This window comes from Triticum urartu, chromosome 5A (assembly GCF_056163025.1).
Source record: "Triticum urartu cultivar PI428250 chromosome 5A, HENAU_Tu73, whole genome shotgun sequence".
Classification (NCBI taxonomy): domain Eukaryota; kingdom Viridiplantae; phylum Streptophyta; class Magnoliopsida; order Poales; family Poaceae; genus Triticum; species Triticum urartu.
Window position 1 is genome coordinate 684,372,900 of NC_141877.1, and position 72,089 is coordinate 684,444,988.

The 72,089-nt window shown below is 48.5% G+C and overlaps 2 protein-coding genes and 1 pseudogene across 3 annotated transcripts; all 3 read right to left on the minus strand.

The window, feature by feature from the left end:
* Positions 1 to 25,948: 25,948 nt before the first annotated feature.
* LOC125530139 (malvidin galactosylase UGT88C3) lies at positions 25,949 to 27,702 on the minus strand. The gene has a single exon (XM_048694538.2). It carries the CDS (start codon positions 27,651 to 27,653, stop codon positions 26,175 to 26,177), a length of 1,479 nt encoding a protein of 492 aa, XP_048550495.2. The 5' UTR covers positions 27,654 to 27,702; the 3' UTR covers positions 25,949 to 26,174.
* A 4,719-nt stretch (positions 27,703 to 32,421) lies between these two features.
* On the minus strand, positions 32,422 to 39,190 carry LOC125530138 (uncharacterized; annotated as a pseudogene). Its single transcript, XR_015603099.1, has 20 exons — positions 39,000 to 39,190; positions 38,657 to 38,907; positions 38,469 to 38,562; positions 38,285 to 38,367; positions 37,966 to 38,186; positions 37,676 to 37,814; positions 37,362 to 37,444; positions 37,016 to 37,228; positions 36,588 to 36,927; positions 36,342 to 36,513; positions 35,914 to 36,105; positions 35,621 to 35,827; positions 35,433 to 35,525; positions 35,132 to 35,331; positions 34,489 to 35,016; positions 34,034 to 34,114; positions 33,857 to 33,942; positions 33,134 to 33,784; positions 32,883 to 33,033; positions 32,422 to 32,758 (listed from the first exon to the last, which is right to left on the minus strand). The product of XR_015603099.1 is annotated as an uncharacterized LOC125530138 (transcript).
* A 9,182-nt stretch (positions 39,191 to 48,372) lies between these two features.
* On the minus strand, positions 48,373 to 58,660 carry LOC147974165 (uncharacterized). The gene is made up of 12 exons (XM_087524935.1): positions 58,416 to 58,660; positions 55,782 to 56,152; positions 54,660 to 54,807; positions 53,710 to 54,099; positions 53,553 to 53,601; positions 52,507 to 52,574; positions 52,056 to 52,305; positions 51,179 to 51,403; positions 50,918 to 51,064; positions 50,047 to 50,130; positions 49,292 to 49,443; positions 48,373 to 48,781 (listed from the first exon to the last, which is right to left on the minus strand). The coding sequence occupies exons 1-8, from the start codon at positions 58,658 to 58,660 to the stop codon at positions 51,368 to 51,370; spliced, it is 1,557 nt and encodes a 518-aa protein (XP_087381061.1). The 3' UTR covers positions 48,373 to 48,781; positions 49,292 to 49,443; positions 50,047 to 50,130; positions 50,918 to 51,064; positions 51,179 to 51,367.
* Positions 58,661 to 72,089: the final 13,429 nt, after the last annotated feature.

The following is a 72,089-nucleotide window of genomic DNA, read 5'->3' on the forward strand; positions in this document are numbered from 1 at the left end:
GTCAGATTTGGAAGTTTAAACTACACGGCTGACATCCGCGGGGACTTGATCTTCGACGGATTCGAGCCACTGCCGAGCGCGCCGCACTGTCACGACGAGCATGATCCAGCTCTGCTGCCGAACAGTGCCCTGGAGGCCGCACCCGCATCGGCTTCGACCCTTAATTCGAAGCCAACTGCGCCGATCGAGGATGGGTGGTTGGACGCCGCCTCAGGGGCTGCGATCCCAATGGCGATCGAGCCGGAACACCAGCCCCGCACTCCACGAGACTCGTGACTCCAAGGAGCCGGACTCCACTCCGGACTCCGAACCCTCCGCGCCCCTGCTGACCGAATCCGATTGGGCGCCGATCATGGAGTTTACTACCGCGGACATCTTTTAACACTCGCCTTTCGGCGATATTCTGAAGACACTACAGTCTCTCTCTTTATCAGGAGAGCCCTGGCTGGACTACGGTCAACAAGGTTCGGATACGGACGATGAAGAAGTTCAAAGCCCACCCACCACCCACTTTGTAGCCACTGTCGACGATTTAACCGACATGCTCGACTTCAACTCCGAAGACATCGACGGTATGGACGCCGATGCAGGAGACGATGAAGAACCAGCGCCTATTGGGCCCTGGAAAGCCACCTCTGAAGGAAATATGCCCTAGAGGCAATAATAAAGATATTATTTATTTCCTTATATCATGATAAAAGTTTATTATTCATGCTAGAATTGTATTAACCGGAAACATAATACATGTGTGAATACATAGACAAACAGAGTGTCACTAGTATGCCTCTACTTGACTAGCTCGTTAATCAAAGATGGTTATGTTTCCTAACCATGGACAAAGAGTTGTTATTTGATTAACGGGATCACATCATTAGTTGAATGATCTGATTGACATGACCCATTCCATTAGCTTAGCACCCGATCGTTTCGTATGTTGCTATTGCTTTCTTCATGACTTATACATGTTCCTATGACTATGAGATTATGCAACTCCCGTTTGCCAGAGGAACACTTTGTGTGCTACCAAATGTCACAATGTAACTGGGTGATTATAAAGGATCTCTACAGGTGTCTCCAAAGGTACATGTTGGGTTGGCGTATTTCAAGATTAGGATTTGTCACTCTGATTGTCGGAGAGGTATCTCTGGGCCCTCTCGGTAATGCACATCACTTAAGCCTTGCAAGCATTGCAACTAATGAGTTAGTTGCGGGATGATGTATTACAGAACGAGTAAAGAGACTTGCCGGTAACGAGATTGAACTAGGTATAGGATACCGACGATCGAATCTCGGGCAAGTAACATACCGATGACAAAGGGAACAACGTATGTTGTTATGCGGTCTGACCGATAAAAGATCTTCGTAGAATATGTAGGAGCCAATATGAGCATCCAGGTTCCGCTATTGGTTATTGAACGGAGACGTGTCTCGGTCATGTCTACATTGTTCTCGAACCCGTAGGGTCCGCACGCTTAAGGTTACGATGACAGTTATATTATGAGTTTATGCATTTTGATGTACCGAAGGTTGTTCGGAGTCCCGGATGTGATCACGGACATGACGAGGAGTCTTGAAATGGTCGATATATAAAGATTGATATATTGGAAGCCTATGTTTGGATATCGGAAGTGTTTCGGGTGAAATCGGGATTTTACCGGAGTACCGGGAGGTTACCGGAACCCCCCGGGAGGTATATGGGCCTTAGTGGGCCTTGGTGGAAGAGAGGAGAGGTGGCCATAGATGGGCCGCGCGCCCCTCCCCCCTTGGTCCGAATAGGACAAGGAGAGGGGGCCGGCCCCCCTTCCTCCTCTCTCTCCTCTTTTCCCCCCTCCGCGAATCCTATTCCAATTAGGAAAGGGGGGGAGTCCTACTCCCAGAAGGAGTAGGACTCCTCCTGGCGCACCTCCTCTTGGCCGGCCAGCCCCCCCTCCCTTGAACCTTTATATACGGAGGCAGGGGCACCCCTAGAGACACAAGTTGATCCACGTGATCATATTCTTAGCCGTGTGCGGTGCCCCCTTCCACCATAGTCCTCGATAATATTGTAGCGGTGCTTAGGCGAAGCCCTGCGACAGTAGTACATCAAGAACGTCACCACGCCGTCATGCTGACGGAACTCTTCCCCGACACTTTGCTGGATCGGAGTCCGGGGATCATCATCGAGCTGAACGTGTGCTAGAACTCGGAGGTGCCGTAGTTTCGGTGCTTGATCGGTCGGGCCGTGAAGACGTACGACTACATCAACCAAGTTAACGCTTCCGTTGTCGATCTACAAGGGTACGTAGATCACGCTCTCCCCCTCTCATTGCTATGCATCATCATGATCTTGCGTGTGCGTAGGGATTTTTTTTGAAATTACTATGTTCCCCAACAACCTCGTCATATGACATATACATGGTGGACACCCCAAAAGAAGGAGATGGCGATGGAACAGCGGAGGATGACCCCTCCAAGAAACAGCCTAAGCGCCGGCGTCAGCGGCGCCGCTCAAAATCCCGCCAAAGAAAATATGGTGATTCCAGCACGGGAGATAATAATACTCCGGAGAGTGCCGAAGAAAACCCCCTCCAGCAAGATTAAGCACAGGAGGATGGAGAAGCCAGCCCTCATGAGAGAGCGGCAGACAGAGAGGTCGAGGACGATAATTATACGCCTCCCTCCGAAGACGAGGCAAGCCTCAACGATGACAAATTCGTCGTGCCAGAGGATCCCGTCGAGCAAGAGCATTTTCAACGCAGGCTTATGGCCACGGCAAGAAGCCTCAAGAAAAAACAGCAACAGCTTAGAGCTGATCAAGATTTGCTAGTCGACAGATGGACTGAAGTCCTTGCGGCCGAAGAGCATAAACTCGAACGCCCCTCCAAGAGCTACCCAAAGCGCAGGTTGCTTCCCCGATTAGAGGAGGAAGCACTTAAACCTACATCACCAGCACTTGATACGGCTGACCGGCCACCTCGTGGCCACGACAGAGAAGCCTCTCGGCCCTCCACTCAAGCCGCACCCCGTACCAAGGTACGGGAAAATGCGCCAAACCTGCGAGATATGTTGGAGGACAAGGCAAGGCAAACAAGATCGATCTATGGATCGCGTGGGCGCCCCATGACTCGAGACGATAACCATCACGCCGGACACAAATCCGGTAGGGCCGAACACAGTAAACAAAGCTCATTGGAGCTACGTCGTGATATAGCCCAGTACAGAGGCGCCGCACACCCACTATGCTTCACAGACGAAGTAATGGATCATCAAATCCCCGAGGGTTTCAAACCCATAAACATCAAATCATATGATGGCACAACAGATCCTGCGGTATGGATCGAGGATTATCTCCATCATATCCACATGGCCCGCGGCGATGATCTCCACGCCATCAAATACCTCCCACTCAAGCTTAAAGGACCAGCTCGGCATTGGCTTAACAGCTTGCCAGCAGGATTAATCAGTTGTTGGGAGGACCTGGAAGCCGCATTCCTCGATAATTTCCAGGGCACTTATGTGCGATCACCAGACGCCGATGACCTAAGCCACGTAATTCAGCAGCCAGAGGAATCGGCCAGGCAATTCTGGACACGGTTCCTAACAAAGAAAAATCAAATAGTCGACTGTCCGGACGTAGAGGCCCTAGCAGCCTTCAAGCACAATATCCGTGACGAGTGGCTTGCCCGGCACCTTGGACAGGAAAAGCCGAAATCTATGGCAGCACTCACGACACTCATGACCCGCTTTTGCGTGGGAGAAGACAGCTGGCTTGCTCGTAGCAACAATATGACCAAGAACCCTGGTAATTCGGATACCAGGGACTGTAGTGGCAGGTCGCGTCGCAACAAGCAGAAGCGCCGCATTAACGGCGACAATGCTGAGGATACGGCAGTTAATGCCGGATTCAGAGGCTATAAATCCGGTCAGTAGAAAAAGCCATTCAAAAGAAATCCTAGGGGCCCGTCCAGTTTGGATCGAATACTCGACCGCTTGTGCCAGATACATGGCACCCCCGAAAAGCCGGCCAATCACACCAACAGGATTGTTGGGTGTTCAAGCAGGTAGGCAAGTTAAATGCCAAAAATAAAGACAAGGGGCTGCATAGCGATGACGAGGAAGAGCCCCGGCCGCCGAACAAAAGTGGACAGAAGGGTTTTCCCCCACAAGTGCGGACGGTGAACATGATATACGCAACCAACATCCCCAAGAGGGAGCGGAAGTGTGCGTTAAGGGACTTATACGCGGTAGAGCCAGTCGCCCCAAAGTTCAACCCATGGTCCTCCTGCCCGATCACCTTTGATCGAAGGGACCATCCCACTAGCACCCGTCATGGCGGATTCGCCGCATTGGTTCTAGACCCAATTATTGACGGATTTCATCTCACTAGAGTCCTTATGGACGGCGGCAGCAGCCTGAACCTGCATTACCAGGATACAGTGCGAAAAAATGGGCATAGATCCTTCGAGGATTAAGCCCACCAAAACGACCTTTAAAGGCGTAATACCAGGTGTAGAGGCCAACTATACAGGCTCAGTCACACTTGAAGTGGTCTTCGGATCTCTGGATAATTTCCGAAGCGAGGAGTTAATCTTCGACATAGTCCCATTCCGCAGTGGCTATCACGCATTGCTCGGGCGAACCGCATTCGCCAAGTTCAATGCGGTACCACACTACGCATACCTTAAGCTCAAGATGCCAGGCCCTCGAGGAGTAATTACGGTCAATGGAAACACCGAACGCTCCCTCCGAACGGAGGAGCACACGGCGGCCCTTGCAGCAGAAGTACAAAGCAGCCTCTCCAGGAAGTTCTCCAGTCCGGCCATTAAACATCCGGACACTGTCAAGCGCGCCTGGAGTAACCTACAACAAGACCGCCTGGCACGTTCCGAGCAGGCGTAGCAATGCGGCCCCAACCCCAGCCCTCGCAAAAATGCGACACCAGTGCTTCGCATACATAACTACGCTCTAGAAATACCATGGGTACAGGGGGAGGGGCACCATCACGGCACGCCCGAAACACGGCTTAAACCGCACCAGGGGCTGCTGATTTTTTAATTTTCTCTTACTTTCAGGACTCCATTCTTCGGAAGGCCTGTTCGGCAGTTCAATTGCCACACAAACGATACAAGAACCAGGGAAGCAGACAAGCCATGCCGCATTACGGAACTCCCAGGTGGTCTCTATCACGAGCAGTATACCTGTTTCGCATACCATTCCGCAGCCTACCCCTGGAATGGACATGTTAAATAGTCCAACCTTTTGCTTATCGCATTATTTGTATCGTTCTGCTTTGATCGCATCCCTTTTTAATAAACAATGCATAGCTTTTGTCTATTTTTGCATTACTCTTTTTTTACAAATATATGTTCCTTAACGGCATGTTGCACCCGTACACTTTGGTACGGCCAAAATATGCCAGGGGCTTTAGTACCCCTCAATATGGTGTGAGAAGTCCAAACACTTTAACAAGTGCGGCACCCCGAACTTATAGCATTATATGCATCGGCTCCGAATCATGTATTGGGTCAATAGTTGGGTTTGCACGGCTCCTATGTTTTGGTGCCTTACGTTCCGCTATGTCGGCTAAGGTAGCACTAGGAGAACTACTGCGATTGTGCCCCAGTTGAGCTGGGTCGAGCACCTCAGTAGAGAAAGCTAAAACTGACTGTCATGATGAAGCGAGAGCTGGTTGCTGTTCGAGAGGTTTTTCGAGTCCCTAAAGACTTATGCCACTTAGAGCGAGGAGTCGGCTCTGTCCGGCCAAGGCATGGATAGCGCCCCGAACTCGGTCTTCCGAATACCAGGGGCTTCGCCGAAATTTAAAATTATAGAATTCTATGGCTAAGTGAGAGTGTTCACGCATTATAGTCCGATTGCCTTGTTCGTTGTGCTGAGCGCCTCCCTCGAAGGACCCAAACATGGGGAAAAGAGTGCTCAGGTTTATCCCCGAACACCCCAGCACTAGCGGCACAGGGGTAGAAGTCAACGACTCGCCATCTCTCAGAATTGATAAACAGCCGCACAGAAGGTAATATTTTAAATTCCAACAGCATTGCTTAGCACATATGAACAAGTTTAAAGCGCACAGGACAAAACAAGTGAGTTTTACTCAAAAATTACATCCCTGGAATGCCAAACGGAGCATCAGGGGCTACTGTCTATGCGGTAATATTATTTACACATTCTTTACTTACCTCAAAGCCTGTTAAAGGCTAGCACAAGCTTCAGTTAGTCCGCTCTTGGTGGACTGAACCTTCTGGACCACCGCACTCATAATGGTGCGGTGCTCCTTGTCGATGGAGGCGCCTTTGAGCACCTCCAATAGATTGTCCCGCGCCTCCGGTTGGACGGGGGTCACCGGCACGGTGGGCTTGCTCCTCTTGGTAGGAGGTCGCCCGCCAGACTCTGGAACCTTTGAAGGTTCCGGAGCGGTGTCCGGCCTAGAGCCGGACTTGGAGCCCTGGGGGGTTTTATCCCCTTTACTCCTGGAGTCCGGGAGGTCGCCTTGCGGCGCCTCCAGGACCACCTCCTCCTGGCTTGGAACCTGTTGGGACAACACTTCGGCGTCGTCCGTAGGGCGGGGGGAGGTAGCCGTCGGAAGCGAATTCACATCTGACGAGTCTAGTGAACCGCTCGACGACGCGTCGAGCCGGTCTTTGGGTGGGCTGCATAATCATATTCGACATAAGGGAAAGCTGTGCAATAAAGTAATACTATGAATTACTCTGGTATCCGGATACTTACGATTTTGCCAGGGGCTTGGCCCTGAGCGGCCACTCCTCTTCGTCGTTGTCGATGTTGGTGGAGTAGTCCGGAGGAAGGGTTTTCCCCTTCTTGGACACTTCGGCCTCCCCAGTGAGGGCGGCCTTCCTTTTCTTCTATCCCCCCGCTAGAGGGGGAGAGGTCTCTTCTTCCTCCTCCTCGTCTTCACGGGAGGAATGCGCCTTGGAGCCGTCGGATGATGAACCCGACACCTCCTGGCACCGGGCACCTTTTCGAGTCCCCGTGGCCATCTTCATGGCCTTCTTCTCCGGCACCACATAGGGTGCCGGAACCAGCAGCTTCGCCAAGCGGGCATCGGCTGGGTCTTCGGGCAAAGGAGCCGGACAGTCAATCTGTCCGGACTTCGCCTGCCAATCCTGTCAAAGGTAAGGGAGCTTAGATCCCGCATAGAGTTAAACTATGCAAAACTAATACCCTGTAAAGGGTACAAACAACTTATCGCACTAGCATGACGCTGCGCGCTGAATCCGCGATCCTCGGTAGAGGATGCGGGAGCCTCGGCGCCCTTGAAAAGCACCTTCCAGGCATCTTCATACGTCATGTCGAAGAGCCTGCTCAGAGTTCGGTGCTGCGCCAGGTTGAACTCCCACAGATTGAAGGCCCTTTGTTGACACGGGAGGATCCGGCGGATGAGCATAACCTGGACTACGTTGACAAGCTTGAGTTGCTTGTTCACCAGGGTTTGGATGCATGTTTGCAGTCCAGTCACCTCTCCTTTGCTGCCCCACGACAGGCCCGTCTCTTTCCAGGACGTGAGCCACGTTGGGGGTCCGGACCGGAACTCGGGGGCTGCGACCCACTCAGGGTCGCGCGGCTCAGTGATGTAAAACCACCCTGATTGCCACCCCTTCAGGGTCTCCACAAAGGAGCCCTCGAGCCATAAGACGTTGGGCATCTTGCCCACCATGGCGCCTCCGCACTTCGCCTGGTTGCCGCGCACCACCTTCGGCTTGACATTGAAAGTCTTGAGCCATAGGCCGAAATGGGGGCGGATGCGGAGGAAAGCCTCGCACACGACGATAAACGCCGAGATGTTGAGGATGAAGTTCGGGGCCAGATCATGGAAATCCAGGCCGTAGTAGAACATGAGTCCCCGGAAAAATGGGTGGATTGGAAATCCCAGTCCGCGGAGGAAGTGGGGAAGGAACACTACCCTCTCATGGGGCCTTGGGGTGGGGAGGAGCTACCCCTCTTCGGGAAGCCGGTACGCAATGTCGTTAGACAAGTATCCGGCCTTCCTCAGTTTTTTGATGTGTCCCTCCATGACGGAGGAGACCATCCACTTGCCTCCCGCTCCGGACATGGCTGGGGAAGGTCGAGGTGGGGAGTGCGGACTTGGTCGCTGGAGCTCGAGTGCGCGAAAATGGATAGGCAAAGGAGGAAGAAGGCGTAGGTGAAAAGGTGGATCCTTATCCCCTTATATGGGTGGACGCAACTACGTGTCCCCACCAGCCTGGTAAAACTCGCTTATCTCCAAGCGTCGTAATCAATGGCGCAGTTGGGTTACCCACGCCCGTATTGATGAGAATCCCGAAATAAGGGGACACGATCTCTGCTTCGACGACACATGCCAAGGAAACCGCCTCGCATGACACGCTGAGGTGGAACAATAAAACGATTCGAATAAAGGCTTGGCCGTGGTGCGATGTCACACTACGGAACACGTCAGCATATTAGATTTGTGTAAATATTATTCTCTTTATGGCAATATGTGGAAACTTATTTTGTAGAGCCGGACACTATCTTTGTGTTCAAAATCTTCTATGAAGTACTTGGAGGAGGAACCCGCCTTGCAATGCCGAAGACAAACTGCGCGTCGGACTCGTCGTCATTGAAGCCTAGTTCAGGGGCTACTGAGGGAGTCCTGGATTAGGGGGTGTTCGGATAGCCGGACTATACCTTCAGCCGGACTCCTGGACTATGAAGATACAGGATTGAAGACTTCGTCCCGTGTCCGGAAGGGACTTTCCTTGGCGTGGAAGGCAAGCTTGGCGATACGGATATTCAGATCTCCTACCATTGTAACCGACTTTGTGTAACCCTAACCCTCTCCGGTGTCTATATAAACCGGAGGGTTTTAGTCCATTGGACAACATACAGAACAACAATCATACCATAGGCTAGCTTCTAGGGTTTAGCCTCTCCGATCTCGTGGTAGATCTACTCTTGTACTACTCATATCATCAATATTAATCAAGCAGGACGTAGGGTTTTACCTCCATCGAGAGGGCCCGAACCTGGGTAAAACGTCGTGTCCCTCGCCTCCTGTTACCATCCGGCCTAGACGCACAGTTCGGGACCCCCTACCCGAGATCCGCCGGTTTTGACACTGACAGGGTGGCTTATATAGAGTGCGCCAGGACCCCAGCTCCCCTCCGTTACACAGGGTTCAATGTTCTTAAAGAGAGAGCGTTACAGGTAACGTCTGTAATAAAGTGCTACAAATGATCATTAAATATACGAGTAAATGCTCGACCGTTGCTGATGCACAGTGGCTTTAGATCTTCTGTTAGTCGAGTGGCTTCTGCGATGGTCGAGTGCCGCTCATTCTTCCGAGTGGAATGTCTCTGGTTGAGTGGATAATGATACCCTTTGAATGATTCTGGCTTTAGGGTGATGTCCTAGGGGGAGGTGTCTAGGTCAGGCCTATGACCCTACCCTAGGTGCATAACCACATCAGCCTGCGCTTTGGATAGCTATTCGTGTGGTAACTTCCACCATACTTTACTTTGTTCCACCTGCTGTTGAGTGTATCTTGTGCGGCCTTAAGCCTTTGTTTCTGCTTCTTCAGGCTCCTCGCTGTGGCAATAAGCCTTCTGCGGAGGTTCTCTTGCTTCAATTGCGTTTCCGGGATGATGTGTGGATCTTCGTCCGGACTATTTTCCTCCCCAGACGGGGTTTGATGAGGTATATCCTCGGCGTTGCCGTGTTCGGAAGCCGGATCCATAATATGTTCGCTGTTTGCATCTTTATCATGCTCTGCCACCGGGGCGGTGCAGTCGTCGTTTCTTCTAGAGTCGACTGGACTGTTATTTCCTCTTGCGTTGTTATCGTTGTTTTTGCTATGGCCGGACTTAGAGTGGCACCACTGACATCGGCGCTTGGGTTGCTTGGAGGGGGTATCCTCCACTGTCTCTTCGCCATTGCCATCTTTGGGTGTATCCATCATGTATATGTCATGTGATGAGGTGGTTGTCTGGCGCCCTATGGGCGCTGGTTCCAGTTCGTCTCCTGCATCGTCGTTCATGCCCTCGATGTCTTCGGAGTCGAAGTTAAGCATGTCGGTTAAGTCATCGACAGTGGCTACCAAGTGGGTGGTGGGTGGGCAGCGAATTTCTTCGTCGTCCGCATCCTATTCTATCCGGACATAGTTCGGCCAAGGTTCTCCTGACAGGGAGAGAGACCTTAATGAATTTAGCACATCACCTAAAGGCGAGCGCTGAAAAGATATCTGCGGAGGTGAACTCCATGATCGGCGCCCAGTCGGGTTCGACGGGCACGGATGTAAGCGGCTCGGAGTCCGTGGCCGGAGATGAATCTAGTGGTTCGGCGACACGGCTCTCTTAAGGGGTGAAGTCAGCATCCAGCTCTATCGCCACTGAGAGCGCGGCCTCCGTGGCAGGGTCTATCCCTCCGCTCTCAGATCGCACAACACTACTAGGAAAAGGGCTATAGATAGGATTGATACTAATGGCGCACCATGGAAGCAGTGCGCCACTACTATATACTAATGGCGCACCGGTTGGTGATGCGCCATTAGTGTGGAAGACACTAATGGCGCACCAGAAACAGGGTGCACCACTAGTATTAATTTTTTTTCCATTTTTCCATACATACTAATGGCGCATCAGGTCGAAGTGCGCCATTACTAGTTCTAAGTAGTAATGGCGCACCAAGCAGACAGTGCGCCACTACTGTAAAAAAAATTTATTCTTTTTTTTGCAAAACTACTAATGGCGCATCGTTTCACAGTGCGCCATTACTAGTTTAAACTAGTAATGGCGCACTATTACCCGGTGCGCCATTAGTATATATATTTATTTATTTACTTTTTTGCAAAACTACTAATGGCGCACCACCTGCAGGTGCGCCATTAGTAACCAGGGTTACTAATGGCGCATTTGCTGGTGGTGCGCCATTCGTAACCTGGGACCCCAACAAGATATTTTGGATAGCCCCACACCTACCCACTCACTTTCCCCACTTCATTCCCTCCACCTCCTTCTCCAAGCTTTCGGCCATCTCCTCCTCCTCACCTCATTTCCACCATAGATTCATCAAAATTAAGTGGTGAAATTACCTTTTTTGATAGGTAAGTAAGAGGAAAGCTATCTTCATGATGTAGATCTACTTTTTTTCTCCCTAGCTCGCTCCAACAACGTGCACATGCACTTTTTGTGGCCTAGCTAGATCTATGTATGTTTGTGGTGTTGCATGTGTTTGTGGTGTTGCATATATGTTTGTGTTTGAAGGTACCGGTATTTGAAATGCGATAGTTGCCAATATTTTGCCAGAATGTTTTGATTCATTTCCGTTTCGGCGAGAATTTTGGCACTATGCATTCTTTTTTGTCCTATTTTTAGGGAAGTTCATGCCAAATTTTTTCTTGGTTCTAAAATATCGTTTTGCTCTACCCCGCAGGCGACCATGGTCCGCACGAATAGGTTTTTGAGCTCCGCGGAGGCCGAGATGCTTCAAAAGAACGAGACAGAGATAAGATGTCCGTGTCGAAGATGCAAGCTGAAGAGCCTTATTGCGGACCCGGATTCCGGGCAGGTGCGGGACCACCTGCTCTTGCGTGGTTTCATGGATGGCTATCGGTGGCAAGGTGATGAAGATGACTATGAAGTCGTCCATGGGGGCCGGGCAAGAAATGAGGAAGGGCAACCAGACAAGTACCACCGCCGCGAGGGCGGGCGAGAAGACGAAGAATCTCCAGGACATGATCACGACGGTGATGCTGTACACAGTCATCATGTAGAAGATGTCGTACATGATGACGAGGAAGATCAAGACGAAGGGCATGATCATGAAGATGAAGATGTCGGAGCAGACGACGATGGAGGCTGGGTGCAGGACCCTCATATTCAAGAGCTGCTTCTCAAGCAGACGGATAACGCAAGAGCTGCCGCCCGAGATAAAGCCAAGCTGGATCAACTGGAGATAGACGCGGTTACTCCATTGTATGAAGGATGCAGGCCCGAGGATACCCGCCTGAAAGTAACGCTCATGGCTCTGGAGATGAAGGTAAAACACAAAATGACCGACGCATGCTTCGACGAGAACATGTCATTCTGGCACGAAGGTCTTCCCAAGGGGAACAAGTGCCCGACCAGTTTCGAGGAGGCGAAGAAAATCGTGTGTCCTCTGGATTTACCGCACATGAAATACCATGTGTGCATGAACAATTGTATCATTTATCGGGACGAGCACGCGGAGTCTACCATATGTCCGGTGTGCGGCGTCACTCGATACAAGAAGAGGAAGAAAGCTCCTCGAAAATCGGTGTGGTACTTTCCGATCACTCCTCATCTGCAGTGGTATTTCGCGGACCCTAAGGTAGCAAAGCTCCTGCGTTAGCACGCGGATAGGGAGGAGAAGAAGCGGGAAGATGACGGAAATGATCCGGAGATAAATAAAAAAGACAAGATGCTGAGTCACCCTAAGGATGCGAGCCAGTGGCAAGCGTTGAATTTCGAATACCCAGAATTTGGGAAGGATCCAAGGAACATCGTGCTGGGCGCGAGCACCGATGGAGTCAATCCGTTTGACAGCCAGAGAAGCACACATAGCACCTGGCCTGTGTTTGTGTGGATGTACAACCTTCCCCCCTGGTTGTGCTTGAAGAGGAAGTACATTCACATGAGTATGCTAATTGAAGGGCCGAAACAACCAGGGAACGACATCAATCTGTATCTGGGGCTGCTGAAGGAGGAGCTAGACACGCTGTGGAAAACGCCAGCCAATATGTGGGACGCCGCAGAGAAAGAATATTTCCCTATGAGAGCCGCACTGCTCACGATGGTGCACGACTATCTCGGTTACGGATATCTCGCGGGGCAGGTAGTCCACGGATTTTCTGGATGCGTAAGGTGCATGGATGACACAACGTATCGCCAGCTAGATAGAGATCCTGGGTCTTCGAAAACCGTGTTCATGGGACATCGAAGGTGGCTTCGCGACGATGACCCGTGGAGGAAACGCAAGGATCTGTTTGATGGTGAAACCGAACCCCGAAAACGCCCGTGTACGAGGAGTGGCGAGGAAATAGACGAGCTGTTGAAAAATTGGAAAGACTGCCCACTACCGGGAAAGAAGCAAAAGGCGTCAGAGCCGAGAAAGAAGCGAAAGGCGCTAGAGCCGCTGCTGAAGGTATGGAAAACGAGGTTTGTTTTCTGGGACTTGCCGTACTGGAAGATCCACTGTGTGCCTCACAGCCTTGATGCCATGCATATCACAAAGAACGTGTGCGAGAGTCTGCTTGGTACCCTGCTCAACATGCCAGAGAGGACCAAAGATGGGCCGAAAGCAAGGGCAGACTTGAAATCAATGGGCATCAGGCAGGAGCTTCACGCTAATGATGATGATGATGATGATGATGATGATGATGATGATGATGATGATGATGATGATGATGATGAGGCGAAGCAGGACACAGAAAGTCATCACAAAGGCAAAAAGGCCAAGAAGACCGGAGATGACTACCCTCCCGCGTGCTTCACTCTAAGTCAGGAGGAGATTGAGCAGTTTTTCACCTGCCTCCTAGGAGTAAAACTTCCTTACGGTTACGCGGGGAAGATAAGCAGATACCTAGACCCAGCGAAGTAGAAGTTCAGCGGGATGAAGTCTCACGACTGTCACGTGCTGATGACGCAGATACTTCCAGTTGCAATCCGTGGGATCATGGATGCGCACGTCCGTGAAACGCTATTTGGCCTATGCAACTTTTTCGACGTCATCTCTCGGAAGTCGATTGGCGTGAGGCAACTCAGAAGGCTACAGGAAGAGATCGTGGTGATACTATGCGAGCTTGAGATGTACTTCCCGCCCCCATTCTTCGACGTTATGGTGCATCTGCTGGTCCATATCGTGGAGGATATCATCCAACTCGGGCCGACGTTCCTGCACAGCATGATGCCGTTCGAAAGGATGAATGGTGTCATCAAAGGATACGTTCGCAACATGTCACGTCCAGAGGGAAGTATAGCTAGGGGCTTTCTGACCGAAGAGTGCATCTCCTACTACACAAATTATCTAGGCATTGAGAACCCCGTTGGTCTGCCCGTCAACAGGCACCTCGGCAGGCTCGCTGGATGGGGTCACCGTGAGGGTCGCCGCGAAATGCATGTCGACTTCGAGGGTCGACTCGCCAACTTTGAAAGAGCAAACCTAGTCGCTCTACAACACATAGACGTGGTCGATCCTTGGGTGGTAGAGCACAAAACCTTTATTGAGAAGACGTACAATGACCGAGGCCAACAGAGGACGGACGAAGATATACTCAAAGAGCACAACTCATGTTTCACACGTTGGTTCAAGCAGAAGCTTCTGTCGTACCCTTTACATGAGGATTCTTCGGCGGAAGAACAACTCATATTCGCCTTGTCACAGGGCGCCGAGCACAACCTGATGACCTATGAGGCGTACGATATCAACGACTACACATTCTACACCGAGAACAAGGACATGAAGAGCGATGGTTATCAGAACTCCGGGGTAATGATGGAATCCTACACCGGTAACGACAAGGACAGATACTACGGAAGGATCGAGGACATCTGGGAGCTGACCTACGCTGGAGAGAAGGTCCCGATGTTCCGTGTCAGATGGGCCAAGAGCGTCCTAAAAGAAGACCGGTATTTCACCACCATGGTTATACCCGAAGCCAAATCCAAGACCGCGGGCGCAAACATCATCGCGAAAAATGAGCCATGGGTACTGGCTTCCCAAGTGGACCAATGCTTCTTCATTACCGACCCGTCAAAGCCCAGTCGTGTTGTCATGAGGAGAGGCAAAAGGAAGATCATCGGAATGGATGGAGTAGCCAATGAGCAAGACTTCGACAAGTACGGCGACCCGAAGATCGAACATGACGACGACGATGAAGTAGCAGCACACACCACAAGAAGAAGCAGGACCACCCTACCTAAAGGACATCCATTCCACAGAAGAACTCCATTTGCGAAAAAGAAGGGCAAGAAGATTGTGAACAGATAGCTAGCTAAGATCGATTGTATTTAAATCATAGTCTTCATTTCTCGATTGTATTTCATGGGCACTTTTTGATATCATGAATATTTTTAAATTTCATGGGCACTTTTTGAATTCATGAGCACACTTGATCTCGATCCCCCTCCATCTCGATCTCGATTCCCCCTCCATCTCGATCTCGATCCCCCTCCATCTCGATCCCACCCGCACCCTCCCCCGCTCCACCGTCACAAATGAATGCAACTAAAAATCCAAAAAAACAAATTTGATTATATTTTCAAATAACAAATTTGATGATATTTTCAAATAACAAATTTGATGATATTTTTTAAAAAATTATTACTGTTTTTATAAAAATTTATTACTGTTTCATATTCATATGCATTTTCTAAAAAATTAGTAGATGCAACAAAAAATAATAAAAAAATTACTTATGGCGCACCGCTGGCTGGTGCGCCATTGCATTGCAAAAAAAAGATTACTTATGGCGCACCGCTCGGGGGTGTGCCATTGCTATCAAAAAAACATTCTAATGGCGCACCGCCAGAGGGTGCGCCATTAGTAATGCCCCCCCCCCCCCCCCCGTCGCCAGATCCACTTCCCCCCTCGCCACAGCCTCACGCGCACCCCCTCCTTCCACCGCCCGCTCCGCCGCCGCCGCCCTGCCTCCTCGAGACGGGCAGCCACACGCGCCCAGCCTCCGCGGCCCCGACTCCGGCACCGCAGCGCCTCCCTCCCTGTCCCCGGAGCAGCCGCCCCCGCCCAGGAACGCCGCCGCCGAAGCTACGTCAGCGACCGGTCCATAGGCAGGTAGCCACCACCCCTCCTTCCTCCTCCCTCCCCCTCCCTCCTTCCCAATTGCATCCTATGCCCGCTCAAAATCCCCCCTGATTTCTGCACTGGATGAGCACCTGCCCTGCTGCTGCCCGCCCTCGCCCCGCCTGCACCGGCCCCCGCCTCTGCTCTCGCCCCGTGCATCGCGCTCGGCCTACCGCCGGCTAAGCCCCGACCCCGCCCGCGCGACCCTGCTGCCCCTGCTGCCCCTGCTCTGTCGTGGTTGCACGCCTGCGCCGCCGCGCTGCTCTACTGCTCTACATGCTGCTATCGCCGCCTCCTTTCCTCGTCCTTGCTGCTCCTCTCCCCTCGCCCCTAGTGCTACTACTCCACTTCTCTAAATCCTTCTTGCTGCCGCTCTCTACTGCTTCTACTCCATCTTTATGCTATGAGAAATAACTGTCATCGAAATCTTGCTTTATGATTGAGTAATCTGCTAGTATAATTGTGTGATTGAGTAATCTGCTAGTATAATTGGTGATGTTGCAAATAGAAGTAGAGTACTTCTTGTTGTACTTGTGATCTTGCAAATAGGAGTTGGAGTAATTTAACTTAACTGGAGTAATTTGTTGCATCTGTTGTAGGTGGTCTAGTGCTGCCCATCTACTGCCCATTTCCTCTGGTACCGGAGTTGGAGTTTAGTGTGCTGGACACTTTCATAGATTGCTAGGGTACTTCCTCTCCTTTCTCTCCTTTAGTGTACTAGAAACTTCCATAAATTTCAGAAACTTCATATAAAAATTTTATTCACTGCTGCTGATGTACTACTTGTGATGTTGTTGCTGCTGCTGCTGCACTACTTGTGATGCTGCTGCTACTTGGCTAAATTTTATTCACTGCTGCTGATGTACTACTTGTGATGCTGCTGCTGCTGCTGCTGCACTACTTGTGATGCTGCTGCTACTTGTGATTTTGTCAACTTGTGATGCTGCTGCTACTTGTGATCTTCTGAAATGACCCCTTTCTCCTGAAATGTTGATTAATTTCCGTTTCGGTTGAGAATGGGGCACTCCTAGGTCAAGAAAATTAGCAAAGGTCATGCCCAATTTTCTTGACCTAGAAGGTGCCCGATTCTCAACTGAAACAAAAATTAATCAACATTTATAGTTTGACCTAGAAGATGCCCAATTTGTTAACTCTAGTTCAGGTGTTGAATGTTAATCTGAGTGTGTGTGATGGTGACTGAACAGATAAATCATGTCTCCCAACATTTTCAGCTAAGTGGACTCTCACACACACACTATCTAGCTTTACACTTAAGCTGTGGCGACATCTGCTCCCTCCACACAATGTGCAACAAGCAAGCAGGTGGATCTAGGTAGCTTGGCTAGATTAGCTATGAGCCAATGTGGTCAAGTCAAAAGATATGATGCAGATGGATGGATAGATGGATGGATGGATGGGGATGCAGCACCACTCCACCACCTTCACTTGTCTAGCTTGTGGTTTACCCCTCACTCTCTCATGCACCAGAAGAATATGATACATACATCCACTTTGATAAGCTAAAACTAGTAAGAGAAGCAAGGCAAAAAATAATTTTTGTATTTATTTTAGATCACATACACAAAATAACCTACCAGCAATACAAATCTAGTTTCAGAAACATGTGATACATACATCCACTTTGATAAGCTAAAACTAGTAAGAGCAACAGGGCAAAAAATAAATCTATGTACGATATAGGGGTGCTATAGCTATATCCTCCATCCCGTCCCACCGGAGCAAGCAAACCTACAAGCTGCTCCTCATGTTTTTCCCTCTACTAGTAGACTGGAACTTCCCAATGCTGGCTAGTTTGCACCCTCTACAAGTTGCTACTGCTTCCGAATAACCTAACAGCCATCGAAATCTAGTTTGAATCAGAAAAATGTGAGAAAACCCATCGATTGAGGCGGACAACTAGTTGTAGATGAGGAAGGGCATTTGAGGCCCCATCGAGTCTATGAAGATGTGATGGGTCCTGATATATTGACTTGTGGATTTATTTTTTCCTAGACTGCCTCGGTGTCGACAAACCCTAAATGATGAGACCATGATCTTGTTCCTTGACAATAACCAACTTTTTGACCAAACTTTTTTCCTATTTAGAGCGAAACATGGCCCACAACGATGAGGCCGGCGGTTCAGGCGGCAAGCAATTCTGGGAGCTGTCCCAGGAGATGGAGGAAGAACCTCACCGCTATGAGGACGCCGCGGAAGACACCGATCCTGACTACACAACCCCTAGTGGCGTCGGGGATGACACCACTGATGGTGCCGCTGAGGATGCCACCACAGATGATGGCGGCGCACACACAGATGGCAGCCAACCGAAGAAGCAAAGGAAGGACCGGCGCGCGAATGCGCTCCGCACCCTCAAGGAGGAATTCACTCAAGTGGACTCCGACGGGAATCCAACGGAGCCCAAACATATAGTCAAGGGGTACTCGGTTCAGCTCGGGTGCATTCTCCGGAGCACCATCTCAATCAACACCGACAACCTTAGGCATAAGGACCGAGGGAATTTGCGCAACCTCCTCTTCACGAAGCTGCACGAACGATACAAGTTCCCCGCCGAATTTGAAAACACATGCCTCTCAGGGAATAAAGTGAACAGTGCCGCCCTCACGAAGATGAGCACGGCCCTGTCTACTTGGAAAAGCGCGGTGAAGAGAATGATTGATAAAGGTGATAGTTATGAGAAGATCAAGGCGAAATATCCTTTGATGAGCGAAGATGAGTACAAGGAGTTCAAGATCAAGTGCGAGAGCAGTGCAACCTCTGAATCAAGTCAGTGGGGGAAAGAAATGCGGGAGTTGAACTTAGGGGAACACAAACTCGGTCCCGGCGGTTACAGAGTGGCGGAGCCTATATGGGACAAGGAGGATGCGGAGCATGCCGAGCAAGGCCTACCACCCCGCTTCGAGAAATACAGCGGTGACAAGCAGACCAGGAACTATGTCAGGGCCCGGTACAAGGAGGACCCGATAACAAAGGAGCTTACCACGGATCCGAAGACCAGGGCGCTTGAGCTTCTTCTGGTAAGGAATATACCCCCGCGTAATTAGCTCCATATGGTTGCACTCTAATTAATCCCCAATATTTCTAAATGGTTCATGTTCCTTTCGCAGGACACTGAAAGCAGTAGCGCGGGGTCGTCTAAGAGCTCCCCTTTCGACACCCCTTTAAATAGGGCGTTGAACGTAATGAAAAACAAGGATAAGCTCACTAAGCCGACGTCAGCTGGTCGTGTGGCCGGCAAAGGCTTGTCCACAAAATGGGGGTCATACTATACCATTGGTGTGCGGAAGGAGAAAAAGACCAGCTCGGAAAGCCAGACGCGCGAGGTTGAAGAACTCAAGGCACAAGTGGCGCGGATTCCGGAGCTTGTCCAAGAGCAAGTGCAACAACAACTTGGAACGACGCTCAACGCCATGGTGCCTACGTTGATTCATGGGCTGACGACGTGGATTGCGGGCGGCCAACAGGGGCCTCCCCCGGTTCCCAGCTTCACGGCCAGCAACTCGCACAGCGCGCAGGCGACTCCATTGGTGTCTCCGGCGGCGGCGCCATTGGTGTCTCCGGCGGAGGCGGTATTCGTGTCTCCGGCGCCGGCACGGGCATTGGAGCTTAATGCACCCGGGTGTACGCCGACCGGCACCTCGCCAGCAAGCGCCCCCTCCGTCAGTTGCACGCCCGCCGTTGGCGGTGCCTCGACATTAGCCGAGCTCGACGGCATCACGGTAACTAAGCATCTCGGCCGATGACTTCATCTCCTTGCCTTTGACTGGGCATCCCTGACGCCCTGTACATGTTTTCGCAGGGCACCGCCGACGTTCCTTGCACTCTTCTGCACTTCGTGGGCGCCGAGTTGGTCGATGTCGCCAAGGGCAGAATCGTTCAACCGGGCAACCCCATGTTCCACGGTAATCCGATGCCACCCACAATGTATAGGGTTGAAGTGGTTCGGGTGCTGCCAGGCTACGACGAGCTGTTACCTCCGATTCGACCCGCTGGGGCCGACGAAGAAGATGAGATGACCCTCAGCACCTGCGTAAACTGGCCCCTGCTTTGGCCGAAGAGCCAGATTCGTTTGGGGGCGGGGGACACCACCCCACAGACAAGACCGCCAGTCGTGCCGGCGCCAAGCCATGGCAAGAACGCCGCAACGCTACCGGACCTGCCGGACATCCCTATGGCACAGGATCCGGACAGCCCTATGGCACAGGATCCGGACGGCGACGACAACGACGATGGTACATTTACCAAAGTTGATAAGTACTTTGCCGAACATGGGTACGCTGACGAGTTCTGCGGGCCTCTTTCTCAAGAACCCAACCAAGACGACCGCGATCTAGCTGGTACGGCGGAGAAATCCAATTGCAACAGGCGTCGTCTGGCGTTCAGTTCTCAGGACACGCCTCCATCTCCCACCTTCACCGAGCCTCAGATAGCTGAGGTGCGAAATACTATCAGCCCCAACACGCTCAAGAAGGCGGTCTGTGAGCAGAACTCGGTCCCATTACAGGAGATCAAGAAGAAGGGACGGAAACGAAAGACTAACAAGGGCGCCGGTGCGAGCCAGCCGGCACCGAGTTCGATCCGTGCTCAGGACGGGCCACCTTCACCTAAGGATATCTTGAGGAGGGTGCATGTGGCGGGTAGGGCGATGCTACCGCCAAATATGCTGAATGCTGCAACCGGTGCTATGCGGAGTCTACACGAAAGTGTTCTTTCTTTGGAGAAGCGGCGTCTCAGAGAGAAGGATGTGGCATACCCGGTTTTCATGGCCAAGGTGCCAGAGGGCAAGGGCTTTGTGGATGGCGACATCGGGGGTACGATCGTCCTGCGGTTTGATGACATCTTTGCTATGTTTAACCTTCATCCGCTGCACTACACCTTCATTCGGCTGTTTTTGCTGAGTATGGAGATGCAGATCATTAGAGACAAGACCCCGGACATCGTGATAGTCGACCCCTTCTACATGCGTGCCAAGCACTTGAGCAGTGCTGGGGACCGCCAAGTTGCGAGTTCACACCTCGAAGGCGTCATTCTGGCAAACCCAGATAAGGATAACTTCATTGTGGATTACTTTCCCGAGTAAGTCATCCCTTAACCGCCCCATAACATATGATTTCTTAGATTTCGATCGTTCTTTTTTTTCTAACATTCCGTGTTCTGTGCAGTGACACACATTGCACACTCATCCTCTTAAGCCCGAAATATTCCATGGCCATGTATTTAGACCCGAACCGTAACTCCAAGATAGACTACACAAATGTCAAGAAAGTTCTTGATGATGTTCTCCCCGCCTACGCCAAATCTGGAGGCACCTTCACCAGGGCAGTTCATAAGTACGGCAAGCACGTGTTCTCACACAATACGAAGTTCTGCTGCGTCAAGCAGCCGCCTGGCGGTCAGAAGGATGCCTACTACGCCCTCCATCACATGCGGGCGATCGTAAGGGACCATCATCAACTTCTGCTACCAGATAATCTCAAAGATTGGGCCGCGAGCTTGTCGGCAGTCCAGGACGTGGACCTCAGACAAGAATTCTTTCGCATCCAGTCGGAGTTTGCGGACATCATCCATCAAGATGTCCTTCATACCTCGGGGCAGTTCTTCCTCAGATATCAACTGTCCAACAGTGAGATAGATGAAATGCTACAAATGCAGGGTGACAACGACCGCGATTTCATGACCATCACGACAGACGGCGGCTTCATCCATGTTCCTGTCCGATGTGTCGAGTCGAAAGTAGTGATGTGTAGTTCTGAAACATTGATTGGCTCATGTTGTAATTATACTTTAATGAATTCGTATGTCTCTTTGGTTTGGACGGTCGTTCAACTTAGATGTAATCGATGCTATTTATTAGTAGGACCATGAATCCTGCTATTAATGTCTTGCTTTTCTCTTCCGATCCTTTTGTTGCATATTTACATATTGCTTATGTATTGTCTGTTGTTTGGCTTGTGCATAGAGATGCTGTCGTATGTCGTGTACAAGGGTAAGGTTCCCGGAGTCTACGACGACTGGGAGGAGTGTCGGAGACAGGTTCACCGTTTCAGCGGTAACAGTTACAAAGGGTACACCACTAGGGCGGAGGCCGAATGTAGATACGCCCGCTATCTAGAGGGAGAGAGGAGGGAGCGTTGGAGGAACCGGATGAAGACTAGTTTGATCGCGATGATGCTCATCGTGATGACCACAGCTCTCTTCTATGTGATGGTAGTTTAGATGATCGATATCGACTTGTAATGTGAAGGCAAACTCGATACTCGCGGTCTTGCGACTTGTAATGTTTTATCTTTGTTCGGTCTTTTGAATTCGGAGACTAATATGATGAATTGTATTCGGAGATTAATCTTCTATTGTATTCGATGAATCTGATGTTGCTGTGTGCTGCTGTCTATATTCTGTCCAATAATATATTTTGTAACCTGTGCAAAAATCAGAAAAGCAAAAAAAACCTAATATTCATACTAATGGCGCACCACACAAGACACTAATGGCGCACTGTGATCATCACACTAATGGCGCATTAACTGCTGGTGCGCCATTAGAATGCCAAAGCACATGGGTACATATGGCCCCCTGGGAGGCATTCTAATGGCGCACTGCAGGCTATACTAATGGCGCACTGGTGGTGCGCCATTAGAATTTAATTCTAATGGCGTGATGCCAGTGGCGCACCGGTAGTGCGCCATTAGAAGGCAAATTCGGTGCGCCACTAGCATGCCTTTTCCTAGTAGTGCAATCTGCTCCGGATTGACGGCCGGGGTAGTTGTGGATGCGATCTCCCGAATATTGTCCGGCGGTAGAGTTATGTGGTCCTCGTCGTGACTGTGCGGCGCACCTGACACATGATCGAATCCGTCGAAGATCAAGTCTCCGCGGACGTCGGCAGTGTAGTTCAAGTTTCCGAATCTGACCTGATGGCCAGGGGCATAGCTCTCGATCTGCTCCAGATGGCCAAGCGAATTGGACCGCAGTGCGAAGCCACCGAATACAAAGATCTGTCCGGGGAGGAAACCCTCACCCTGGACTGCATCACTACCGATGATCGAAGGAGCCATAAAGCCTTATGGTGACGACACAGTGGAACTCTCAATAAAAGCACCAATGTCGGTGTCAAAACCGGCGGATCTCGGGTAGGGGGTCCCGAACTGTGCGTCTAAGACAGATGGTAACAGGAGGCAGGGGACAAGATGTTTGCCTAGGTTCGGGCCCTCTTGATGGAGGTAATACCCTACTTCCTATTTGATTGTTCTTGATGATATGAGTATTACAAGAGTTGATCTACCACGAGATCGTAGAGGCTAACCCTAGAAGCTACCCTATAGTATGATTGTATGTATCTTGTCCTACAGACTAAACCCTCCGGTTTATATAGACACCAGAGGGGGCTAGGGTTACACAAGGTCGGTTACAAGGGAGGAGATCTACATATCCGTATTTCCTAGCTTGCCTTTCACGCCAAGGAGAGTCCCATCCGGACACGGGACGCAGTCTTCAATCTTGTATCTTCATAGTCCAACAGTCCGGCCGAAGGATATAGTCCGGCTGTCCGGAGACCCCCTAATCCAGGACTCCCTCAATGGTGGACAGGCAAATCCTATGCAGCCTTGTGCTGCGGAGGAGGTGGTGTGCGTCGGGCGCCCGTGCAACCGTGTGGTCCGGAGGAGGCTGTGATGGACTGGCGGCGCCCATGCAACCATATGATGCGGAGGAGCAGGTGATGGGTTGGGTGCCTATGCAACCGTGTGGTGCAGAGGAGGTGGTGATGGCTCGGACTTACCGCATGAGAGAAGGGGAGAAAGATGGACATAGGCGTGCATGCAGTGTGGTGGTGGACTGACGACGCCCATGCAACTGTGTGACGTAGAGGAGGCGGTGATGGGCCAAGTTGACGGTTATCGTGCGGCCGTACGATGGTACATCACTTTGACAGGCGTGGTATAGTTGGCCGCATCATTAATTCTCCTCATACCATATGTACATGAGCGTCATGTAACCCTTTTTTTCTCGCAAAAAAGTAGTCCCTCTAATCTAAAATAAATGTCGTGGTTTTAGTTCAGGGAGTAAGTGACACGTAACCCATCAACTGTTGGACACACGTAGTTGGATGGTTGACCCAAACAATAAGTTAGAAACACATTGGTATCCTCTGTCCACCAGAGTTTAAGTCCTAGACTTGACATTTGTGCTCGCATTTTAATAGATTTATTTTAGAACTTTCGGCGATATACGTTCAATGGGAGTAGATGTTCCCGTCGACTACAAAGGCGTCTGTGGCAACTTCTCAATCTCAAGATGATTCTGTAGGGAGAAACCTAGCCACCGCCACAGGAGAGCCGCTCCTTCCCGCGTCGTCTTTCGGCGGCTCTCCTCCGCCGGCGACCTTTTGGTCGTCGGTGGTGTGGGGGGTCGCCGAATCCTGCGCGTGTGGATCGTTTATAGCTTTAGGTTTTAGGGCCCAAGAAGCTTAGGGTTTTGGATCATTCGACGTCTTGGCTTCGGCGGCGCCGACGACGATGCTAAATAAAGAAGCTCCGGATTCTTCTCGGGCGAGACGATCGTCTCTATGGTTGGCGAAGAATCTGGGAACCAGTCTGTTCAAGCGGGGATGTCATGGCGGCGGTGGCATCCTTGTGGTGGACATGTGTCATCGGGCTCCGCCGTTGTGACGGCGTCTGCTCCAACGTCGGCATGGAGCTTGGGAGGTAGTCGTGGCTCCAACGTACGCTGACATGCCAATTTTTTTGTTCAAAACCATGCCCATATCAGATGGAAACCACCCGAAACGGTATGAGGGACTGAATTTATCTGGTTTGAGAAGTTGAGGGACCAAGAGTTACTGGTTTTGAAATCGAGGGAGCATTTCTATACTTTTTAAAAAGTTGAGGGACCAAAAATATACTTTCCTCTTAATTCTATGTATCAATATGTTTTTCCAAGGCAACACACATGTAGTTGACTAGGGGTGAGCAGAGAACGAGACATGCGGGAAGGGTGAACGAAGATGATGTTATATCTTCTTGCGGTGGTGGACGAGTTTCATAAATACAAATGAACAAGAGATAAGGAAAATTATCGTATGTCTTATCAAGATTTGGTATGTCTATTGATGTACACTGGCTATGTATGCAGAACAGCTGAGCGACTACGTCTTGGCGGAGATGATAGAAGATTACCATATCATGCTATACATATTGGATCCATACTATACATATTGGATCCATACCATATCATGGGCTTTCGTATTCATGCTATACACATTGGATCCATATTAATGCACGGGCATTCAACTAGTAAGGTTAAACTGCAAGAGCTTCATTGGACGGCTTGCCCTGCTTGTAGACCTTGATAATTAATTGATTCACATGCGGCTCTAGGGTGGATGTTTTTATATCGCAGTCAGCCCTTTTTATTTTCTACTTCTGATCATGAAAACATTTGGTGTTCACGAAGGGCCAAATAGATCCAGTACGCCATAGTCACTTCAATCAGGGGAACTCAGATGGCAACAGAACACATTTTTCATGAGAAACGGAATGATTAATTAATATGTGAGTCTAACATATTCGGTTTTTTGTACATGAAATTCTATGTTCAAACTCTCCGACCCAAATAATGTTATAGTGAATTTCGGTTTTACCACCTATTTTGTCATTTTGACACTAATTACCCCATTTAGCAGGATTTCGTTCATTTTACCCCATTTAGCAAAAGTATTGACACAATTTATCCTGTTTAACCCTTGCAAAAAAAGAATTTCCCCTGTTTAAAATGGGTCACAATTATAAGGTCTAGTTAGCATGCCACATTGGCGGGTCTTTTCCTGATGATTTTTCTGCACGTGCTAGCGTCTCCCACCATCCAGGTTCAATATGATCACACTAGAGCAGCTCGAGAAACATATACTAACTCTCTACCAGTCAACATATTTGCTACCATAGGAAAGGAAACTTCTAAAATATCATTTACCCAGTTAATGCTTGACTAGGTATTCAGATATATACATGCATTAGAGTTAAACCACTTTTAATCTGATCCATTGAATCGTGCATACTTAAGGCCGCATATGATAATTTTGAAGAAAATCATACAGGATTTCAGATTATATCAGTAACAGTTTCTCCTATAATTTATTCATTGCGAACATGCCACGCTGATCAAGTACAGCATCTCATCACAATACTTCTTTGAACTGAAATTAATGACTCCAAATGCTTACAGATTAGGTGCATTACACCAGTGAAGAAAAAAGAGATGTGCAATTTTATATCAAGCAGAAGATAATATAATTTTGGATGAAAATATGCGTTCCATAGGTGGCTTACAGTTACAGATCATATATATAGTCTGTCTACAGTGCACTTTCACATGGTCGGGGGCAGCACCGCGCCGTGGTGGAGCGCCTCCGAGAGCCTCTGCAACGCAGCGTCGGAGGAGCCGCCCTTGTTGACGGCGTTGCGGCAGACGTCTCTCATCTCGGCGGCCCTCTCCCTGACCTTCCGCCCCTCCTCGCCCATCAGACACTTGACCGCTCGTTCCAGGTCCGCCGCCTCCACGAAGTTGTCCCGCTTCCGGTCCACCTTGAGCGGCACGGCGACCCCCATGTCGGCGACGAGCTCGAAGGCGTTCAGGTGCTGCTCCGCGTAGAGAGGCCACGGCGCCATTGGCAGGCCGTGCCACAGGCTCTCCAGCACCGAGTTCCACCCGGCGTGCGTCACGAACCCCCCCACGGCCGGGTGCGCCAGGATGTCCTTCTGCGGCACCCACGTCGGCCACACCAGGCCCTTGCCCTCCGTCCTCTGCAAGAACCCCTCCGGGGGCAGCTCCTCCAGCTTCGCGTCCGTCGGGTGCTCCGACCCGTCCGGCGCGCCGGCGCCCGACTCCGAGGAAGGCGGGCCCCGGAGGACCCACAGGAAGCGGTGGCCGCACCGCTCCAGCGCCGCCGTGATCTCCACCACCTGCGCTGCCTCGAACCAGCCCATGCTCCCGAAACAGAGGAACACCACCGACCCCGGCGGCTGCGCGTCCAGCCAGGCGCAGGCGACACACTCGTGCGGTGGCTTCGTTCTGTCACTGCTGCCAAGCGAGAGCACGGGGCCGACGGGGTACACCGGCGGCGCGGGGCGCCCTGGCACGGCGCGGCCGTCGGCGACGGCCGCGAGGGCCCCCGGCTCGAGCTCGTCCGCAGTGTTTGCGATGATTCCCGTGGCGTCCATAAAGCTGTGGCCGAGGCGCAGGAACCACGTGTAGTTGGGGCTCTTCTTGTCCACCACCGGGCACGGCATGGACTCGGGCGGTATCGGCGGCAGCCCGGGCACGTGCACCACCTCCCCGTCCACCTGGCTGAACTCCACGTCCACGGTGACCACTTGGTGGAGCACGGGCAGGTGCAGCATGAGCGCGAGCATGGCGCCGGTGGAGGACATGAAGACGTAGGACGGCACGCCCAGGTCGCGGGCCACGTCGACCATGGGCGCCGCGAACAGGTCGAGCACGAGCGCGGCGACGGGGCACGACATCCCCGCGACGGCGTCCCTGACGTGGGGCGCGTGGAGCTGGATGTAGCGCGCGATGAACTCCTCGACTCCGGCAGCGTCAGCCGGAGGCTCCACCGCGGGGAGGCGGTGGAAGCGGATGTCGAGGCCGGAGGCGGCCTCGCGGCGGACGTGCGCCTCGACCTCGGAGGTGGCCTGGGCGGTGGGCGGGCGCATGACGAGCAGCGTGATGGACAAGGCGCGGCCGCCGCAGAGAAGGATGCGCTTGCAGGACTCGAGCATGGACATGAGGTGGCCGGTGCCCCACTCCGGCACCAGCACCAGCGTCGGCGTCGGACTAGCTGCCATCCTAGTTCTAGTTCTAGTTCTAGTTCTGGTGCCGCTCCGCTCCCTCACGTACGCGTTCTACTTGTACCCAAGCCAGACACAGCGTAACGCCTAATATAAATAGCGATGCCAAAGCCAAATATGCGTTCTACTCGTACCCAGCATCCCACACGATCAAAATGACAAACACGGCCCCCTCAAAAAAAAAAAGTGACAAACACGGCGAGGGAGTATAAATAGCATGGTGTTTATTACTAGTATTACTTACTAGGATACCCCGCGCGTTGGTGCCGGGATTCAAGTAAAGAGAAAAAATGTTGTGCAATGAATGAAAAAGGTAGAAGCTCTATGAAGCAAAACATGGTAGGAAATCCATGGCCTTGACAGAAAGAAACATATTTTCCTGCAAAAGAAAAAGAAACGTAGTATTTGATACATACTAACAAACATGGCATTGTAGGCGTATATACACACTGGTGGGAAACGAAATATATTTGATACAGAATAACATGATATTGTAGACACCGGTGGAAATCAATAAAGTGAGTCAATGTCCTGTGAACAGTCCGTTTGTTGGTTTTAGGCAGGGTCTAGGACCTGGCCAAAAAATCATACTGATTACATAATAACATGGCATTGTTGGTATATATACACTGGTGGGAAAAGAAATATATTTCGTACATAATAAAATGATATTGTAGACACCAGTGGAAATCAATAAAGAGAGTCCAGGTCCTGTGAATAGTCCGTTGTTTGGTTTCAGACACGGTCCAGGACCTGCTTACGGTTATAAATCTTCATGTTTAATTCTTTCTTCTCCTTCGATCCATTGGCAGAGCGCCCGCTGTTTCACTGAAAAAACAGGAAGAATTATTTGATGACAACCATGTCAGAACCAGAGCGAGCATAGGAGAGAGGTTTTGTGCAACACAGTTTCATTGATACATCGGTTACACATAAATGTAGTACAGAGCTCAACCAACTCATACAAAGGGCGGCCGAAAGAATAGGTCAGCACTAATGCCACTATCTATACATGCATGTACGTACACACAGTTCGCTAACACAACCGATGAAAATAGCACTTCTTTTGTCATCTGTCTAGAGTATGGCTCCGGCAAGCACAAACCATTAACATATATACGCTGCCCTAATCTATAATCCTGATAAAAAAATGTAGATTATATTTGCCACATGGCAACTTTAGTTTAAGCACCATGGCAACTACAGTGTAAACATCATGGCAACTTTTGGGCAAAAAAAAAAATTTTATCGAAACATATCAACATGGGGTCTAGTTTTGAAGATCTCATCGAGACGGATTTAATGGTGAAAACGGATTTTTAATTCGCTTTTTTAATTAGGAGATAAAATATTTTTAAGCCGAAAACCAAAAAGATTTCTGCTGATGTCATCTGTTCATACGTGGAAAAATGAGTGGTGATGAAGGCGTGTGGGCGATGTGCAAACGCTCACACGTGTGGCGTTAGTTTTTCCGAAAGAAAATAGGGATGCATGTGAGTTGCAATATTGCATCACTTTTCTTTTTTTCCTCTCCTTGTTTGCAAAGGCCAGAGATCATTTGGAAAATAAAAGGCAAAAGCGCTGAGTCTGTCGCTGAGATCTAGTGTAGAATTACCTGATAATTGGAGGTGGCACCTTGTTCTTGAACTGAGTGTGCCGAGATTAGATATTCTAGGCACAGGTACTGATTCAAGTCAAAAAGACCAACTATTACTTTCTGTTCCCCAACTTGAACTACTGAGTTGTATGGTTCAAGAACAAGCTGCCAACCTCCACTGCTGGACTGCTGGAGCATTTTTCCGAGAGTAGGGCCCTGTTCGGTACTTCACCAGTTCCGCAGAATACAAGAATCATTTTATACTACGACTCCGACCGCTCCGGGAGCGGAGTGGTGGAGTGGAGCGTCTCCAAACACAGCCTAGAACGCGAGCAGCTCGTGCGTGATCAAGAAGAAGAAGGCGCCCACTCGTATTTGTAGGCTGGGATACCGAGGGGTGATGAATGCTGCCGTTTCATGTGCAGTAGTGGCTGCCGTTTCATGTGCAGTAGTGCTACCGTTTCATGGTGGCGCCTCGAAGGGAGAGCGGCGGCACCGGTGGAAGATAAGACGAACCCTGAGGACTGCGGTCAGATTCTGTTTGTTTGAGGGGAATTGTGCGATTAGATGGGGCTAGCTTGGCACGTAACAGCTATTGGGCCGCGCAGCCCACGATCAAGAACGGAGAAAACACTCTGCGGTATTTCTGTCGAGTCCACGATCCATGGTGCAGGTGCAGCGGAAAAACCACGCGGTTGGAACGACAAAATGGTGCATGCGGCAGCGTAGGATTAGGGGGTGACGTGGCTGTACGAGAAGCCACGAAAATAGTTAGTGGGGGGCTTCTATTTAGATATAGAAGATATCTTGAACGAGCATCATGCATGATTTTAATGTTCCGCCAGAGTGCTTGACAGCATTGAGCTCAACTAATTAACGATGGAATCATATCTAGCATTACATGTCGAATGGTGAACCATATGCCAGTTAATTAATTAGCAAGATGCTCATTATTATATCTTGAATAAGGAACACGGGCTGAATTTTTATTTTTGGCTCAGACCTCTATAGTAATGCTCTGCTAGTCTCTTTGACGAATGAATTACAAATTTTACTACATATTGTTTTATCTAGAGCCATGATATTTGGTACCATGTACAAAGAAGACACACATCATCAACAAATTATTGAGCACATGTAATAGAGTAAGACATGTTCGACAAAAGAAGTAAATATGCAGTGTTCCAATTATTAGGTTCCAACCTCCCTGCATACATCTTGTGCACTCTAGATATTTCCATTTGCATATATCTAATCATAAAGACATCTACCAAGGTGTTTTTATACTATACACTTCATAAAGCTCTCCTAAACTATTTATGAATACATACACACTATTTGTATGGAAGTGTAAACATTAATCATGTAAGACATGTGGTTTTGTCATTTTTTTTTATATAAGTGGCTTTGGTTTAAATGTATTTTAAGGTGTATGTATTAGTAATGTAATGTATTAAAAATATAATTTAGGTTCATTATAATATACTATTTATCAATGTGATGTTCCAAAAATGTCTTTAAAATATGAAAGTTTAATATAAATAATTTCATTTACTTTGAATTTCATCAACAAATGGATGTTTTCATCAGATTGTTAGAAAATATTACTAGAGGTCTTCAAGCGTCTACAAAACAAGGCCAAGCCCTCCGATTACAAGTTTACTGTTTACACAGAATAAACTAAAAGTAATTAGTGACTCCCACTACAGTAAACAAGTACAAGCCCTCCAAGCGTCTACAAAACAAGGCCAAGCCCTCCGACTGTAAATTACTTCTGCCCCTCGCGTGTGCACGGCCGCTCTCCGCGCGCCGTGCTGCTACCTTACTCGCCGCGCTCACTATGACCCCGAGCCAAGCTGAAGCTCGAGCCCGAGCGTCTCTTTTCCATGCACACGCGCGTACGCGCAGAAGCAATCTCCTGCACTCTCGCCGTGCTTGAAGCCACGGCCGAGACGAGCTCCTTAGGTCAACACGCAAGTTGGACTGAACCTACAGAGGCTGGGCACACGCTCAACTGTTCTGCGCAATGGCACAGGTCTTATTAGTAGTCTGTCTCCTCACAGGTACCATGGCAGCCGCACATCTCTTACCCATCCATACGAACGACCAGCTCCGAGCGCTGGCCAACATCTTCGGTACGAGTGTGGTCGAGCTTGAGACACTGGATGCTCTGCGTACGGCTCCTGAGATGTACCAAACACTTCACACCCTAGTGCGAGCACGAAATTGGTCATGTGAGTAACTGCCCATACTGCAAGGATTCAGCGTGCTCGCTCGTAATCTCGAAAACCTCCGTCTCCTTTTTCAATCTATGCTGCCCAACGCGATGCCAAATCCAGTTTTAGAAGGCAATGGAAGCATTCTACACACAATTGCTCACATCAGGCTTCAAGGGGTGAGATTCTGCGCGCGAAGAAAGTGATTAAATTTAGGCGTGGAGGGCTCCAACAGCAAGCTCACAAGCTTGGCAGATTATTATATAACGAGTTACAGAGGGTTCTAGATGGCAGCATGCCCTTGGATGAGTTCTAGTCCCGTATTCCAACGTATATCACTGAGATTGACTGTTTGCTTGACTCGCGGATGAATTTCTGAGAAAAGTTGTAATTTAATTGACAGGTGATAACAATGTATTGATTGCCCTTGGATGAGTTCCAGGCCCGTATTCCAATGTATCTCCTTAAATTGACAACTTGCTTAGCTCGCGGATGGATTTCTGAGAAAAGTTGTAATTTAATTGACAGGTGATAACAATGTATTGATTGTTATTTTGTTCCATTCGTGATAATAATGTTTTGTTCCATTTGGATTTGGATTTCAGAATTTAAATGCAAAAGCTTCATTTCTCTACTGTCCCGCCACCGCTAAATCCATCTGCCCTACTCCTAGAGTTGTTGTTATTCGAGCTAAGGAGCCAATCATAAGTTGTATTGTAGCAACATTAGATGACTCGTATGTGATGGTAATTGATGGTTCGGAAATGTGACCACGTGACACACGTGGTAACCAATCCAGACTATTCAAAAAAAGATGCTTTGGAGATGTGAGCTTTGGAGATGTGAGCATGACATTGCGATTATGTGACTTTTAATGTCTTGCCGGCATTGAAATAGATAAAACATTCAGTATTTGTATTGAACATTCCTGCAAAGACTCTGTGTTTACCAATGTCGGGAAATTTGGCGGGGATTAATTGATTCAGATGGTTGTCAAGTGGAGAGTACATTCAGATGAGAAACGGCTTAGGTTTCTCTCTTCCATTCAATCAAATCAATGCCACCAGATTTCCAGATCGATGGTTGTCTAATTCATTCCCTCACTCAGAAAGAGCTACACATCAAAATGGAATTACAAATCATCCCCAAAAAACGGACGGCGGGATTCCACGACGCGCCCCCCAGGCTGTTGTTCTCACGCTATCTTCATCGAGTCGTCTTCAGGAGGCGAGAACTCAACCATCTGCATCCCTCTTCCTGCAACGGCGATGTGGTATTTCCCGCTCCCACTGACAAGATAACAGCAATCACCGTGAGAAAACCGTAAAGATGGAACTACGACAGAGAACATCACGTACACATTTTCATCAGCCAAGAATAAACAACATAGATGATGCTGTGAAGCCTCCTCACCGGTCATGGAAAACATCCAGCGTTTCCGGCTCAGGCACGCTTATGATGACATGGGAATGCTCCGTGAATTTGCCAGAAGGGCTCATCTTCCAACATCTGATTCTCTGGTCAAGGCCGGTGGAGAAAGCCCAAGCGCCGTCCGTCCAGATACCTGACGCTAAAAGTGCAGGTGCTTGTATCATCAGCTTGCAAGAACAGTTGCTAAACTGAAATAATGAACCAAGCCGTGATATTAACAGTGACAGACATACCTTTCACTGCTGATCCGTGAGCCGAGGGAACCGTGTGCTGGTCAAGTATTTGAAGCCCACCTTTGTCAGGAGACGAGATTATGTTTGACGTGTTTGTTGAGCAGGCCTGCGGGGATCCTAACGTGAAAACGAAACACTGAACCGCCTGATCATCACCGCCACTTATGATGCAGTAGGACATCCCAGGCATAGAGCATGATTGCCGCTCCATCTCCGACACGTGGAGGCAGTTGACGCCTGACTGGTGAACACCGGTCAACATCTGCAATGGCTGCACTTCAGGTACATCACACGACTGGGTACTTGAAACTGTGTTCTCGGTGCTTATGACCTCATTTTCTAACGCTCCGGGAGTTCCATGTGAAATTTCCACGGCAGCAGCAGAGGTATTCAGATTGTTCTCACTGGGGAGCAATGCCTGTTCGTTACCCTTTTTCACAGAACTGTTTGCCAGTGATCGCCACCGACGACGACCACCCTGACTCCCTCTACCTGTCTTGGGCCGCTTTTGGCAGTCGATAACCATGTGCGGTTTTGTCTCTGATACTAGTTGCATAAAGCCATGAATGGTGTCTGTTAGGTCCCATAATGTAATGGTACCATCTGTAGACCCACTCACGATAATGTATCTATCGCCATTATAAACATCACCTGAAAGCAGATGTGTGAATTTCATTATGCTTAACAACATTATCAGAACAAAAAATAAAGGGTAGAACTGACCTTCACAGTGCGCACTAGAGGCGACGACAATATGCCGTAGCACAAGAACTGGTGATGCCTGTGGGACCAACATGGCAACATCAAACCTGTATACGAAGAAACGGAACAGCTAACTGAAACCACCAAGACTAGTACAGATAAATAGGAACTCCGCCTCCGAAATTTCATGTTACGTACCATAATCGAGAAGGCAAAAGAAGAGCACGGAGAACCACTGTTGCATCCGAGCAAGCAACAACAACAAAACATACCGTCAACCTGACATTAAACAAAGAGCTTAGACTACCCTCATTTCTTGCAAGAGCAAATCAGAAAGAAAATCCTAGACCCTATATTTGTGAGAAATTCATGAACTATTTCTTGCACGAGCTGAAACAGAAAGTAGCATAGACCGTATATTTGTAACCAATTCATGACAGTAATTTCTCGCAAGAGCTAATCAGAAAGAATCCTAAACCCTATATTTGCGGGCAACCCATGAGTGTCATTTCTTGCAAGAGCTGAAACAGAAAGTACCCTAGACCCTATATTTGTGGGCCATTTATGACAGTCATTTTTTGCAAGAGCTGGAACAAAAAGTACCCTAGACCCTATATTTGTGAGCGATTGATGAGAGCAGTGTCAAATCTTACTCAGTAGCCGGATGTTTCAAAAGAAATGCTGTAACAGAAAGGTAACGCCAGTCATTTTCCATCTGATCCATAATAGCCAGATTGGGTTGAGCAGAGGAATTTCCTTTCCCGCCTTCCTCGAAGTTCAGCTTTACATGATCAGCTTTCAACCTCTTGGTGCCAAGCTTTGGTGGCATGTGGGTAGAAAGCCACTGAAATGTAACGGCTGAATCACTATTGTCTGAGCATTCTGAGCCTTGCTTGGTGTCTAAATCTAGACCACTCGAGCACACTTGTTTGTTGTTCTCTGCAATCCTAGGTTCTAGAATCCAAGCCGTAAGAACTTGCTTTGATCCAACAGATATCAATATGTAAGTGGTGTCCTTGTTTTCGACCCAAGTGTCGGCAGAACTGACACTAGAGTTGCGCGATTTATCTGCTAATGTGTATGTTTTTGGGATGAAACACGTATCTCTCACAGCTAACCCGCCAACATGCTCCCCCAGCAGCTTTGATGAACACCATCTTCCAGCACTACTAGCCGAGTACCTGTAACAAAGATCAAGAACAAAATATATCATATGATTCATAACAGCACCTGAAATGAACAGGTGTATTTGAGTAAACCTCGTTTGTTAGTATGCATCAATAGTAACTAATTTACCCTGTAAGCCGGACGGTTCCATCTTCACAACCGGTTGCAATCCACAAATCTGCACTCTTCTCAGGATGTGAATAGCTTGCTGGATCTATGAAGCAAAGAGAATGCACTTCTCTTCCATGGAACTGGGTATGAAAAACTTGAGGAAGGAGCTTCCTATCTTGAGCTGGTGCCCAGTGTCTGTGGACATGAATACTGTGGTCCTGCTAGGAAGTCAATTCTCATGAGGTGTGTAAATTTGCACAGAACAACAGTGAAGAAAACACTTCCAAAAACATCGTTAAGCAAGGGCTGGGCAGCAAACCTTCATGAAGGCAAAACAGTTTTGATACTCAGGGACTGTCCCAAGATAATAAGAGTAAGGGCACCGCCATCCTCCACAGGATATTTGAACCAGCTATAGAAAGGCAAACAAATCCAGAATTATTAGATTAGCCCAACCGTTGCCAAATCCAAATTTCCAAACTGTCCAGTTTATTCAGTATGTCTTACCTTTGTATCATTTTCAAGGTCCCAAATGATAAAATCCGCAGAGGTGAAACCTATTGCATAGGTACCAACCAATTGGTTACCAGAGGCATGATTTGCGTAGATGGATTGAATGGTGCCTAATTCTTTCAATTGTCTCATTCCAACAAATTCAAATTTTTTGACATTTCTCCCATACTTGAAGAAGCAAATACAGCCGTCTCCCCCAGTCTGTAAAATGTTCAGAGCAGAGGAGTTTATGTCAGGCCAAGCTCATGACTTCAATAAAAGGAACAACAACAGAACTCTGTACATACAGTGTGGATTTCAATATGATCTGAAGCTGAGGTGATTATCTGAACACTTGTGACACTAGAAATGCCATGAGCTCCTTTAAAACGGTCACGTAAAGGTATCTTCTGTTGTGCCTCACTGCTGTCATGTGCTGCCAATGTTTTATGAAAAGGAAAGGCAGCGATGTTACCCTTCTTATCACCTGTTATAAGGATCTGCATAGAAAATAACATGTACGCTTTTTTTACATCAGAGAACAAAATATATTTCTTTGCAGCAAACTGTAACATTTCTCTTTTGATAGTTAGAACATCAGGCACTGGTATTCTATAAACAATTAGTGTTCCCGTAGTCATAATTATGAAACGTCTCATATTCGCGTGAAATATTATATAAGCCACTGTTATGGTTTTGCATTCAGTGAGAAACAGAGCAAGTTTATAAGAATTACCTCATCCTGAAGTGATACATCTAAACACATAATTCGAGCCCCAAAGGGAGATTCAAACATTGCAACAAGTGAAACCTCCTGAGCTGTAGTAATCGCATGGCCATTTGACAAAAGGGCATTCCTTACGTTCCATAACTTAAGAGCGCCTCTAGGATCAGCTGTGAAAATGTGGCTGCGAGGGGAAAAAACTGTTGAGAACAATAATTACCTGCTAACCAGAAAGTAAATAGGAAATAATCCACATACCTACATTCAAGGGACTTGCACCAGTATAGTCCTAGTAGTTGCCTATCCTTTTCAGCTGGCCAGGTAACAGATAAATCTATTTTAGGTTCAAGACTGGGACTGCTTAAACGGACGATAGTAACATTTCCACGACCATCTCCAAGGGCAATTATTGGTGTCTGAGCACCCTGTCATTACATCCATACATATAATTGGTGCTTTCTCAGTGACCTGAATAACCTCAGTCCATCTTGGATCTTTTGTATCAGAGAGCTCAGCATGATGCAGATATCCATTGTTTGTGGCAACATAGAGAACATTTTCTTGCACAAAATGTAAGCATCGGACATATTCGCTTTTGCTGTGATAAACGAAAAAACAATCACCCACATTATATCACAATGAAAAATGGAGATAATACAAGAAAACACGGAAGCACATCACCATACCTATCCAAGGCACCATGCTGTCCTGATACTATAGGAGAAGATATTTCAAACACCTCAGAATCGTTTTTCAGACCATCTGGGGCCACGTTTTCTTCCAATATGTCATGAAAAGAGGAGTTACACAGGTGGTGCACTTTGATTGCAGAATCAAACCCCGCGGTGATCAGAACTAGTGAGCTTGGATCATATAAACATCGCCATAATCCTCGGCCACTGTAACAATAGATGCAGCATAGAAAATTAAGTTTTACTAAGGGAAGCACTTGTTGCAAGTCAAGGTAGTCAAACTCCGACATACTTAATTTGCTCGGCTTACACTCTATCTAAGTTAATCTTCCCAACTTACATGTGTTCTTTGAATGTTTTGATTAGCTTTCCATCCATGCCCCAAATGCAGCAAGTACAATCCTCACCAGCAGTTATAACTATCTAAAAGGCAAGTTGAGGTGAAAACAGTAAGCTGTATTTCGTCTACAATAACAGCTAGATGATCAAGTTCCCCTTTTGTCGCAAAAAAAGCATTAATGCAATAATATGGTATGTGTCCATGACAGAGTTGTGAGTAGAAAAGAACTGAGAAAATGGCCGTCGCTAAACAAGCATAATGGCAAATCCACCTTCAAAACTGAAAGATGAAAAGGCAAAGTGCAACAAACTTACAGAATCAGATATGCAACAATCCCAAATTCTAGCACTGTGTCCCAAAAGTGTCAGTTTGGGTATAATGTCCACATCATCAATTTTGGCTGTTTGATTAGTAAGATCCTGTGGCCGACAACTTAACATCCACATGCGAGCACTGCCATAACAATGAAGCCAAGCACATGAGATCAATATTACAAAAGACTGCCATTTGAAACAATAAAGTTCCAGAAGCTAGATACATATACTTCAGCAAAGGAAATCTGACACAGATAATGCAGAGAAGTGAAAGGCAGAATGAACCTGACCTGCGATCATCAGAAACGGACATGAACTTTGATCCATCAGAGGACCAAGCTATTCGAAATATTGAACCTTCGTGTTCCTTCAGCCTTCCAATATGAACAGCCATGTATTTATTATCACTAAGATGAACATTTTCACTGTTATCTACACCAGTAGCACCCAACTCGTCCGAGCTTAATAACGAAGTACTCAGGGTTTCGGGTACCAATATCGAAATAAGAATCTGAAAACAGATATGATGGAGTTAATGAGTTATAGTAATGTTCATACATAAAAACAAAACACTGTGTGTCTCAAAATTTTGTTGCATTAGAAGATTACCTCGTTTAGAATGGTACCAGACGCCACGAGGAGGGATTGAACAAAGTCCCCCCACATTCTCATTGAATACAGAAGGCACTTCTCTGCATCCACAAAACACACCAGAAGCAAGTATATCAATACAAATTCTGGCGCAGAGAATATAGTTTCAAACTTTAGGGCAACTCATCGATTGTCGTCGAACCTGGAGAATTCACTCGGGTAACGAACACGCGGTCCGTCAAATCCCACAATGCCACTGAATTGTCGCCCAAACCGATGGCGAGCAGCCCGTCCACCTGCGCCGAGAACGAGCAAACTTGAATGGCAGAGGAAAACGAAGCTTTTATACCATGGATGCGGGCACCGGACAGCTCGACCGAGCGTGCATACCTCGAGGAAGCAAGCGTCGAGCACCCAGTGATCGAACCCGAGGAGCCTCTGCTCCAGCTCCAGCCGTACGCCGCCATCCTCGGCGTCGACGCGGAGCCTGAGGAGCTTCACCCTCCTCTCGCCGAAGACGGCGACGGTGCGCCCGTCGGCGGGGGGCTGGATGCCGTGGACGCGCACGCCGTCGAAGACCCGGAAGGAGGCGAGGAGCCTGGCGGCGTCCAGGTCGTAGACGAGCAGCTCCGAGCCGGTCCCTGCGGGAGCGCGCGGCGTAATAGGTGAGGTGAGCGTGCGGCGAGATGTAGTGGAGCGGGAGAGGGGATGGGGGGAAGGGAGGGGAAGTTACCGGCGAGGAGGAGGGGGCGCGGGGAGGAGGGGAGGAAGGAGAGCGCGGAGACGTCGCCGAGGTAGGAGCCCAGGCGCAGGCGGCGGTCGCCGGCGGCCATGGCGGAGGGGAGGAGTGGGAGCAGAGGGGAGTAGGGTTTTCTGGCGGTTTAAGCTTTTGGGCCGAAACGAGATTGGTTGGGCTCTCAGAGGCTGATCGGTTTCCGTCAACGGGCTGAAAAGGGAGTGGGCTGATTTCTGCCATGTGTTGCCTTCTTCCCCTCTCGTTAGGGTTTTCTCTAACCTCGGGCGACAGCGACACCGACACCGTAGGGACCTCTCCTCCCCGGCTGATCACCCCTTCCGGCGATCGTTGTGGCCCTCGGCTACCGCGGCGCTCGGGGCGGGTGACAACTCCTTGGGACCTACCGCTCGCGGAACCCTAACCTCGAGCAAGCGCATGATGAGTTCGACTGCATCTGGATCGAGCGCGGCGGCGTCCGATCTGGCAGCGATGATGGAGGAACTTGGTTTGAAAGAAGATGATCTGGTGGATGTTGTGGTGGATGACACCGAGCTGCCGAAGGAAGAAACACGTTGGATGGCCCTTGCCAAGGTTCACACAGAGAAATCATATAGCCAATACTGGTTTTATAGGAATATGAGAGTGGCCTGGGATCTAGCTCAAGAGGTAAAGATCAGACCACTAGAAGATAACCTGTACAAGATGCAATTCTCTTGCCTAGGTGACTAGGAGAGGGTCATGGGAGATGGACCATGGAATTTCAAGGGGAAAGCTGTAGTTCTTTCGGAGTATGATGGCTTCACAAAGCCGTCTTCTATAGAGCTCAACAAGCTGGATATCTGGATTCAGATTCATGACCTGCCTGATGGCTTCTTTTCCAAGGTCAAAGCTTTGTCGGCCATTGTGGGAGAATTTATATATGTTGAACCTAGATCGCCGGACTTTGAAGGTAACTTCGCGAGAGTCTGAGTCAGGATCGATGTCACTAAACCTCTGAAGAACGCCGTTTCATTGGTGATAAGGAAGAAAGATTCGATGGAGCGAGTTATCTTTAGAGTTAAATATGAAAGATTGCCGGATTGGTGTGCAGTATGCGGCATCTAGGCCACCAACACAAAGAGTGTGGTGACGGGGTTCATGCCCCAAAGACGCTGGTCTTTAAAGATATCAAGGCAACGTGGTTTAAAGGCCCTTGCAGTGGACCGGGCGAGAGCAGCAATTCTGGGAGGGGCCGTGGCAGAGGCCGTGCAGGAAGAGGAAGAGGTCGCTCGGCCAATAGTGCTGACTTCCACGACGAACAGTACCATGAGGAAAGGAAACAGCGAGATGAAGATACAGCCATGGCTGAAGTTGGCCGCAATAGGAAGAGAGGGGCTAATGACCAAAGGACCATAATCCCAACCGATTCAGTACTACAGACGAAGCAACTGTTTCTGCCATCACCTGCGGTCCCTCTTAGTCCACCTCTCAAGCAGGATCTGAAGAGATCCAAGTCAACCCTGTCTAACGAGCCAGCTCCGGTGAAGAGTACAGCTTTCACCACAATACTTGATGCGCATTTGGCGAACTCCGACTCGGGGTCGCGCCTAGCGCAATGAGTCTTCTTTGTTGGAACTGTCCGGAATTGGCAAAGCCGCGACAGTCAGGGAGCTTCGTGATCTAGCGAGGCAGTTTGCCCCCTCTATTGTTTGTATTCTTGAAACTCAGATAGAGGGAAAGAGGGTTGAGGGTATGGCAGATAGCATAGGCTATTACAAGAGCTTTGCAGTTACTAGTTCTGGTAGAAGTGGTGGTCTTGGAATTTTCTGGAACGATGAAATAAAAGTTGAAGTTATCGGTTATTCAAAGTATCATATTGATGTTCTTGTTGATGACTTAGTTGACTTGCAGGTAAGAATTACCTTTGTCTATGGTGAAGCTCAGGTACCAGAGAGATATAGAACATGGGACACCCTACGAGGCATTGCTGAGACTCAGAATAGACCATGGGCAGTTATGGGAGATTTTAATGAGGTTCTTCACACATATGAAAATGATGGTGTGGGACAAAGAAGCCAAGCCCAAATAGACGCGTGTAGGGATGCAGTTGATACATGTGCTCTATCAGACATTGGTTACTCTGGCTCCAGTTGGACTTTTGAAAAAAAGGTAGCAGGAGGCAGCTACACCCGGGTTAGGCTAGACAGGTGCTTGGTAAATCCAGAATGGGCACTGGCCCTTGCATCATCAGAGTTATCACACAAGAGCGCGGCGAGTTCTGATCATCTTCCCATACTACTTCAGCTACGTGAGAGGCATGCATGCATAGCGGGCCCCAGGCCCTTTAAATATGAAATGATGTGGGAAAGGGACGAAACACTGTTCAACACTGTGCTAGATAGTTGGAGTTTGCAGGAGGGAGAAACGGTTGATGGCCTGCATGCAAAGTTAGGAGGCTTGGCGGGAGATTTGTCGGCGTGGGACCGCAATCATTTTGGATCAGTGCGTATGGAGATTCGCCAACTGCAACGCCAGCTTGAGATCATGCGCTCCGCGCCAGGGCGGTCGGGCCCGACAAACACTGAAACCTAGATAGCGGAAAGGTTGGTCGAACTGTTCCACAGAGAGGAGTTGCTTTGGCGCCAGCGGGCTCGGCTGGATTGGCTAACTCATGGTAACAAAAACACCTATTTTTTTCACTTGCGAGCTAGTAGACGCCGCCGGAAGAACCAGATAAAAGCGCTGCAGCGACCGGACGAGCAGCTGACCGAGGACAGGGAGGAGATGGAGGAGCTGACCACCGTTTTTTACAAAAACTTATATACGTCCGAGGGGGTCGAGGGCATGGAGAGGGTCCTGGATTCAGTGCCCACCAAAGTAACGCAGAAGATGAACGATCTTCTGAATGCTCCTTACACGCAAGAGGAAGTAAAACAGGCGCTCTTTCAGATGTTTCCAACAAAATCCCCCGGTCCGGATGGATTCCCTGCCCACTTCTTTCAACGTCATTGGGATGTTTGTGGTGCGGATGTAACGAAAGTGGTACTCAAAATTGTGGATGGGACAGAGTCAGCAGCATGCATTAACAACACTGTACTGGTTCTCATCCCTAAGGTAAAAAACCCCATGCTTCTTGCTTAGTTTCGGCCCATAAGTTTATGCAATGTGCTCTATAAGATTGCGTCCAAGGTAATCTCCAATAGACTAAAACAAATATTGCCAGATATAATATCAGCAGAACAGTCAGCTTTTGTTCTGGGGAGATTGCTTACAGATAATATAATAACGGCATATGAGTGTTTGCATTTTATGAAGAGGAACAAGGCAAAGAAAAATCATTCTTGTGCTCTGAAATTGGATATGATGAAGGCGTATGACAGAGTTGAATGGGCTTATCTCCAAGCCATCATGCTCAAACTGGGGTTTAACAGAAGGTGGGTGGATATTGTAATGGGCATGGTTACCTCTGTAAAATTCTCAGTCATGTTCAATGGAAAGAAACTTGAGGAGTTCAATCCATCACATGGAATCCGACAAGGTGACCCAATATCACTGTACTTGTTCTTGCTAGCAGCAGAGGGCCTTTCTTGCCTTTTAAAGAAACAAAGTGAGTCATCAAACTTGGGTGGGATTCAGGTGGCGCCCCAGGCACCACCAGTCAACCATCTTCTATTCGCAGATGACAGCCTGCTGTTCTTCAAGGCCAATAGTGCGGGTGCTACAGAGGTTAACCAGTTGTTAGAGATCTATAGTCAAGCTTCAGGTCAGCGAATCAACTACAACAAATCCTCAATATTTTTTAGTAAAGGCGTAGGTCATTCGCAATGAAATAAAAGGTATGCTCAATGTTCCCAATGAAACCTTGAACGAGAAGTATTTGGGCATGCCATCTGACATAGGGAGTTTGAAAAACGGGGCCTTCAAATATTTAAAGGACAGGTTGTGGAGCAAAATTCAAGGATGGATAGAGAGAACTTTGTCAGCGGCAGGGAAGGAGGTACTTGTCAAATCTGTTGCCCAGGCAGTGCCAGTATTCTCCATGTCTTGTTTTAAACTACCTAGGGGGATTATGTGAGCACCTCAATATGCTAATAAGGAAATTTTGGTGGGGGAGCACAAATGGCCAACGGAAACCTCACTGGGTCTCATGGGAAGCAATGACACAACCAAAGAGTATGGGAGGTCTGGGGTTTAAAGATTTTGAGCTTTTCAACCTTGCCATGCTAGCTAGGCAGGCATGGAGAATTTTGCAAGTTCCGAGTCTAGTGGGTTGGGCACTCCCCAGGTAGGTGCTAGGAAGAAAATCACAACATAAGATTCTCACGAGGAGACCGATCGATGCTCAAACATGAATAAGCAACCAAGTGTTTGATTTGCGGTACGGGAAATGCACATGGCTAATGGGCGTGGGTTTTGGCTGAGGATGATCAGTTACTAAGAAGACCGTCTTCACAAATTTTCACCTCAAAAGGAGGAGCCTAGGTGGTACTTGCTTTACAAAGTACTACACTGGACATAAATACAAATGTTGAAGCTGGGCTCAAAATAATGAATGGATTGAGCTGGCATTTTGTGGAGGATGGTTATTTGGGCATAGGAAAGCACTGTAGAAAATGGATACCATTTGGACATGCCAAAGTGGTACTTCCTTCACAAAGTGCTGCTCCGAACAGAATAGAAAAATGAATATTTTCGAATTATTTTTGAACTAGTCAAGGAATGTTTTTGACATATTTGATGAAGATATGATCCAAAACATTTATGAGAATTTTTTGGGAATTTTTGGAATAACAAAAATATAGGTTGCTTCACAACCTAGGGCAAAAACTGCCACATGGACATGACACATAGGCAAAACTGATGAAATGGTGCCTAGTCATCACAACCCACCACAATCTACAAGGCTATGGCCATCTATATTGGTCATTAACAACTAGAAATAAGGCAGCGGACTAGCACTATTTGCTTTGTGACCATTTCGTGTAAGGAAATTACGACCTTTCTGACCAAAATGGTCGCAATGGTTTAGGGTTTGGAGCCCCCGAACAGCTTTTGACCAATTGGTCTGAAATGGTCATAGATCTATGACCAATTCTTCCAGGGTCATTGACAGAAGGTCACTAGTTGACATATTTCTTGTAGTGTCTCTCAGTGCGAGAATTCTGAAGAGCGTATATTTCCCACATACATCTATACTGGAGGCAACACTTGGGAACCATCCAAGTCAGATATGGAGGGCCATAGTGGAGGGCCGGGATATTTTGAAATTGGGATTGATCAAGTGGATAGGCAATGGGGAGAGTACTAGCATCTGGAACGAAAATTGGATTCCCCGGTCAGAGATGATGAGACCATACGGGTGTCGCATAAATAACCCTCCCAGCACAGTATCTGAACTAATCAATGCAACTAATGCTTCATGGAAGAGATCCGTGGTGGAAGCAACTTTCTTGCCTTTTGACACAAAAATTATCATGGGTATTCCGCTATGTACGGCTCCTATGCAGGACTTTTGGAGCTGGACACACAAGAGATCATGACAGTTCACAGTCCGATTGGCTTATAACATGCTGGTATCTACGAAGCAGCGGCGAGAAGCGTGGCTAGATGGCTCGGCATCATCATCCAGCAACCAATTCGATGAAGCTTCTTGGAAGACTCTCTGGAAAACTGCAGTCCCAGCTAAAGTACGCATATTTCTGTGGCGGTTGTCCAAACAATCATTACCGTCGGAGGATGTGAGGGCGCATCGGCATATGTCAACGACTAGCAATTGCGGTCTCTGTGGAGCTCCTGACTCATGGCGCCATTCCCTCCTCGAGTGCACGGTCTCCAGATGCATATGGGCGTTAGTAGATGAGGAGTTGGGCTGCAGTTTAGTCGCATCAACAGAGATGAGGGCGAAGAGCTGGCTCTTTGGACTAATGGATTCGATAACACACGAGAAGTTCACGTTGTTGTCTGTAACTCTGTGGGCGATCTGGACCTCGAGGAGAAAAGCGATCCATGAATCCATATTCCAAACACCAAGGGCGACAAAGGAGTTCATAACTCGTTTCATTGCTGATTTGGGCATGCTCTCATCCCGTGGAAAGATCAGCGCAGGCCCAGCGACTGTTGGTACCGCCTCTACTTCGAGGCCGAAAGCACCCCCGGCCAGCTATGCTAAGATACACGTTGATGCGGCAGTCAAATTTCAGAGAGCAGGTACAGCGGCAGCGATATGCAGAGATAGCCAAGGTGTCTTTCTGGGAAGTTCAGCACTTGTCATTGCCGGAGTTTGCGATCCAGCAACACTAGAGGCTATAGCATGTCGAGAAGCCATCGCTCTAGCAGAGGATCTTAATGTGCAACGATTTGTGGTGGCTTCGGACTGCAAACAAGTCATTGGCGATATTGCTATGGATAGCGGGGGCACTTACGGAGCTATAATTAGAGAAATAAAACTGAGATCTTCACCACTTTTGTGTAAATTTACTTTTGAGGGTCGAGCTCAAAATGTCGAAGCTCACAAGTTAGCTAAGTTTTCTTTATCATTACTTCCTAGGCGTCATGTGTGGCTTGGCCAGCCTCATGACCAACGAAGTATCCCACAATCTGTGGAATTTGAGTAATAAAGTTGGCTTTTCCCCTAAAAAAGTAATAAATTAGATAGATGCCACTTGAATTCTGGCGATTCCTAGAGATGCAACTGCAATTTTTAAACTCGAAAGGGCGTGCCAACTAAGCACCATGGACATACCCTCTTGGGGAATGGGCGCAACACACGGGTGTTCCGTCACAAGTCCGCGTCTCCACCATTGCTTCTCGCTAGCATAAGGGTGTGCCAAAAAACTTGGGAAAGTCATATTGTGAGAATGATTGTTTTGTTGTAACAATGCAATCTATCTATAAAACTCTTTATCTCTCTCTTAATTAATGGATGAGGCAAATATTTTGTCTCCGTAACAGAAAAAAAAATATATGCATGGTTGCCTTGAACTATAGATCCATGCCTCCGAAATTGTTAAGGGCTCCTGAACACTGCCGAGTGCCAATCTAAATTATAGTTTGAACAAGTAGTATAAGATAATAGGTTAGATAAAGGTGAAACTTATTTTGCACAAGAACAAGCACGTACCGTATCGATAAATCCAACATTCGACCTCCCTCCTATTGCTACTAGCGATCGATAAATCCTCCCACCCACGTCGCCCCATTTGTTTTGTTTTTTTTCGAGTTAACCAGCGGTAAGTAAACGAGGAAACCAGCTCGAAACAAGAAGGAAAACTGTGGTCACACACGTCGCCCGTCCCAACCCCTCGCCCCCGATCTCGTCACCGCCCTTGTGCTCGCCTACGCGGAACCCACACATGATCCTCTGCGGGTGCCTAATTAAGGGTCTAGAGGATTGGGATGGGGCCTTCCGCTTGCCGTGGAAGAAAGAGAGAGAGAGAGAGAGAGAGAGAGAGAGAGAGAGAGAGAGAGACACAGAGAGAGAGAGATACGGGAGATGCAGGAGTGCAGCGGCGGTTCTAGCCGATCTCGATCTTTCCCCTCGCTCCCGATCCATTCTCCTCGACTCCTCCAATCACTCTCCTCGAACAGCTGGGTGGGCTGGACTGGAGTAGTCATGCAGCGCGTGGCCGGAGACAAAGGAGAGGCGAATGGAATAGGTGTCAAATAGGAGAAGTGGCTCTCCAGTTCCAACGCAGTGTGAACGCGGTGGAGACGTACATGAGGCGGGAACGCACGCGGGTCCTTGGGGGAGCAGTGGCGTCAGAGGCGAGATCTCCCTCTTGAGCCGCCGTGGGAGGCGGCGGGATGGGAACAGGGATGCAAGCAACAAAACTCTCTGTCTGGGCTAAGAGGGTGTTTGTTTCCAGGGACTTATTGCCTTAGGGACTTAAAAAAGTCCCTATAAGTCCCATCTAAACCAAACAAGAGGGACTTATAGGGACTTAAAGTGGGCATTTGGGACTTATAAAATAAGACTCTCAAGGAGGAACTTATAGGGACTTATAGTTGTAATATGGTCTTATAGGGACTTATAAGTTCCAGGAACCAAACAGGTAGGGACTTTTTAGGGACTTGAGACTTATAAGTTGGGACTAAAAAAAGTCCTAGGACTTATGAACCAAACAGGGCCTAAGTGAACGGTGAGAGAGAGGACCGTCCCACGGCCCAAGTAACGAGATGGATCATGCAGGCCGGCCAAAGCCAAGCTCATTGCTACTCTGCCCGATATTATCTGTATCCCTATGTGTTTGAACTTTCAATAAAGGATACTTTTCTGCTCAAAAAAAAAGTTCAGACTTCATAGCAACGTCCAGGCAAGCGCTTGTTTCCTCTCTTCATCAAACTTGTTCTTCCATGAGAATGGTGCTATGATGACGATTACGTGATTTCTTCGCCGTGGGTTCTTCAGGTGGAGGAGCAGAAACAAGTTGGACGTGCTCTCCCAATGCGGTGTTGGTCAGCAGTGGCCGCACTGTATGACTCTTCTCTCATCTCACTTCTTTTAATTTTTGAACAAGATCGTTGCTTCTATTCTGTTTTGTGACACTGCTCTGCGAACGACATCATATCATGACGCAGTGCGTGCGTCCTTGTGTCCGAGGAGGATGAGGAGGCTTCATACTTGGACCGTGGGAAGTGTGTAAAAAACCTCCACTCCATATGCTCTGCTCTTTACAAACTTTGATATGGTCGAGCAATTTTACTTCTACTGTTTCTGATGAAGTGTACGTGTGGCTCTTCATTTCCCATCAGGTACTGTGTGTCTGCTTTGATCCCCTGGATGGCTCCTCCAACATCGACTGCGGCATGCCCATCGGAATGGTATATATGCGCACAAGTAATTTCACCACTAAAAAGGTTGAACGGAACACACAAATTAATAACAAGATGGAGTCACTATCTGACTTGATTTGATTGTTGGGCACATGGATAAAACAGGATAGTCACATCAGGAGAGGCGATTTCAAAAGGAGCATGAACCGCTGCATGCCAGGGCAGTGAATGTGTACTAGATCGGCAACGCGCCATGGCGCGAGGGTGCCAGTCCAACCGATATGTCCAAACGATGAAAGATCAAACCGCATGATGCATTAGGAAAGGCAAGTTTAGCACATGTAACAGAACAACAACCTGCAGAGGCGCGGCAAAACACATGATGCATTAGTGAGGGGGCTGTCAGTGAGAGACGTGGATAGACAAAATATTGATTGCCTTATGACTGTGCGGTGAACTAATCATGCAAATTGTATTATTGAACGTATCAAACAGTAAATTGACTTTGTGCACGAAACACATATCAAACAATATAAACAATGCAGATATGCTATCACAACGGGCGAACAAACATCTAATATAAGAGAACAACGTAATCGAAGCAGGGCCAAGCAAGACAGAAATTAGTGCATATTTGATAGACCGGGTCATTTATTATTGGGACTGTAGAGTATTTAGATGATTGCTAATAATAGTATGTCGCTGCAGAAGGACATCAGGGTCAATCAGAGTGGCAGGGCCATCAACACCAACAGGCACTGCAGGCCAAGCCAACGTCACAGCTAAAAAGCTAAAAAAACTGCAGAGCGAGCAAGCTACCTGTAAATCGATATACACTCATAATTATAGTCCAACATCACAAGCCCATACAAACTCTGTAAAAGCAAATAGCTTGGAAAGCGGCCTTCTCGTAAAGTGAGCAAGAATCTACACCGTCTTGAGCCCAAAAAACCTCCTCATACTCAGCGCTTTCAGGCACATCAAGTTCGAGTTCGACTCCTCCGAGCATAGGAACCACAGCAAACACCCTGCCACCCACAAAATATAACCCATAATAAGCCCACTCACTGAACTGAGCAAATGCTTTGAGAGAACGACAACATTGCATGATCTTTTTAACCGAACTAAGCACCGGACAGTTCATCGGGATAAAACTTTAGAATTTGAAAGATGTCGTCATGGCTGCAGATATATAGGATATTTGCAATGTGATTATATTACAGTCAATATTTAATTAGATCATTTGTCTCTTAACCTATTTCAGGTTACCTTCTTGCAATTAGAAATTGCCACTGCAGCCCCAACTATTGTGGCAGGACAGGGAAGATGAGGAGAAAGAGAAAGAGAGAGGTCAGCAATGTTGCTCACATCTGTTTTGTTTTATGGGCATACTCAGGTACATGTGGTGCATACACAAACAAACAAAGGTAAAACCTTCAGCTAGACACACTTACATACACAAACAAACTACGGAATCCATCAATCTTGTCCCTCTAATTAATAATCAAAGAAGCACAAGGCTAATTGGGGGTACCGACCATGGGGCTCGAAGGGGTTCTCTTCAAGATGCACACAGGAGGTGACGTCGTGGTCCTCGTACAGCAGAGGTAGGCGATCTCGGGTCTGGCCGCTTTGGCGCCATCCATGTCCAGCTCCTTCTTCCCCATCCATCCATGTCCAGCTCCTCCTCCTACACCGCAATAAAAGAAAATCTAAAGTAAGAATATAATAAATAATTTCCGGCAGTATGTGGTTTTCTCCATGAAAAAAAAGAAATATACAAAACCACATCTATACAATTATACTCCACACGAGGAAAATGAAATATACAGAACCACATATGTACACATGCTGTCGTACTAATGAACAAACACTTCCATATATACATCAGGGGTTTGCATATGTTACAATCAGCCATCTAAAACAGTCTGAACATGAACCTAACTTCTATTGGATAATTCAATGTTGTGTTGCATATACAATAGCTAGCAGCTACTATACTTCAACTAATAACCAGACCTACAGTTGTCTGCTCTTTGATATCATTTAGGGGAGTATGCATGAATCTTGCTTTGATTATCGTTAGAGAGAGAGAGAGAGAGAGAGAGAGAGAGAGAGAGAGAGAGAGAGAGAGAGAGAGAGAGAGAGATTAGTCCCAAAAGGCCTTGCTCAGGCAACCAGCAAGGCATCATTTTGTGTTTCCCCTAGATACCATGAAGCACAAGCAACTAATCGTAGAAGTAGACACAAACTCGGTTCCTAGGCTTGAAATGCAGGGCTAGCAACTGCTCACCTGAGCTCGAAGTATTCTGTCGTTGGGTCATGGACGGTAACGCGGTTTGTTGTGAGTCTTCTACTTACCCATGGCTGAAGCAAACTTCAAGATCAAAGTGAACATGTGTGAGAACCCATGTATGATAGGGGTGTGAAAGGAAATATGCGTAAAACATGGCTGAAGCAAACTGCAAGATAAAAGTGAACATGTGTGCGACATAATTTCTAGTCCAGAGGTAAGTTGGAAAATATCATATGTCATGATTCTTTTTAACTCAACTGAATCTCCAAGATCATGCCAATGATATAAGAAAGAAGTCATTGGATACATAGTAAAACAGAGAGACTTTGAGCTTAAATTAGTTGAGCAAACACATTTTGCGCTAAAGGCTTGTTTCCTATTTCAGTTCATACAAACTCTTTTCCTATCCAATATTGATCATCCAATTAACAGTATTAATGTTGCAATTGATAGTTACGAATGTGGCAAGAATATATACACTAAGTAAACTGAAAGGAACTCAAGCTTTATATTTTGACCAACTGGTCTGCACTAATCGTAATCTCTTGTTAATTCATATATCCAAATGGAACCATCTTGAAAGTAAAATCTCAACGACAAACCTACATAATCACTAAATTCATACACATCAGGAAAAAAAATACCACAGATGGTAGAGCATTATTCAAGTTCATAGTTGATTGTCAAATAGCATGGACATTACTTAATATTCTCATGAGTTTATTTTAGTAAGAATATACATAATAATAGAGATTCTACCTCGGCAATTAAACGATAAGTTTCTCAGCAGTAGAGAAGTTTCAACCAATGTGAAGGAAGAAAATAGAGCAAAGCACTCACTACATGAAAAACACATACAACTTTTTACCTTCAGAAGTTGCCTCGTTGGTTGTATCCTTAAAGCAGTGGAAAATAATAAATCTTTGGTGCAATCAAATTGCCGCATTGGTTGTATCCTTAAAGCAGTGGAAAATAGTAAATCTTTGGTGCAATCAAATGACCAAATAGAAAAGGCCTACACGAAATAACATTGTATTAGAAATAAATATGATCCATGTGGTACCAGCAATTTGTAGGCATTAAGAATAAATATCCTATCTTGCCTAAAAATACAATAATTGCAGGTTACCTATTAATGCTGCCCTTCAATTATTCACATACATCATTTAAGCCCTTCTTCTCGGAATATGGAACTCTGTATCCAGCCAAAGGAGATACAAATGCATCAATGATTTGATGTTCATCACACAAAGGCCAAGTTGAACAGAGCATCTTCATAGTATGGCTAAGCAAACCCAAAGGGCGAGAATCCGCTAACTCAAGGGACTTTGAAGGACTGGCAAGAGAAATGGTTCTGAAAATAGAAGCCAGAGTGAGTGCATCATCAAAGGAGAAGCAACGTGCACATGTACACATAATATACCACATAAAAATCAGGAGCGCAAAAACATGTCCGAGCTCGCTGTGGGAACATGCACGTACAGAACATTTATATACATATAATATCACAACAAAAATTAGTTACTTCGCCTTATCGATGTCCGCACAACACAGAGACCAATTACCTAACCAGCAGGCATAGCAAATTCTCAATCAATGGATTCTGCAAACAAAAAATATGAGAACCAGTCTCCATGATCTGCCTGAATCAATGAATTGACCCGAACCAGGATTAAGAAACCATGTACAAAAATTGAGTGCAGTAACAGGTTTCAGGGTTGGGATTTTACACCTTTGATAACAGTGCAACTTTAGATAATAGTAGCTATTAAGTTATCTGTGTAACTGACTACCAGCAGCCTACATCAAGACAAATCATAATTGGCACACTTAACCCACTGCCCTGAACCGTTTCTAAGGAGCCTGATGTACTCTACTTCCGATCCTGAAGTAAGAAGTCATGACAGATTTGGCACTACTATCAGCAACCAATCACACTACTCTCCCCTGGATTAGGAATTTTGAAGGCGAGGAAGGAAGGAGGGAGGATGGGGGGATTAGCTCACGTTGGTATAGAGCGCCACCCCTCTTGCACCAGTGGCCTTCTCCCAGACGACGACGCAGGCGCACCTCCCGACGTCCAGCTGCAGCAGGCAGCACAACAGCTCCCTGTTGGGCAGGGTGGCCCAGGACGCGACCGGTGCCGCCTCATTGTCGAAGAGGTACCACGTAGAGGTGGCGGCGGCGGCAAGGGCTCCCTCCCCCTCGGCACCACGAACACGTGCAGACCCGCCGCCGTCGCGGTCGCCACAACACCTGTAGAGTTGAAAGCAGAGAATCAAACATGTATAATCCACGCTAGTAAGCAGTCAGTCGTACAATTCAAAGCAGATTATGAAACACATATAAACAAATCATCCATTTCAAAGGAAATAACACATCATGACTCCTAAAAAGATGAAAAGAGTGTTGGCTGCAGGGCATGCAGTGCATCGAGTAGACGGCGAAGAAGAGCACCTGAGATGGACACCCACGAGGTAGGCCGGCCAATCCGAAGGAACAACAGCCACGCACCCGGCACCACCCTGTGCAATCGAAAATAAATCCATGAAAATATTTATCGACCATTTGTGACTCATCAGTAGTATAGCAGCACGATAACCTTTTACAACATATCTAACTCTAAGCAACCCCAAGTTCTCAGGTTTGATATAATTTTAGACAAACAACCAACTGATTTCTTTTGAAGTTCAATTAACATCTCGGCAGAGAACACACTGTTAACGTTCCCATGTCGTGAACCTAACCAGTAACCATTGCAAATTCTCAATCGAAGGATTCCTCAAACATAAATATGAGAACCAGCTAGGGTTCTGAACCAATCGGGCACCCTCCTCACCCATACGTGAATCCCAACCATCCCATATTTAATTTCATATTAATAACTATATAAGTAAGAGCCAAACCCCCCACTAACTTCCATGGCCTACAGGAAAAGCAAATGGAATAGGTCGTATAATCACCTCTGGACCATGCCAAACATATCTGAATAACTTCATATGAATAACTATATGAGTAAGAGCCAAAAAATTGACTGGTTTCAGCCGATGCCCGATTGACCAGCCTTTGTCAGACATAGCAAATCATTGCATTAATTTTGTTAAAAGGAACATGGTGAGCTTGTAAGACAAACTGAATTTAAACTTTTAAAGGGCATGAGTATTCAATGAAAACACTATACAATTTTGAAAAGGCAGTGGGTACTCCTTTAAAGAAATTAAGATGGATCTGAAAGCACTTCAACAAAGTTATCAGAGTCTCAGTTTTCTTATTTTAGAATGCACTATTCCTTGATGCTGGAAACTAAATAAAGCTAGGCAATAGAAGAGCAAGAGGAGCTTACCAGCAATAGTTCATTCATAAAACTATTCTGATATGACCGAAGTCAAAACTAAATTACTATTGTCAATCGTGTACTATATGCACCACATAGACACCCTGAGGATGTACACACAGGTGCGACAGATTGGTACTATAACAAGGTGAGGAAGAATCATGCTTACCAAGTCCACGGCAGCCTGCAGCATAACATGATAACCCCACTCTCCATTCCTAGTTTGTTCAGTAATAAGCATACAAAAGTTAGAAGAGTTCATCCTTCCACTCTAATTAATAAATATTTACTGATAAATAAATAGTAGAAAAGGAGCAGGCACTGACATTGGCATCTTCTTAAGACATTCTCTGTAATCCATAGGGACATATCCAGTATATATCTCATGATGAGCCAATGAGATCCAAGCTGTGAATAAAAATACATTAATGTGAGAACAAAGGATCTGACAAGGTTTCTTTTTCATCTTCTCCAGTAACAACATTAAAAAGAGATAGAACCAGTTCTGTTGATGTATATATCTAGCAATTAAAATCATTTTTATAGTTACTGTAAGAAGGAACCAAATTTGGAAAGAGGTTAGTACTTGCAGAGTAAGTTTTGTACTGGATACCAAACATGCCATTCTCAAAAAGTAAACAGAAAATCGAATCCCATAGGCCTGACAACCGCCATCTCCGTTGAATTTGATCTCAACCAAGCCGTACAGCACCAACCTAAGTAAGAGATTATATTAGAATAAAATGGCAAACATTCAGAAAAACCTACCATATAGACAGAAAATTATGTGCAGAATTATGGGACAAATAATACTCACTGATGCTTAAAACAACTATATATCCACTCACATGATTAGCACTTGAGTATAGTATCATAGAAGTTAATATGATGTTCTGTACAATATCATAAAAAAAGAGACCCACACAACCTTTTGCATGGATGTGCTTACACAAGATAATGTGAAACGAAGGCATGTGAGAAAACCAAAGTCAGGACTCTAGACATGACTGGATCCTGAGCAGTATCAACACACCACATAGCATACATAATCAGTCTATGAATTTCCCATGCACAAAACTGCCCAAGCAGAGCACACAACAGCTATAGGGCATAGACACACAGCAGAGAAACATCAGTATACAACAACATAAAATTGTTCTAAAATTAAACCCCCACTTCCCCTAAACCATAATACAAAATCTTAATGGCTTCAGTGGCCTCCCATACCACTCTGACGGAGCAGGAAACACAACCAGGATGGGAGTAGACAGCGCACCTGAGTGACGTCCACCGCTTCGACATCATCCACGTACTCCTCTGGGATCTGGACGGCGCCGGGTGCCGCGACCTTGGGAGAGGAGGCCGTAGGAAGGGGTCGGCGTACTTGGTCAGCGCATCGAGCAGCTCCAGCACGGCGCCGAGGAGTGGAAAACACCCTTAAATCATAACATGCCTCTTATATCATTTTCGAGATCGATTTCCCCCCTAATATATCTGTGAAAGTGAGCATCATATGTGCAATGAGAAGAGCTGGAGTTGCGATTGTGGAAAATAAAACAATTTTTGTGGCACCACAAAAATTCAGTGATCTGACCTCTCCGACATCGAATGCGGGCATGCGGCACTCATCAGATGTTTGATTTACTCCCTAACGGCCCCTTGCCTCCTCCACGGTGCTCGGCAGAGCGAGCAAATATGGCACTGTAGATTTTCAAGTTACCATGGCCATGAGAAAGAGACATACATATGTGGTTGAATAATACAAAATAACAAACAACATTGCCATTGGGACTGAGCCGACGTACTGCTGCTACTCCTCACCATGATACGCACAAGGCAGTCAGCCCTGGCATGCACACTAATAAAAGGAAAAGAAACAGTAACATCATTGCCCCCCCATTTATAAGTTGCTTCCTCTAAATTCCTATCTATCAGCTGACAATAACCTGAAAGAATACCAGGCACATGAACCTTACATGTAAGCACAAAACACGAGCATGCAACAATTTTTTAAGATGAAGGGTGAAAACAGATGTGCATCAATTACCAGGTCATTTAAGTTAAAATAACCATTAGCCAAACAATGAAGTTCACTATATGGAAACCATTTAACTGATATATCACATCTGTGTATGCAGTTGCATGGCACTAACAAAACTTCCAGGACTATAAGAAAAGATCTGGCTATTTTAATTACCTCCATGGTTATTGAACAAGAGCAAGATTGACTTGATTTGCACACAAGCACTTCCAGTTGCGCAGGGGAATGAGAGGAGAGGAGAGGAGGGCACACCTCGGTCGGGTCCTTGTCAGGAGCGGTGGTCGGAGAAGCTGCAGGAGGCCGAGGCACCGGATCGACGACCAACAGTCCACCGGCCATGACGGTCCTCGTCGGCATCGGCGAGGGAGTAGGGGAGGAGGAGGCCGACCGCCCACGCCGCGTCCCATACGCCACCGCCTTTGCCTCGCCTCGCCATTCCTCCTTCCCTCCCGTGGGAGACGGAGCCGGGGCCGGGTATTAGGGTTTGGGAGGCGCCAGATGAGGGGTGGAAGGAGGAGGCCGTGAGGGGAGGAAGCCGGGCGGCGGCGGGGCAGGGAGGGGAGAGGAGGCGGCGGCGAGGCGGGAGGAGCAGGGCGCAGGGGAGGAGAGGAGGCGGGGGCGAGGAGGGAGCAGCGGGGCGCGGGGGAGGAGAGAAGGCGGCGGCGAGGCGGGATGAGCGGGCGCGGGGGAGGAGAGGAGGCGGCGACGAGTGCGGGGGGAGGAGACGGCTAGGTCACCCACGGCAGCGCCCCCTTTTTATACCCCTGTACGCAGAATGACCAAAATACCCCGGTGGGGGCACATTATTTACATTTTGCTGCCATTACTATTCATTCCAGCAGTGTTTCATCCAGATCCGACGGCCCAGATCCTCCCACCTCTCGATCCAACGGCCCAAAACTCATCAAGCAGCCAGATCCAACGGCCAGGAATGCCAAATCGCTGAGGAGCTGGGAGAGGAGCTTATCTCTGGATTCCTGATGGGTGTTGTTGTGTTATTCTGAATTTAGGGGTTATTATTTTCATATGACTGTGTGTCTTGTGTCGGATTCAGTCCGTCATTGAATAATCAGATGACAATGGAGGTGCTCGAGTCAAGGCAGACGTACTCAAATTTGATCACTTTGTTGTAGAATCATGGTGCTAATTAAATAATCTCTTGACTGATTTTGAATCTTTGCCAATATTTCAATATCTTTTTTTATCACAAGGTCTAAAAGGTATCATTCAAAATGTGCAGATAATCATTAAGTGTCAAACCCATGTCCCCTCTGTCATCTTCTAGATGAACTGCGTTATAGAAAGTGGAAAATTGTTGCTTGTTATGTTGATATGCAGACTACCAAATTGGGAATTTTTCGATGATGATGAAACTACATTGTAAAAAGTGAATCATATTAGGAATGTCTCCCAACCCTCAAATTGTTGCTTGTTATATTGATCTGCAGACTACCAAATTCGAAAATTTTCAATCATGATATGATTCTGAGAATAGATGTATTTTGTACGTGCAGGTTAATTTGATGCATGATTTCAGCTGCATGTAGGTTTCGGTTTGTGTCCAAGACAAGTATTACTTTCTTTTTCAAATGGTTCCTGCTGCGGGCATGACAAGTGCATGTTGCCTGCACATTAAATTTATAACTCTTTTTCCTAAATAATGTATCATATTTTGATTCCTGTCAAAATGACCATTGCTATTTGCTTTCTAGACATCTTGTATGTTGCTTATGCTGATAATAATTTTATTTTTCTTGGGACTTGATTATGCTCTCGAAGGGTACATTAAGAGCATGTAAACTTCTATGATAATCAAAGTGCCACATAGACTAATTTATTCTGGTAGTGTACTGCCTTTTGTGCATCATCAGAGCTATTCCACAAATTTGCCCCCACTTATATACCTTTTTACACTTTTATATGGGTAGCTTCTTTTAATTTTTTTAAGACATTGATTTTTGCCATTTAAGTCTTCATGTGTGCAGAATTACTTTTGCGGTGAGCTGGCATCTGGTGAGCATGACGAGTACTTCCTGAAGGTTGATGTCCGCTCCCGTTGCGTCACTAATAAAGGCCCCATTTGCGTGGGAAGCTGATTTTTTTTTGTTAGACTGGCAATGAGACGCTTGGATAGGAGAAAAGAAACCGGATGCACACACACATTTACATATTTCATGTGATGGTAGTATGTCGTCATAGTTTTCTAATTTTGTTGATCCGTGGCAACGCACGCGCATTTAGCTAGTTAGAATATAGTCGCTTGATGTGTGTTATGGTCGCTCTTTTCTATCTAGTACATCCACCGAATCGCTATAGTTGCCTATCGAAACGGACACATGGTTCATCTTCATGACCACACATTTCTCCTCTCATACCTGCCTACCTCTCTGTATCAACAGCAGTCACGTAAGTACATGGCAGCTCACACCTGGTCTGGGCAAAGGAAGCATGGGTTGGGGCCATCAGATCTTGGCCCTTGGCGACCTCCTCTTCTCGTCAGTCGAAGGTACAAGAATAAGAGCATCTCTAGCCGCGCCCCTAACAAGCCCCCCAGAAACGACTTTTTTCGCACCGGCGCCGAAAAAAAACCCCAGTCGCGTCCAGGACGCCGAAATCTGCCGGCTCGGCCCGTTTTTGGGCCCGGCGATCCCAAGCCGAACCTAGCGCACTGGGGACACTCGGGGGCTCCGGCGGAAGGGAAAAATACGCCCGGGCCACACTATCAGGCGAAAAATCAAGACAAACGTCCAGATCCGCCCTCCTCCCCCCGGGTCCTCCCGCCACCTTACCGTTCCCGGCGGCGACCACCGCCCTCCACCGCTATCTAGGCCATTCCCCCGCCGGAAAAGAAAAATGGGTTCTCCGCGGCAACCTTTCCACCACCTCCTGGGCGAGTTTTCCGCCGCTCCGGCCGCACAGGGCGGGATACCGGTGCGCCCACCACGCCCGCTAGGTGTTCGGCGGTTTGTCTGCTCAGCGATGGACTCCAACGACAAGGAACGCTCGCGGCACTGCTGGAGGAGGAAGCCGATGCCTCCGTCCAGGACGAAGAGCATCTCATGGTCCTCGCCGCCCTGGCCGGCCTGCTCGCGAGCAATGCAAAGCCGCGGCGAGGTGGCTCGGTGCCGGGGCGGCTGAAAGCAAAGAACCGGCATCGACTGGAAGGCTATTGCATGCTCTACTCCGACTACTTCGTCGACGCTCCACTGCACGGCGACACAGTATTTCGGCGCCATTATCGGATGAGCCAAAAGTTTTTCCTCAGGATTGTGAATTCCATCTGGGAGTTCGATAGCTACTTCAAGTGCAAGAAGGATTGCACCGGCAAACTTGGATTCACATCAATCCAGAAGTGCACGACAGTTATGAGGATGCTTGCATACAGAGCTCCGGTTGATTCACTCAACGACTATGGGCGCATGGACGAGTCCACGACCATTGAGTGTTTCTACAAGTTCTGCAGAGCTGTGGTGGCAGTGTTGGGACCGCTATACTTGCGATCACCTAATGCTGAAGACACTGCTCGGATCCTAGCATAGAATGCAACAAGAGGATTTCCTGAGATACTTGGAAGCATCGACTGCATGCATTGGGCATGGGAAAACTGTCTGTTTGCTTGGCAGGGGATGTACAAAGGCGCCAAAGGAGGGTGCAGTGTGGTACTTGAGGCAGTGGCCACACAAGACCTCTGAATTTATCACTCCTTCTTTGGTATGCCAGGAACTCACAATGACATCAACGTGCTGCAGTGCTCCTCTGTCTTTGCCAAGATTGTTGAAGGTCATTCACCTCCGATGAACTTCGAGGTCAATGGGCGACACTACAACAAGAGATACTACCTAGCAGATGGCATCTATCCGAGATGGTCTACATTTGTGAAGACTATCTCAAACCCTGTGCCAGGAGGCAAGAACTCCCACTTTGCGAAGGTTCGGGAGGCTTGCAGGAAGGATGTCGAGCGGGCATTTGGTGTGCTCCAATCTCGATTTGCTGTTGTCCGGTACCCCGCTCAGACTTGGTCGAAAGATCAAATATGGGAGATCATGACTTGTTGTGTCATCTTGCACAACATGATCATTGAGAGCGAGCAGGAAGAGCCAGTGTTTGACACTGAACCATATTACAGGCAGGGTCCTCTTGCCAAAGTTGATCACCAGCTACTGGCAACCTGGACTGCCTTTCTCAATATGTGTCAGGAGATCGGAGACCCACAGGTGCATCAACAACTGCAGCAGGATCTGGTGGAGCACCTATGGAGGCTCAAGGGCAACGCCTAGCTCGACGTGTGATGGTGAGTTTTTATTTGTTGAACTATATAATTTGTGTTGAACTATTTGTTCTTGAACTATTTGATTTCTATTGATTTTCTTTGATGAACTATGTGTTAAAAATAACTTATGTTGAATTTGCGCCGAAGCACGACGAATATGGGCCGATTTGCGCCGAAAGCGGGCCGATTTTGCGTCGAAAGTGGGCTGAAAAGCGGGCAAACTTGCACCAAAATTGGGCCCATATCGGCGCCTGGTGACGACCTGGGGGCGGCGGCTGGGAACCCAATCGCCACGAAGCCGACTTTGTCGCCGGTTCGCCCCCAGGCGGCGAGTTTACAAGCCCCCTGGGGGGCCAACGGCTGGAGATGCTCTAAGAATTCATAAAGAATAGAAGTCAATTGCTCTAATCCAAAGCATAAACAAAGACTAGGGCACATAGGAAAATAATGCAACCCCCGCTAGGGCGACTAGGGTGGCGCCCAAACCCTAGCTGTCGGGGGTGCAAACTCCCTCCCCCCTTCCTCTGTCGTCGCTGGGCTAAGCCCGGGGGCCGACGACAGTGGTGGGGGACTCCCTCTCTCCGTGTCTTAGGAGTGGTGCGGGAGTGGCGGCGTGGTCTGCGGGCATGGCGGCTGGCCCTGTTCGGGCGATGGCGGCCGGCTATGCTCCTGCGGCATGCCATCTAGCCTCATATCAGCAGCGGTGGTGTGGAGGGCCTGGTGGACAGGTCGGCAGTGCCTTTAGCCAGATCTGATCTGGCTGGTGCAGCCGGCGGTGGTGGTCATCTCCTCCGTCGGAGGTGGTCGGCCTGAGGCTGGGTGGTCGGACCTCGAGATCGGTTATCTAGTCCCGGTTGCGAGTCGGGGAGACATAGTTGTCGATGAAAACTGAGCCGACGACGGGCGATGGCGGCGTTCTGCGCCATTACATTGATGAAGGCATCATCATGTAACTACTGTCGACCCACTGGTGTTGCTCCAGGGGAAACCCTAGGATTGGGTCTTCCAGATCGGACGATGGCGGCACTGCGGTGTCGTTTCTCTCTTGGGAGTATCATTTGTGGAGCAGCGCATGATGACAGAGGCAGGAGGTGGAGCGACTTTGCATTGCACGGAGCTTCGGCGGAGATATCAAGTCATGCCTGCCCGATAGCTACTTGTCACGCCTGCAGCTCAGTCTGCAGCGGACTAACCAGTGCAAGCGCGTTCAACACTTGCAACGACCAAGTCATCGAGAGGAATGGAGAGTGGGGCCACTGCCAAGTGTTGCGTGGGTGCTAAGCCAAGTGTTGGCGTGTGTGTGTAGCCAGCCGTGGCCTATTTGTAACCGAACGACTGGACGGAGAGGGTATCGAAGAAAAGAATTGAGCTACTTTCTCCTCACCTTTCTCTCTCTCGCTCTCACCTAACCCGCTCGCTCTTCCTCCTCCCGATCCCCTTCCCTCATCCCAATTCCTTCGGATCGGGTCGTGACAATTTGGTATTCAGAGCCACAATTTTTCCCCGCCGCCGTCGTTTGCTTGAGATCGATAGGTAACATCTACTGGGTCAGGTGCGCGCCGCTCCGGCGAGCTCGCACGAAATCCTGCCTGGGGTTCGATCCGATCTAGCGCGTAACCATGGCACCATCGAAGCCCTCGGCGCAGACCCGCCGCGTGCTCGACGCCATGTCAGAGACCATGGACAAGTTGCAGAACTTGCTCGAGATCGTCATCCGCCGCCTCGATGCAAATCAGAAGACCGCCGACGAGTGTCACCAGGCACAGATCGCCTACAACGACCAAGTCTCCGCCGAGATCAAGCTCCTCTCCAAGCAGATCGACCTCACACAGGCCGACGTGGACGAGGCCCGCAAGGCGGCGCCCGCCGTCGATCCCGCGGCAACCGCTTCAGGGGGCGCATCTCCCTCTGGCGTGACAGCCACCACGAACTCCTCCGCGCACCGTACGACACCACCACCACCACCACCACCGACTCGTCCCCTGCCGCGGCCCCTCTACGCAGATGGTGCGGCACAGCTCCTGTTCGCCCGCCTCATCAACCACGGACCACCGCTACTCACTGCGCGGTCACCGTCGTCCTTGGAGCTCGAACGCCACGGCATTGGGACAATGTTGAACTTGTATACAAAAATGTTGAAATAGCATTGGGACAATGTTGAACTTGTAGACAAAAAATGTTGATCACTTGTTACAAAAAATGTTTTTGACATGCGCGTAAATGTAGAGTGAAAATGACGACATAAGAAAACACCAAAGGAAAACAAAAAAAAATTGAGAAAACAAAACAAAAACCATAGAAGAAAATGAAAAAAGCAAAAAAAAATGGAGAAATCGAATTATAATGATGAATAAAACAAAACCGGAGAAAAATAAGAAGACCAAAGAAACGAAAGAAAGGAAAAATGAAGAAATGAAAAAACCTCTGGTATTTTACCTCAAGTAGTGTGTATTTTACATCAAGTCATAAGTTTTTTTTTGAGGAATACATGAAGTCATAAGTTTTTACATCAAGTAGTGTGTATACCAATTTCTCAAAAAAAAAAACTACGTATACCAGGGACAGGGAGGCAGCCAGGCAGGGACATCGATTTGCAGGAATAAAGAATTGCAGGCAGGCACGACACAAGCTGAAGAGCGCACTGCAATTCTTTATTCATTATATGCCCTCGTTTTCTTGATAGGTTTTTCTATTTCGTTGTGCGATAGTGGGCCGGGGCGATACTCGGAATCCTTCAGCGAGAGAAATCTTTAGGCTCGCTGAATGCGAGAAATAAGCTCCCGCGTTTGACCAATCCATTGTCAACTGGGTGAAAACAGAGTGGGCTGATTTCTACCATATTTTACCTTCATTTTCATGTCTTTTAGCAGAGAATTATATTGTCTCAAAAAGCAAATTATTCTAATCTAAGAACCAGAAAAATTAGCACTAGTGAAAAAAAAGAAGCCTAAGCTCAATAAATTCAAAGAACCAACATTACAAAAAACAACCCAAACAAACAAGAAATCAAAAACAAACATCTGGGGTATCTCCGACAACAACCTTCAGGACAAGGGGATGGCGCGCCGGTGCCGACGTTGCTCCTCTGTAGAGTCTTTTATCTTGCGGTCAGGAAGTCAAACCACCTACGGATGAGCCAACGCCCTGGAGCAGTTACCACAGCTGCTTCCAGGAGAAAGGTGACCAAAGGACGCATGGACGACCACAGGTCTTTGATCCAGTGGCGAAGCTATGTTGAGGCCAGGGGACCGCTGCCCCCACCCACCCAACTTTGGAGAAAAGTGAGAAATTTTTTTGAAGGGCCCAGATGAGAGGAAAATTAGAGTTTTGCCCCCCTAGATCTTTGTCATCTACCTTTGCCCCCTCCCCCCCCCCCCCCCCCCCCGTGGTTTTTGTCTTGCTCTACCACTGCTTGGATCCACCATCTTCTATCGAAATAGACTGCCAGATCCTCAAGCTTGGACGTCGTCCGGGAGCGAAACTACCTTTCGCTGATTGAGATATGGATAGGGAGGAGTATAAATTTGTGTGGAAATGAATAGGAAAGAAGATACTACGGTGGGGGCACAAATAAAAAGTGGAAAATCGTTGGAACTCAAAAAATTATTGAACTTCAAAGAAATATAAAATAAAATCTAAAAAGACAATTGCTAAGGTGATTGTAACTATCTCTACTCCTAATGGAGCAGTTGATGAATAGTCCGCACGTTTTATTTTCACTGGTTTATTTTCGTCATCCTTCCACCTCCGTTTTTTTCGTCATCCTCCCACGCATGTTAACTCGCTACCCTCCTGCGAAAAAAATCGGTGCCAAAAAAAACCATCGGATCGAGCCCACAGCAGATCGTTCTCCGCCGCCAACCTGCCCTCCGCACGCCAGATCCACCCCGTCGCCCCCTCGGCGGCCGATCCATCCCTGTGCCGCGGCTGATCCATCCCTTGCCGCGGCCGATCCAATCCTTCGCCCTCTCGTGCGCTAGGGTTCCTTGAGACGCCGCCGCACCGGAGCTCCTCGCCCAGCCCCACCTCCTGCCGCTCCACCCACTGCTTCTCCCTCCCGCTCGCTGCACTTGCCCTCTCCGCCGCGCCCGCCTTCCCCGATGGTCGCCCCCTTCCCCGTCGATCCCGGAGAATCGGCGCCTTGAGGTTGGGGAACTTGGCAGCCATGATCTGAAGGACGTAGGGAAGCCGCCCCCGTCGCCGGATACAACCTAGCTAGGTTATTGAGGTGCTACGGGGCTAGAAGCTCAACCAACGATAGCGATCCAGTGCCTCGGCAAGGCGAACAGGATACATGACGCCGTTCTTTGTAACCGCATCTGGGTCATAGACGTACGTTCTCACGTGCACACGCGTCACTGCCTACCGCTACCTTCCTTGCCGGCAGTGGACTGGATTAGGGGGGACTGGCCGAACCGCGACCGCGCCTTCGCCATGGCTGAGGGGAGCGAAAGCCACACTGCCGCACTCCCGGCCACGGGCCACAACCTGCGGGTCTTCTTCCGTCAGGGCCTGGACGCTTCTGCTACTCCACTCCTTGTGCGAACACGTCGACACATATTAGCGCCCGACTGTGCCACCAAGCTCAAATCAGGGGCTGCAAGATTCCATCACGAGTCTTCGTGTGGTGGTCTTGGTCTTGGATTGTAAAGCCCGGTTTGGGATTTTGCTACAACTGCTCATTCAGTGAGGATTCTGATCGAAGACGATCAGAAGGAAAAAGGACTTTGCCCAAGTAACTCCAGCTGGTTATATTGACACACTATATGAATGTAACGCCATACAGAGGCATGTTTCATGTGTGGCAGAGGTAAGGTTCTATTAGTGTTCTCCTGATCTTTAGCCTCGCAGTCTGCACTTCTCCAAGAATGAAACTGATTCATGTCTTCTTATATTCTTCCGTAAAGCACTTACATAAAAGCAATGTGATGTCCCTTTCAAATGAGGAAAAAGTAAGACAAAAAGTGTAAATGATCCTTTTAGATGATTGTCAGGTTTATTTTACTTTGTTATGTTTCCACTCTTTTTGCAACTGCATTTCGGAATATGTGGTTCTTCTATTCCAGACTTTCTTAGTCCCTTAATTTGGAGGTATAACAAAATGAGTGAAGTTTTCCCTTGAAAAAATGAGTGCAGTTTTTGTTACTCCCTCAACATTTCATTGAGGCTTTAAATTATTTTCATTCTTTTATTCCAGGACTAGAGGTAATTAAAACTTCATCTGAGGAAGCAATCTACAAAGTCAAGTGGAGCAATAGCGTCCAAGCAGTCTTGTTGCTATGTTCTTGCTTTTGCTGTACACAAAGAGGCCGGGATTGAGCAAGGGCGCTGGAGATATTGTGTCAATAGTGGGCATCTTGATGCAGTTGCGCTTGTCGAGGTTGAGGTCAGAAAAATGATTATATCTTTTCCATGTGCATTATTACTGAAAAATATTTCATACACAGAAATATACTGCATTTCTGGACACCTAGAAATCTTATTGCTGGTAGATATCATTGTTGTCTGAAATTCATATGCTTTTTTTGTCTTTTTTTTGCACTATCTTTTTTGTATCTCATATTTCATATGCTTTTACGACCAAAGTTTATAAATTCCATGATTTTTGATGATTTTTTTCAAAACCCAACTTTAAAGAGTGTGTAAAGTAAAAAAACATGAGAAGAAGTTGTTGACCGTGGCCAACCCCCTCTCTCGGTGCCGGTCAACTTTCTAGACCGGCACCGAGAGAGAACTTTAAAGAAGTATCTGAACACTTCCCTCTCCGCGGATTGCTCTTCGCGTGTCTACGACTATGGCCGGCGGCCTCCGGGGGCTAGCACATGCCGCCAAATCTTGCGTAGGCGGCCTCTTACAAGTATGGAAGTGTTGTGGCGGTTGAAAACGCCCGGCCCGCGTCTCCAGGGTGTGCCCCCCTCACGGACGGGGCCGCCGCCGGCACCTGGAGGGGGGAAATGGACGCGTCGGGTCTACATGGATGGGGTCTTGCTGTGGCTTAGGCCTGGATATTGCTCCAAAGTGTTCCTATGGGCTGACCTAACACAACCGGGTGGAGAGTTCCATTGGTCAAAGCCCGTCCGTGCAAAGTCAAAGGGCTAGATCCCGTGGTCAAACGCTACAGGGTTAGGCGGGACGGGGGCCTGGGAGGGTAGCAATGCCACCGGAGCATCGCACCGGGCCCTCATACATGCCGTACGGTGTGGTGGCATGTCTGAAGAGGCGTCACGCCTCTCCGGGGTGCCCCTCACGGCCGGCACCTGGAGGGGGGAAACGGACGCGTCGGGTCTACACAGATGGGATCTTGCCGTGGCTTTGGCCTAGACTTGGTCTGTCATCTCGCAATGACATGCACTAACACGAAGAAGCAGTTATTCATCGTCGACTACACCCTCTCGGTGCCGAATAACGCCCTAGACCGCCGGGGCCACCGGATGGGTGCTCGATATGCAGACCGCCTGAGGGGAGGGAGGGCAGCCCTACATGCCTGTGGCCCATGTATATGCATGCAGGGGTGGTCTGCAATTTGAATAAGCAACGCACGTCCTTGACGTGGCACGTGCCTCACAAACCACACACACGGGCGGGAACGTCAAGGACCGGCTGCGTCCGTTCCCGAGACAGAATCTTCGGTGGGTGATCCCGTGACAGAACGAGCCTAGACTTGGTCTGTCATCTCGCGGTGACATGCACTAACACGGAGTAGCAGTTATTCACCGTGGACTCCGCCCTCTCGGTGCCGAATAACGCCCTAGACCGCCGGGGCCACCGGATGGGTGCTCGATATGGAGACCGCTCGAGGGGGGGGGGATTGCAGCCGTACATGTGCGTGGCCCATGCATATGCATGCAGGGGTGGTGTGCTATTTGAATAAGCAACGCACGTCCTTGACGCGGCACGTGCCTCACAAACCACACACATGGGCGGGAACGTCGAGGACCGGCTGCGTTCGTCCCCGAGACAGAGTCTTCGGTGGGCGATCCCGTGACAGAACGGGCCTAGACTTGGAATGTTATCTCATGATGACATGCACTAACACGAAGAAGCAGTTATTCCCCGTGGCCTACCCCCTATAGGTGCCGAACAACGCCCTAGACCGCCGGGGCCACCAGAAGGGTGCCGGTCTCTAGAACCGGACGAGGCTCATCCGAAGAAGAAAACACAAGACGGTAATTATGATGTGCTAAGGTTGTTTGCCAAGCATGAAAGAAAACAACAACAAAAAGTATAATACATATTATCGAGAATGCACAAGAAGGAAAGAGATCTAGGTGGATGGTTTACGGAGAGCAGCTCTCGGAGAAGGTGGAAATTATTGAGAGCCAAGAATCGACTGTCGGTAATGACTGCTCTAATCCCTCCCCCTCCTTTTGTCTTTTTTTGCACTATATTTTTTGCATCTCATATTTCATATGCTTTTACGACCAAAGTTTTTAAATTCCATGACTTTTGATGATTTTTTTCAAAACTCAACTTTAAAGAGTGTGTAAAATAAAAAAACATAAGAAGAAGAACTTGCTGACCGTGGCCTACCCCCTCTCTCGGTGCCGGTCAACTATCTAGACCGGCACCGAGAGAGAACTTTAAAGAAGTATCTGAACACTTCCCTCTCCGTGGATTGCTCTCCGCGTGTCTACGACAGTGGCCGGCGGCCTCCGGGGGCTAGCACATGCCGCCAAATCTTGCGTAGGCAGCCTCTCACAAGTCTGGAAGTGTTGTGGCGGTTGCAAACGCCCGGCCCGCGTCTCTGGGGTGTGCCCCCCTCAAGGACGGCGCCACCGCCGGCACCTGGAGGGGGGAAACGGACGCGTCGGGTCTACACGGATGGGGTCTTGCTGTGGCTTAGGCCCGGATGTTGCTCCAAAGTGTTCCTATGGGCTGACCTAACACAACCGGGTGGAGAGTTCCATTGGTCAAAGCCAGTCCGTGCAAAGTCAAAGGGCTAAATCCCGTGGTCAAACGCTACAGGGTTAGGCGGGACGCGGGCCCTCGGAGCGTAGCAATGCCACCGGAGCATCGCACCGGGCCCTCATACATGCCGTACGGTGTGGTGGCATGTCCGAAGAGGCGGCACGCCTCTCCGGGGTGTGCCCCCCTCACGGCCGGCACCTGGAGGGGGGAAACGGACGCGTCGGGTCTACACGGATGGGATCTTGCTGTGGCTTTGGCCTAGACTTGGTCTGTCATCTCGCAATGACATGCACTAACACGAAGAAGCAGTTATTCACCGTGGACTACACCCTCTCGGTGCCGAATAACGCCCTAGACCGCCGGGGCCACCGGATGGGTGCTCGATATGGAGACCGCCCGAGGGGGGGGGGGAGGGCACCCCTAAATACCTGTGGCCCATGTATATGCATGCAGGGGTGGTGTGCTATTTGAATAAGCAACGCACGTCCTTGACGTGGCACGTGCCTCACAAACAACACACACGGGCGGGAACGTCAAGGACCGGCTGCGTCCGTTCTCGAGACAGAATCATCGGTCGGTGATCCCGTGAAAGAATGAGCCTAGACTTGGTCTATCATCTCGCGATGACATGCACTAACACGAAGAAGCAGTTATTCACCGTGGACTACACCCTCTCGGTGCCGAATAACGCCCTAGACCGCCGGGGCCACCGGATGGGTGCTCGATATGGAGACCGCCCGAGGGGGGGGAGGGCACCCCTAAATACCTGTGGCCCATGTATATGCATGCAGGGGTGGTGTGCTATTTGAATAAGCAACGCACGTCCTTGACGTGGCACGTGCCTCACAAACAACACACACGGGCGGGAACGTCAAGGACCGGCTGCGTCCGTTCTCGAGACAGAATCTTCGGTGGGTGATCCCGTGACAGAATGAGCCTAGACTTGGTCTATCATCTCGCGATGACATGCACTAACACAAAGTAGCAGTTATTCACCGAGGACTACACCCTCTCGGTGTAGAATAACACCCTAGACCGCCGGGGCCACCGTATGGGTGCTCAACATGGAGACCGCCTGAGGGGGGGGGATGGCACCCGTACATGCGCGCGGCCCATGCATATGCATGCAGGGGTGGTGTGCTATTTGAATAAGCAACGCACGTCCTTGATGTGGCACCTACCTCAGAAACCACACACATGGGCGGGAACATCGAGGACCGGCTGCGTTCGCCCCCGATACAGAGTCTTCGTTGGGCGATCCCGTGACAGAACGGGCCTAGACTTGGAATGTTATCTCGCGATGACATGCACTAACACAAAGAAGCAGTTATTCCCTGTGGCCTACCCTCTCTAGGTGCCGAACAACGCCCTGGACCGCCGGGGCCACCGGAGGGGTGCCGGTCTCTAGAACCGGACGAGGCTCATCCAAAGAAGAAAACACAAGACGGTAATTATGATGTGTTAAGGTTGTTTTCCAAGCATGAAAGAAAACAACAAAAAAATTATAATACATATTATCGAGAATGCACAAGAAGGAAAGAGATCTAGCTGGATGGTTTACGGAGAGCAGCTCTCGGAGAAGGTGCAAATTATTGAGAGCCAAGAATCGACTCTCTGTAACGACTGCTCTAATTCCCCCCCTCTTTTTGTCTTTCTTTGCACTATCTTTTTTGTATCTCATATTTCATATGCTTTTACGACCAAAGTTTATAAATTCCACGACTTTTGATGATTTTTTTCAAAACTCAACTTTAAAGAGTGTGTAAAGTAAAAAACCATGCGAAGAAGAAGTTGTTGACCGTGGCCCACCCCCTCTCTCGGTGCCGGTCAACTTTCTAGATCGGCACCGAGAGAGAACTTTAAAGAAGTATCTGAACACTTCCTTCTCCGCGGATTGCTCTTCGCGTGTGTACGACTGTGGCTGGCGGCCTCCGGGGGCTAGCACATGCCGCCAAATCTTGCGTAGGCGGCCTCTCACAAGTCTGGAAGTGTTGTGGTGGTTGCAAATGCCCGGCCCGCGTCTCCGGGGTGTGCCCCCCCTCAAGGACGGCGTCGTTGTCGGCACCTGGAGGGGGGAAACGGACGCGTTGGGTCTACACGGATGGGGTCTTGCTGTGGCTTAGGCCCGGATGTTGCTCCAAAGTGTTCCTATGGGCTAACCTAACACAACCGGGTGGAGAGTTCCACTGGTCAAAGCCCGTCCGTGCAAAGTCAAAGGGCTAGATCCCGTGGTCAAACGCCACAGGGTTAGGCGGGACGGGGGCCCTGGGATGGTAGCAATGCCACCGGAGCATCGCACCGGGCCCTCATATAGGCCGTACGGTGTGGTGGCATGTCCGAAGAGGCGGCACGCCTCTCTGGGGTGTGCCCCCCTCACGGCCGGCACCTGGAGGGGGGAAACAGACGCGTCGGGTCTACACGGATGGGATCTTGCTGTGGCTTTGGCCTAGACTTGGTCTGTCATCTCGCAATGACATGCACTAACACAAAGAAGCAGTTATTCACCGTGGACTACACCCTCTCGGTGCCGAATAATGCCCTAGACCGCCGGGGCTACCGGATGGGTGCTTGATATGGAGACCGCCCGAGGAGGGGGGAGGGCACCCCTAAATACCTGTGGCCCATGTATATGCATGCAGGGGTGGTGTGCTATTTGAATAAGCAACGCACGTCCTTGACGTGGCACATGCCTCACAAACAACACACATGGGCAGGAACGTCAAGGACCGGCTGCGTCCGTTCTCGAGACAGAATCTTCGGTGGGTGATCCCGTGACAGAACGAGCCTAGACTTGGTCTGTCATCTCGCGATGACATGCACCAACACGAAGTAGCAGTTATTCACTGAGGACTACACCCTCTCGGTGTCAAATAACGCCCTAGACCGTCGGGGCCATCGTATGGGTGCTCAACATGGAGACCGCCTGAGGGGGGGGGGATGGCACCCGTACATGCGCGTGGCCCATGCATATGCATGCAGGGGTGGTGTGCTATTTGAATAAGCAACGCACGTCCTTGACGTGGCACGTCACTGGTAGAAAAATGGCCTATAGTCCCGGTTCGTAAGGGCCTTTAGTCCCGGTTCCGGAACCGGGACTAAAGTGTCGGTACTAATACCTCCCCCCTTTAGTCCCGGTTCAATCCAGAACCGGGACTAAAGGCCCTCCACGTGGGCATTGCGCAGAGCCCAGTCAGGAGACCCTTTGGTCCCGGTTGGTGGCACCAACCGGGACCAATAGGCATCCACGCGTCAGCACTTCTGTGGCTGGGGTTTTTGTTTTTTTTGAAAGGGGGGGGGGTTGGGGGTTTTGCGGGGTTAATTTAGGTGTTTCATATATTGTGTTAGCTAGTTATAATTAATAGAGAGAAGTGTCCTCTCTTATGTCCGTGCTTGGTCGACGCTACGTACTATACATACGTATATAGAGAGGACTAGACACGCTAGCTAGCTAGTAAGCAAACGAAGGAAACAGAAGATCGTCATGAACATATATGCATATATACAGAGAGAAGTGATATCAACCACCTCTCCTTCTCCGAGAGATTGGTCGAACAACAAGTTCTCGTATATCTATCTGACACTACCGGCTACATATATACAATAATTATCTCTTACAAATGTAATCATACGGACTCAGGGTCCACATAGAATTCTCCGTCTTCAGGGATCACGTGGTCAAGAAAGAATGCCGCCAATTCCTCTTGAATTGCTCGCATGCGAGCTGGTGCTAGGAGTTCATCCCGCTTCCGAAACATCTAATTTGAAGAAGGGGGTCAATACATATATATAAATGAATGAAACTCAACACAAATGATGGTAATAAAATAAAATCGTGAATGTTGTTATTTACGTACTTCATATTGTTCGTTAGAGTACCCGCCCCGCTCACAGGTCGTGTGGCGGATGGACTCGCAGATGTAGTATCCACAGAAATCATTCCCTTGTTCCTGCCACAACCACTTTACAAGAAATAGAGGTCAATCAAACTGATAAGCAAGAATGCTAAATGGTATTGATGAAACTAGCACTTGAATCACTAGGAGATGCGCGGAACATGCTACTATAGTACTTACTTTCGGGTGTCTAAATTCCAGCTCCTTCGGCAGTCCCGGAACTGTTTTGGTGAATTTTCTCCAAACCCTGCCGGACAAAGAAAACAATTACTTGATATCAGGAAATGAACAAAGTTGCTGATATGGTGGATAATGATCGATTTAACTTACTTCTTGAGGATTTCAGTCATGTCCGCATACTCCTTGGGATCTTTTCGTTTAGAGTCCAAGACGGTTACTACTCCCTGCTCAAGCTTAATCTCTAGGAGAATATAGTGGTAACTGCACACACATGCATAACTCATCAATTAGATTACTATAACCTTGACTAATATATAAGGGAAACCGAATACGCACAAGACAGTAACACTCACCTGAAGTTGTAAGGAAAGAGTATTATATCTTTGTTTTGATTTATTACGAACGATCGTAGCA

Bases quoted from the DNA above. Each gene is read 5' to 3' on its own strand.
- LOC125530139 (XM_048694538.2), bottom strand. From the start codon at position 27,653: ATGGCAGCTAGTCCGACGCCGACGCTGGTGCTGGTGCCGGAGTGGGGC.
- LOC147974165 (XM_087524935.1), bottom strand. From the start codon at position 58,660: ATGGCGCCGAAATACTGTGTCGCCGTGCAGTGGAGCGTCGACGAAGTA. The intron at 54,808-55,781 runs ATGCCGACGAGG...GGTGTTTTCCAC, and splicing joins CCTCCCCTACTCCCTCGCCG to TCCTCGGCGCCGTGCTGGAG. The intron at 51,404-52,055 runs GTGAGCTAATCC...TTCTATTTTCAG, and splicing joins GGGTGGCGCTCTATACCAAC to AACCATTTCTCTTGCCAGTC.